General features: G+C 44.1%; 1 protein-coding gene and 1 long non-coding RNA gene across 2 annotated transcripts; one reads left to right on the forward strand and one right to left on the reverse strand.

Moving 5' to 3' along the window:
- Positions 1–19,890: 19,890 nt before the first annotated feature.
- UBAC1 (UBA domain containing 1) lies at positions 19,891–53,344 on the reverse strand. Its single transcript, XM_075578841.1, has 10 exons — positions 53,122–53,344; positions 41,261–41,381; positions 40,771–40,844; positions 39,774–39,881; positions 36,979–37,081; positions 35,683–35,791; positions 33,681–33,906; positions 32,807–32,893; positions 31,263–31,401; positions 19,891–27,542 (listed from the first exon to the last, which is right to left on the reverse strand). Exons 1-10 carry the CDS (start codon positions 53,257–53,259, stop codon positions 27,427–27,429), a joined length of 1,221 nt encoding a protein of 406 aa, XP_075434956.1. The 5' UTR covers positions 53,260–53,344; the 3' UTR covers positions 19,891–27,426.
- Positions 53,345–62,723: 9,379 nt separating this feature from the next.
- On the forward strand, positions 62,724–67,257 carry LOC142472392 (uncharacterized). Its single transcript, XR_012789672.1, has 4 exons — positions 62,724–62,891; positions 64,500–64,654; positions 66,672–66,848; positions 66,936–67,257. It is a non-coding gene; the product is annotated as an uncharacterized LOC142472392 (long non-coding RNA).
- The last annotated feature ends 4,832 nt before the right edge of the window (positions 67,258–72,089 follow it).

Consider the following 72,089-nt stretch of genomic DNA (forward strand, 5'->3'; position numbering starts at 1 on the left):
TTCACAGCAGTAATGCACGTGATATAACAACATTACACATAATGGGAATAAGCACTTCAGACAAAACAATAGGAAAAGGAGTCACTGCCCTGAAGAGCTTACAATCTAAGTGGGGAGAACATACAGAGACAGTAGGAGGGTGTTGTGGTAAATGCGTCAGTGCATATGAGATGTATAGTGTCAGCAGAGCCACCCATATGCTTCGTTAAGGAGGTGTGTTTTAAGAAAGGTCCTAAAGATGGAGAGGGTACCAGTCGGATATTGAGGGGAAGCACATTCCAGAGTTGTGAGGCAGTGAGCGAGAGAGGTTTTAGGAGGGAGACGTCTTTAGATACAAAAGGGGCAGAGAGAAGACATCCTTGAGCACAACGCAAGAGTCGGGCAGGTGTATAACGAGAAATTAGGGCTGGGATGTAAGGAGGGGCAGAGGAGGGTATAGCCTTAAAAGAGACTAGGTACATATTGGTATGTGTGAACTGGATTCTACTATCAATTTGCAAGATCCTAAAATGTAATAAACAATTTGGTGTGTCTGTTGATTAGGCAGACCCCTCCCTTAATTATTAGTCAATGTGGCTGTGTTTTAGCATACTTAAGGCAGGATACATATGGCTGTGTAACATTTAAGTGTGTAGCAGATTTAATATTGGAGTTGAAATTGGAGGTGAAGATTGAGGAGGATCTGAACTCTGAACAACAACTTTACAACTGTGAGAACTTTACTTTCTAAAAGCTGTGATTCTTTGTACTCTTCCTATCCTCCAATAACTGGCCAGTCTCTCCTCCTGTATCTCACTATGCCCTCCCTATTTCTTTTTCTGTTTACTGTTTCCTCACTCCTTTGTGAACATCTTTGTTCTCTCCAACATCCCCACTGCACCATTATTTATACACCTCTCTCCCAACAACTTCTTTACCCCTCAATAAAAAACACCCACACATCCTCTATTCACACCCTCTATCTACTCCTTCCTGCTGCTGGGGATCTCCCCTAAGCCTGAACCCAGACATACACACCTGCTCTCACCCACGCCTCCCTGCCATCTCTTCCCCTGTAAATGGTGTTAACCATTTCATTTAACACTGACTAACCTTAAAACTTGACCCACAAATCAAGCATCCCAAAAGCCTGCACTCATGGCTACTGTCCCACAGTCACTTATACCACCCATTGTGGCCAAGCACACCCATCTACAGCACTTATTCCCTCACCTGCTCTCTCTGTAAGTTTCCCCACAAACCTCTTAGATTGTAAGCTCTTCGGGGCAGGGATTTCCTTTCCTATTGTCTGATTTTTGCTGCACTTATTGTGTTATTATAATTCCCTGTACTGTATTCTTTGTGAAGCGCCGAGTACACTTTTGGCGCTATATAAATAGACATACAATAAAATACAATTTTGAAAGCAATATGGATTCTAATAGGAAGTCATTAGAGACACAGACAGATTTAGGATGTGTGTGTGTGTGTGTATATATATATATATATATCTAAATCTGTCTGTCTATATATATTATTATATATATATATATATATATATATATATATATATATATATATATACATATATATATATATACACACACACACAAACATTTGGATATGGATTAAATACCCTTTTTTCATCTACCTTTAGTGCTGTCTCTTTCCCATTTGATTTTGGTGAAGTATCTTTTTTATACTATTTATGATGCGTGCACTTGCCAATTGTGAGCTAATTGTCTTGTATATATTGTGTGCTTTCTCTCATTTTTTTGTGTGTGTGTATATATATATATATATATATATATATATATATATATATATATATATATATATCTCAGGAGTTGAAAGGTACATTTGTGTGCCAGCATAGAGATGATATTTTACTCAAGAGCTGTGATAAGGTCACTTTGAGAGAGTGTCAAAAGAGAAGAGGTCCCAGAACAAACCCCTGGGTTACGCCCACAGAGAGATCGACAGAGGAGCAAACGAGACACTGAAAGTACGATGGGAGAAGTTAAAGGAAATCCAGGATAGAGCTCTGTTACGGATACCAAGAGTATGGAGAGTGTGAAGTACAAGAGGGTGGTCCACAGAATCAAATGCTGCAGAGAGGGTTGAGTAATATGAGTAGAGTGTAATGACCTTTGTCTTTGGCAGTATGGAGGTCATTAGTTATTTTGGTGAGGGCTGTTTCGGTGAAATGAGCAGTGCGGAAACCAAATGGTAGAGGATCTAGGAGAATGAACCAAGCAAGAGAGTCTGTAGCAGAGGAGAGGGAGGAGCGCTAAGTGGAATTGAGCCGGTAGAGTAATACAGTTCAAGTCTCTGCAGAAACGAGGGGTAGATGGAGGTGACGAAGTGAGCGAGAGAAAATGAGATGATGGTCAGAGAGAAGAAATGGAGAAATCCGAGATAATTTTTCTGTGTGAAACCAGGTCCAGGTAGTGGCCATCCTTGTGGGATATACATTATATCCCATAGCTCAGGGGTTCCCGACTCCACACCTCAGGACCCTCCAATAGGTCAGATTTCCAATATATTCCTGCTTCAGCACACGTCACCTGTGCTGAGGCAGGGATAGCCTTAAAAACTGACCTGTTGGGGTTGTTTTGAGGACGAGCGGAGAACCCCTGCTATAGCTATATTCGTTTTGGCCCTATGGCAGCTAGGAGGTAAATAGGGTGGGTTCAGTGACGGGTGAAATGAAGGGTACGGTGAGGTAACGGGTCTGTCAGGGTGTAATGGGTAGTACGTTTCGCCATAGAAAAAATGATTGGAGATGAGTGACATATTAGTGTCTGTCTCACTGAAAATGAGACTCAGCAGGTGTTAGGTTGTACGCTCTTCATGGCAAGGATAGATGTTTAAAGATGTTTAATTATTGTAATGAAGTTTTGCCAATCAGACTGCAAAGGGGGGATCTACAAAAACCTGATAATAGGCATCTGAGCTCAATTGTATTTAACTGTCATTCAAGTTAATGGCCTTTCACAGCGATCAAGCTCCTATGATCATTATCACCGCTTTCCGAATCCCATCCCATGTCGCAAACGTAAGCCCCAGTGCATTGTGGTTCATGTAGTCCTGTATTTTTATGGAAAATAGAGGCACTGAGAAGCAGCATTGGACTTCAATCTCATGACAGGGAGTAGGATTAGCAATATAGATTTTTCAGCACCCCCGTTGGTCCCCATCCAGTAGCTTGTGAGCGTCACAATTGTGGCTCGCAAGAGGGGAGGCAAGTGTCAAAATGTGTGATTGCGATTCTATTTAATCAGATCCAAGGCAGTATATTTTATTTCTAAGCCTGTCGGTGACAATCACTGCAGGAGCTTCCAAAATTGTGCCCCACAATGCTTTGCAGCAACAGACTTACATAGATGTAAGGGCAAGTGGCTGTATAATTTTGGTTGGGGGTGGAGGGGAATCGTCATTGTTTTTTTTGTGGTCAAGACGGGGGTCGAGTGACTTTTTTCCTTGACTGGAGAATCTTTGTGGTATTTGTTCAGCCGTGACAACACACATTGCCTCTCGGGGTGTAAGTCTACTTTAATATTTAGGGCTTGTATAATAGTGAAAGTTAATCTTCATTAATCTTCATCTGTTCCCTTCTAAACTGCTTCTGATGATCAGTCTGACCACATTTACACGCTATCCTTTCAAAGCTGCTTTTAGATCATAAAATACCAACTTAACTCTTCCTGTCAGGAATCATGCCCCCCTTTCAGTTTGAAGGGGCCAGCAACTAATAGTTCTGCAGATGCATTCAATAAAATGATTTATTTGTAATTGATCTGATAATGCAAGGATACAACTTTCCTTCACCAAAGCAGCACCGTTCCTCTGAATTAGAAATAAGCAACTTCAGCATCTTTTTGAATGAACATCATCATGTTCTAAGGGAGATGGCCAGCGATTCCAAGTGGAGTGCGTGAGGTCTCTCCAAGGAGTTCATCCCCAAAAATCTGTAATGGCGGCTCCCATGCAGTAAAGTGGGTCCCTGAGTCCGTGTAGGACAGCGCACTTAGTAAGGCCCCAAATTGCACCTTCGCGTGGGTGGTATAGCGGTCAATTGCAGCAAGCGCTTCCCAAGTCGCTCCCCACAATGCTTTGAATCCACAGCAGCATGGCATTGTGGGGCGCGACTTTGGAAGCTCCCGCAGTAATTGACAGCTACAGTATACACCCATGCTGTGCAGTTTGTGACCTTATTAAGCGCCCCTCCCCCCCCCCCCCCCCAGGAGCTCAGGACACTATACGGTCAAACAGTTTTGTTAGCAATAATCTGATGAGTAAGCAATAAGATTTATTAATTAGGGCTTCATGGAAGACGTATTTTGTCGCAGGGGGGTAAAAAAGGTTGGGAACCGCTGCTCTAAACAACTGACCGGATGACTGCAGTTTGTGATACCTAATAAATGAAATCCATGTGAGACATTGTGCACAGAGAGTCTGTCTGACTTCTTCTACAGGAAGAAAGTTTATTGTAATCAAATCTACAGACATTCAGAAGCAATTACTGCAATGCAGTCATCACATTTACAGTGACAATCTCCATAGCACACTTCACAGTCATTTAGAAATAGTTACAGTAATTTAGTTAGGGATAATAACAGGAATGGTAGTGAGTGTGGTCACCTGGCATTACAAGACTCTGCATTACATGCCATATGTATTAGTCCAGAATATGCCATCACAGGATGTCAACAGCTCCCTTTCATGACTCACTCCTAAATACCTGTCTATCAATCGCATGGCTTTACTCATGGGAATTCTATTTTAATCCATAATGAGAAAAATAGTGAAAGAAAACCAGATGTAAAATGTTATTAATTGTAAAATCTGAATGTATAGCTCAACCATGGCGATTAAAGCTTTTGATTCCGGACTGTTTACATACTCTTTATAGAAGACTATATAACATTTCTATACATAGTGAAATCAATAGCAATCCTGCATTGTATAAAATAATCATGATTTCAAAATATTCCATTATCATGATGGTGGCGGAAGGAAGACAAAGATTTAAATATGTAATAAAATGTTCACATATACATATGCACAGTAGGAACTTATCTGTTCTAGTTCTGCACAGATTTTGATTTAAGGACTGTAGGCAAGCTATGTTTTGAACATTTAGTATTACAAACATAAATGTATACTCCTCTTTCCGCCTGGACATATTTTAGGTGAAAATGCCCCCGGAAGATTTCAGCTGCATTCAGATAATTGGAACTTTAATTCTTCCTAAACAAGGTAAAAACGACGTTGCAGGATATCGAGTACGAGAGAAGCGAGAGGACATGGTTTGAGTCGCAGTACCAGTTCCTTCCAAAACTAGGCAAGCAACCTTACCAAAGTGCCTGAGGCACAGACGGGCCAACTTCACTCTTATCTCATCATGAGATCCAGTCTTGGTTCTTCAAGACCCAAATGTAGAACTACAGGAGCGCCGTTAACCAGAATATACAGTGGTCGGAGATGGAGAAAGATTTGAGTGGCATCTCGTGACGACAGGGAGTCAGGTGGACCATTGTAATAATCAAAGATTCAACTGTTAAGCGCTTGGTGCTTGTAAATCCTACTGAGTGTAGTGCTATGTACGCTGTCAGGGATACAGTATTTAATATTAAGTTATTTTTCCTTGTCAAAACCATTCACTAAGTGCACAATAAGGCTATACTTCCTAGTAAATCATTAAAGGCCGCATTCCATATGCAGTGGGTTTCCAGCAAAGATGGAGAACCCATGAGTGTGTGCATGTCTTCCAGATATGCACAAACCTATATATTGTGTGACAGTAATGCACTTGTGACCTTTTCTCAGTGAATCAATGCCAGGGAAATGTAATGCTGACTTCATAATGTTGGATCATGCAGCCAAGCATTGGCAAAGCAGCCATTGTGCAGAGCTTGCTGCAGCTGCTCAGTGCTACAGGCTTTAGGCCCTGAGCCCATACTGCGTGATTCACTCCTGCTGAATGTTTGTGCCTCAGCAGAGGAGCATGGCTCCCGTCTCCATGACAACCCCAGCATGAATCATGATGGCTTTATTGCATGACATCACAAGCAGAGAATGGGAGATGGGAATGTAACACACACACACACTTCAATTCTGAGGGGAAGGATCAACATTGTCACAATAAAAAAAGGGTGGGGGGAGCCTTCAGCGTAAACAGCAGGTTAAGATATCTCCTAGTGACTTTAAATTGTTTTCTTGTGCTAATTAAAGAAAGGATATAATGCCTGACGGAGCTACTTCATGATCTCTCCCCCTCCCGCATGACAGGAGGGTTCTGTTGTCAATCTAGCTGTTCAATTAAGATGGCAGGCCTCTTTAACCCCTTAACTGTCAGAGGGACCATTTCTCTGCGTTGTGTGGCAAAGCCTTAATGCGGCGAAAGGGACAAGTCAGTGAGCGCTCACTCCACTGAGGGACTTGTTTAATAGAGTCCGAAATGGCCGTTTGGGTTGTAAAGCCTTATTGATGTCAATAGGGTTTTTTGGGGGGGTTAAAACCTGGCCGAATGGCTGCTTCGGACAATATATTGAGTAAGCCGCTAAGTGTCTAATGCAGGGGTGGGCAACTCCAGTCCTCAAGGGCCACCAACAGGTCAGGTTTTCAGGATGTCCCTGCTTTAGAACAGGTGGCTCAATCAGTGGCTCAGTCAAAGACTGAGCCACTTGTGCTGAAGAAGGAACCTCCCGACTGAACCACTGATTGAGCCAGCTGTGCTGAAGCAGGGACATCCTGAAAACCTGACCTGTTGGTGGCTCTTGAGGACTGGAGTTGCCCACCCCTGGCCTAATGGATTTTCAGTAAATGAGTAGAACAATACTGATGGATGTGGAGCTCAGGAACAAAGGATTTAAATCCCTTTGCTTCCAACCAGTTTATTTTTCAACAGAACAAAGGGCATTAAATACTGTGATATAAGTAGCCACATATTACATTGCTAAGATTATTCTTACTATCACATCAATTTAGATCAGGATTACCTATTCACTAATGCCATGTTGTGGGAACATTGTATCTCTTTTCTTTCATTATGTTAATGTGCCTGAAAAACATAAACAGGAATCCAACTGCCCCATATTTTCCACTCAACCCATCCACCTCGCCATCATGTTCTTACCCTTTCCAATACATAATGTTTATTTTTTAACGCATTTTCTTCAGTATATAGCACTGACAGTGCAAGTGGCGCTCTACATAGAAATGTGCAGGCACGAAAGAGCCTCTGACCTCGAGAGCTTACAATCAAATGTTGGTCCCTAAGGAACGGGGAGATAAAGTGACTTGCCCAAGGTCACAAGGTGCTGACATTAGGACAAGTCGGGAGCACCCACTTCTCCTCCAGCTCTAGTAATGTACTTTAAATAGAAAATGTACAATAATTTTACTAACACAACATGTATGGCAATTTGAAAGGCAACTATTTTCAACACGACTCACCATATTGTCTAATGTAAAGTTAATTCCTTCCTGTGGCCTTACACCCATTATAATTAGTAAAAGCGAGGATGTGCAGCACGTATAGACATATAGGACAATATATAAGACATTTGCTAACTATGTGTGTTATATGGATTTGCTTATCATATATCATATGCCAAAGGAACACCATCTTTATGACTTAAATTATACTTCTAATATGTTACGTTTAACAAAGTAGATGATAAGTGTTACCTACAGCAGGGGGGCGCAAACTTTTTTCCCTGCGCCCCCCTGCCGGCGGTCCCCTCTCTTCCGCGCCCCCCCTAACCACCATTGACCCGCCCTCCGGCGTCATGACGTCACGTTGTCATAGCAACGTGACGTCACATGACCTCGCGGCGTCATTTTGACGCCGCGTTGCCATGGCGACGCAAGAAGGAAGCCGCCGGAGTCACGGGTAAGTATGGTTTACAGAGGCCCTGCAGCTCCCCGGGCACTTAATTTAAGTGCCTTCGGGAAGCGCGCGGGGCCTCTGTAAACCCCGCGCCCCCCCACCGGCAGTCTCGCGCCCCCCCTGGGGGTCGCGCTCCACAGATTGCGCACCGCTGACGTACAGTATACCAACAATAAAACGTACAAAGTAAATAAAACATCAAGATCCACATTATATTAACAACAAAAGGCACTGGTAAACATTATACCACATATACTGTATATGTATAATTATATGCAGCTGTCTGTGAGTAGGTTTACTGGCTATGTGCTTCTTTTACCCAAGCTGTGCTGAGAAGCTGGGTAATGCGGCAGGCATAAGCTTATAAGGGTCCATGTTAGAATGTATTTGAAGCAAAAGGTGACATTGTGTACTCATTTGCCCGTCATTTCCCAGAATTTCTTGCTGCAGTGGAAGCACTGTATGCTAAGAGATAATGTGGAAAAGCAGGGTTGCAGACCTGTCTGAGACTGTGATGGTGTTCACAAGCGGTATTTTAATTTTCTATAATTATATAAACATATATGCATCTCTTTATATATATATATATATATATATATATATATATATATTTATATATATATATATATACAGTGTTCGACAAACCTATACATTTGCACGCCCCGGGCGAGTGGATTTAACATCGTGGCGAGCTCCTATTGGCCCAAGCAGCACACGTGTGGTACTAGATGGCGAGTAGATTTTTTTGTTCGGCGAGTAGATTTTGTGGTGATTTGTCGACCACTGTATATATGTGTGTGTGTGTGTGTGTGTGTGTGTGTGTGTATATATATATATATATATATATATACAGTAATATTTACAGTTGCTATATATATGTGTGTGTGTGTGTGTGTGTGTGTGTGTGTGTGTGTGTGTGTGTGTGTGTGTGTGTGTGTGTGTGTGTGTGTGTGTGTGTGTGTGTGTGTGTGTGTGTGTGTATATTTATGTATATATATACACACACACCCCACCCCCTCTCTTACCTACACCTTCCACATTTACCCCCAATTATGCAACACCGGCATTGTAATAGTCTGTCTCCCCACTAACTGATATATGGCTTAATTTATGGGTAAAATTCCATGATCAGCTCTGCTCATCTTCCCTTGGGACACGATCATAAATCTATTGTGACTGTCTGCTGCAGAATACCTCCCATTTCAATACAGATCACCTTCTGTGCTGTGCTGAATAGCATTGGCTTTGCCCAATACGTCATTATGATAGTTGTGCCGGATCTCAGTCCCTTAAAAGACAACACTGGCATCACATGTGAATATAAGTATGGGAATATTAAACTGTATCTTCTGATCAGCCGAGCAGACAACCCAACCAGCCATCTGTCGCCGTCGCCATAGCGATTGTTGCACTGAGGTGCAGGAGAGCTCGGGAGGGTGACGGGGCATGGCCCGTGATGTCACCTGAGTGGTGCGCCCTCATTCGCTGAACCGCTCACGACGCTGACGTCACGCTGCCATCGCTGGCCAAAGACAAAAATCCTTGGCTAGAGCGATTTCGGTCGCCATGTCACTGCGCAGTGCCGTCGCGGTCATGCCCACTATGGGTACCCGCGATGGACTTCAAGTACTTGTGACGGCGCTGTGTGCCATCGCCGTAGCCAGTACTATAAGCGCAGCCCAAGGCATCACGGGGGAGGATGTGCACGGATAAACACCAAATACAAATGCGTGTCCATTTATTTCCGATCAACACTGATTTTTTGATTTTTAAAAAAAAATAAAATGAAAACACCTGAAAAAAATAAACACATCTTATGAAAAAATAAACCCGAAATCCGGAATCCTTACTTGTAATGTTGGCAAACATGACTGTGACATTACGGTACAATGTAGCTTTGTTACTTTGTGTATTTGGCGGCATGTTCTCCGATTTTTGTGGATTTGGTTATGCATCATGAGCCATGCACATCATCTATGTACAGGCATACCCCACATTAACGTACGCAATGGGACCGGAGCATGTATGTAAAGCGAAAATGTACTTAAAGTGAAGCACTACCTTTTCCCATTTATCGATGCATGTACTGTACTGCAATCATCATATACGTGCATAACTGATGTAAATAACGCATTTGTAACAGGCTCTATAGTCTCCCCGCTTGCGCACAGCTTCGGTACAGGTAGGGAGCCGGTTCAGGACGTGCTGACAGGCGCATGCGTGAGCTGCCGTTTGCCTATTGGGCGATATGTACTTACTCACGAGTGTACTTAAAGTGAGTGTACTTAAAGCGGGGTATGCCTGTACTATGGCTAAATGAGTACAGTTCTGGATTCCGTTTATATATATACCCCTTCTATTTAAATTCCTTACCTTAGAGATATTGTGACAGAACACCTTTAAGTGACAGTGCAGTTTTAGCTCCGTCCGGGCTGTTTGCCCATAAAAAAAAAAAAACAATCCAAGCAGCAGAGTGATCACATTAATCCAAGTTATCAGACGCTCGTTTTATGCCAAACCCGGTTTAATGTTTTTGTTTTTTTTAGGAATGACAGGCCTGCAAAAGCTGAATTCTTGCTGCAACTGATCGCGATGTAACATTTCAGAATAAAGTGCAGGCAAGGACCCAGGGCTATATTTATTATATAGCAATAAGCCACCTTATGGTCCCTTTGCATGTCTTATGACTCCGAAACCACTTAGTGAATAAAGCCCAGAATCTCCAATCCACTACAGGGCAGAGTATGAGAGCATGTTAGACAGAGATGTTAGAGATGAGAGATGTTAGACAGGCACAGTGATTTGGGGGTGGGCTGTAGCGATTGCTCTGTAAGCACTATTTATTTTCTGGCTGTGTACAGATGAAGCAACACTTACTGTTTTCGACACCGGGGCAGGCCGCAGGACTGCAACTACCTCTGTGCCAGGGGATTATCGCTGCAGACGGTCCGAAAGCATACTATATGAGAATTGGCAAGTTATATGTACTGTATTATAGTATTTTCCCCCCCCTATTTAAATGATCAAATTACTGAGGCATCGCCATAAATAGTTTATTAATAATTAAACTCATTAAAGACCTTATAGAACTGGTTACAAACTGAAATGAAATACCGAATCAGCACAACATGTTATGTTTCTAATTACAGCATTATTATAATGGCTGCACATGTATATTTTTCTATGATTTTTCCATGTGATGCAAACTTGTTCAGCAACAAATAAAATACAAATTAGATAATTTGTTTTATTATGGGGAAGCCAAGATGTTTCTCTGGGGCATCTCTTTGCCTATTAAAAGAGCAATCCAAGCAATATCCTACATGTATGGTTTTTTATTTTATAAATCAGTTGTGTTGTATAAGATAATACTTACTACCCTTTTTTATTTTTAAATTCAGCTGTTAATGCTTTATTTGATAAGTTTTAATACACTGAGCATTCTTTGATTTCTATAGCGGGTTTTAACCCACTTCTCCAGCAGTGCAAGATCTTTGCAACACTTTCCTGTTGGTGATCATTTGTTGCCAATATTCCCAGCAGTTTTAGCTGCAAACTAACAATAGATAATGCTACCTCCGTAATATAAGAATACATTGTAGATGCTGAGTTACATTGACTGGAGGATTGATTTGAAACTGAAAGGCGGCCATTTAGTGAACCCTGGGAATAGAAGAAAAAAATGTGTGATGCTCTCAAGACAATTGTGTAGTTTGAAAAAAATATATAATGAATTGGAAGACAACCTGTTGATATGTATATGTCCTATTGGATCAGGTAATCAGCTATCCCACAAGGCAATGAGGTAAGGATAGTTACCAGTTGATGATCCCTGGATATTGATTGAGGCAAAGCTGGAACGGACTCACTTGGGAAAGCAGATTCCACGATGAAAAGAAAGTCCTTGTAGATATCCAGCACCTCCAGGTTGAATGTGCCTCCGTTGTAGAAATCTTCACAGACAGGGAGAGGGAAAAGAACGGAGCACTATCTCCAATGCTGTAAAAAAACAGCCAATAAACCACAGGGTATGCGTTCCCAAAATAAAGCTATTTAATGGCTCAAAAATCAGTTACAAAGCACACCAACGCGTTTCAGACCTTGGTGGTCCTTTATCAAGGTCTGAAACGCGTTGGTGTGCTTTGTAACTGATTTTTGAGCCATTAAATAGCTTTATTTTGGGAACGCATACCCTGTGGTTTATTGGCTGTTTTTTACAGCATTGGAGATAGTGAACCCTGGGAAGCAGGATGTTGCTGATCGATCATGGGAGAGCGAATCGATTGGCAGCTCAGGCAATTAGTTTTCATTAAAGGTAATCAAATGCTGCATATATATTAAAAAAAATGTTGTATTTATTTTTTTAAGCGGCTTGGATTGCCTGTTTAAAATAAACCAGTCGCTTCAACCAAGTCATTCATATCATAATGTATTTTCTTTGTTGTGTATGTAGTAATAGAGCTTTGTGTAACACTTCATAAACAGCCTTATTAAGCCAGGGGTTCGCAAACTTTTGCTCCTGACCCGCAGCGTCATTTGATGCCACGTTGCTATGGCAACATGCGTGTGACGTCACGTCGCATGACCCCACTGCGTCATTTCATGCAGCGTTGCAATGGAGGGGCATCCAGACGCCGGCTGAATCTCGGTAAATTGAGGAGGCCTCACGCGATCCCCCGGCATTTAATTTGAATGCTTTGGGAAAAAACGCAGGGCCTCTGCAACCGCCCGTGCCCCCCCCCCCCCCCCCGAAAAATCTCACGCCCCCCAATTTGTGCACCCCTGTATTAAGCAATCACTGTGTATATATCATTGTAGCAAACCATTGTATGTGACCGACACTATTATGGAGTAGTGACTTGTAACAAAATCTTGATATTGGCTTTGCATTCTCAGTTATAACAGCCCAACACTTGCTGTAAGGCCAGGGCCATAGACGGTTCAGCAGAGCGGAGGCGCGCTGACGCTGAGGCTCGCCTGCTGAAGTCAGCGCTATTCCATGGACTTGCAGGCGAGCCAGCGTGCGCGAAGGGAGCCGGGGGGAGGTGGTTGGAGGCGGGGCAGTGACGTCGCTGGGCCAATCGCCCGCGACGCACTGACGTCAACGTCACGGCGCCGTGACATTGACGCTGCTTCAGGCTGATTGGATGTTTTCAGCCGACAGCGCGCTGAAAAACAGCTTGGCTGTTGGCTGAAAATTCCAAAGCCTCAGCACGCCTGCGGACGCTCGCGGGAGCCCCCTCTCAAGGCATCCTCATTGAGGATGCAGGGGCTCAGCGCGGAGCGTCTGCACGGAGCATCTGCACGGCTCAGCGCGGCCTGACCTTCTATGGACGCAGCCTAATGGTAATTGTTCACCTTGATAAAGGGCCATAAGCCCGAAACGCGTAGGTGTTCTGTTTTTGTATTTTTTGGACCATTAAACTGTTATTGTGGGAACGCACCTCTGTGTGATTTTTGTTATAGTGGAACCAGTGCTTCGTTTTTCCTCTTTCTGCTAATGGTAATTGTTCAAATGGAAAGTTCGTCTCAAAAGACATTTATTTATGTATTTTTGAATAGTTTTTGTTTTTTATTGCGTTTCAAACTTTAAACAGCATTACAACATTACAGTACAGAAAAACAATGATACAAAGAAAAACATCCTTTTACACAGAATTATTGTTAGTATTGCTCATCATACTTCTTTCAAAATTCAACACAATAAAACAAATAATAATAAAAAAAGGAAAAACAGATAATAGCATTTTCAAAGATTAGCACCGAAGCTATCACTACACAGCCTAAAAGTTAACATTTGCAATGCGTTTCTGCTTCCAACAGCTTTTTTTTCCCTTCTCTTTAATGGTTGATATCTCGAAAAACTTCATGTAATCTTCACCTACACTTGCACAAGAGTTTGGCATTTCTGGAAATCGACATGCCTGACCTTGATTTTCACAATAACCGGTTGAGTTTGTGGCAGAGAGGAAATTTAAAAAAAAAAAAAGAAATCTGCCAGAGTAAAACGCCAATAAATCGTGTCATCACATCATGTCATTAGGCTGGCTATATACCTGCAGGCACAGGTGTATGCAGCTAATCAAAGGAAAAAACAACTGAAGCCACTTTCACTGCAACATTCTTCATACAGTATCTGAATGTGTTTCGTTCTGTCTGCCATTAGTCAGTCAGTGATCACAGAGCAATGTGTAGAACGGGTGGGCAACTCCCTGGTGTAAAGTACAGAGTAAGAAAATAGGCCAAGAAATTCAACGTGTGTCCAGGGGGGTTGCAGTTTGATACACAGCCTTTCACCCTGAACACATACCAAACTGTAAAAACCATCCAGTATTTCTCTGCCTCAGATAATTATTGCATTTGGAAAATGCACACTCTTATAAATACAAAACCATGATTATAGCTCGGGCCTGTTCACTGCAACTTTGGACTTGCTGCTGCATTCTTTTGCACGTACGAGGCATTTAAAAAGTGCCTAATGGCAGCAGTACGCTTTGCACATTCTTAGGCAGTGTACGCCTTGTTGTGTTGTTAGGTGATTGGCACCAGGGCTTACATTTGCAAAGCCATGACACATCTTGAAGTATGCAACGTGTTGAAGATGGCAGATGCGTTAAAGTCTGTGTTGTAAAGCTATGCTACTAGCGTAGGTTACTAAATGATTTGTAATAGGGGGGTTATTCCTTAAACTCCAATAATGAAGATTAGGGCACTATTGCACAGAAACTCCCTTTGAAGTCAATAGTTTTCGTGCGATGGCACCACGATCGGCACTATCGCAGGTTTAATGAATAACCCTTATAAAACCTAATAACTCCTCTCACATTAACGCCGGCACGCTGACATCCCGTGTAATTATAAAAAAAAATGACAGCCTTTAGCTCTTAATAAATGTATTCATTTGAAAGAAATAAAAACAGATCTTTCACCATTCATTTTATTTGCACCAGATTCCCTTAAAGCTGAAGACCAAGAATTATCCCATGTGTGTGTGTTTTTAATAAATCAGTTCTGTACTATGAGAAAATACTTGTAGCATTTCTTTTTAAACAACTTTGAATGACATTTTAATGTATTATAATGTAACTAGACTTTTTTTTTGTTTCTATAGCAACCATTTACAAAGTCACACCCCCTTCCTCTTCTGAAACAGAATACGCCTCTGCAGGCATTTAGTGAACCCCCAAGCCGAATCTTCTCCGATCGATCACATGAGAACAAATCGATCAGCAACTTAGCTAATTACGTATGCATTGTATTGATGCACATTTTAAAGGAGAGAAAAAATAAAAATAAGCGGCAGCTTGGACTGCTGCTTTAAAATAGAGTTTCACAATAGATCTGATGTGTTTAAACATGGAAATATTCAGTAGATGTGTAGGGAAAGGTGTGGCTGGCTACCCCTGGATATGGAATGTAAGATTCAGACCCCTGCAGTGTATACCAGAAGTGCCACTTGCAGTAAAGATTATCCCACCTACAGTATTTAATATGGTGAGGAACTTAAATGGAAGGTAATGTATGGTTAAGTGAGCACTATCCTGCTTCTCACCTTATTGATTAGAGGCCTATAACAGATAGAAAAACCATCCCCATTACATTTCTGTGCTGGCTTAATCCAGGGCTCACATTCCTTGCATAGAAACCTAATATAATTAAGTTTGCCTAACCTTGGAAATGAAATATTTCCCCCCCCCCTGCTAGCAGTAATATCCCAACTTCATTTATATCCGGCAAACAATATCCGGCAGGAATTTGGGATTTGACCCTGACCTTGTAAACTAGAACCACGCTGGACATAATGAGATTTACACTGGATAAACGTAACCTCCTGCTGACCAACAGATCTTCTAACTCAGCAGTTCACTCCTGTTAAAAATAGTCTCTCCCACACTGCACAAGTACTTAACCCCTGTAGAGCTCAAAGCACTTGCAACAGCATTGACGGAGATTTCCCAGACAGGCAGCTTGTCTTGGCACATCCTGAGTGCTACACAATTTATTTTAATTCATAGTTTGTACTTCATGAGTTTTAGTGCAATCCATGTTTTAAATCAGGGGTGCTGAACTCCAGTCCTCAAGAACCCCCCCCCCCCCCCCCACAGGTCAGCTAGAATATCCTGAAAACCTGACCTGTTGGGAAGGGTAGGGGGATTTGTTCAATGTCATAGCAGTAATATACGGAGAGACCGAGACATATCTATATGAACAAGTATGTAAAACATACAATCCAGTACTTGACAAGCCGTTCAGTATGATATCGAGGTCCTGCTCGCAGGGTCCCCGGATCACCCTGCGCGCCTCTGGTCCCAAGCGGATGACGTCAGTTCGGACAAAAGACGGATGCCTCAACGCGTTTCACACGCAACCGTGCTTTGTAAAACAAAGAACATTTTATTTTGTTACAATGCAACAGTTGTTAGCTGGGGTGTATTATTATTATTTTTAAGTAAAATATTTTTTTCTTGTCCTGGTGTGGCAGTAATAAACCCTGTGTGCACTATGTCGCTCCTCCCTAACTCCTCTTAGGGCGAGCTTATAGTGATGGTGTCGCTACATGCGCACGCTTGCGTCAAGCACAATTCAGTAATTGGGTATAGTAGTTATCCAAGTGCCTGCAGATGAAGAGGCGCATTGACGCGGCAGCGTTTTGAGACAAAAAATGTCGTCTTCGCAGGCAATTGCCGCGTGACATCAGCGTCACGTGAGTTGGTTCAGCCAATGAGGGCGATTCAGCTTCGTGACGTGTCTGCCACGCCCCCAGCACTATGAGCAGGGATCGCTTCTGCTCCAACCACGCGGTAAGGTAAGAGCTCACACTCTCGCAAGCAAGTGGAGTCTATGAGCTTAGCCTTACAGACACCTCTGAAATCACTGTCTGATGCACACTCATTGATAATCTTGGGCTTCTTTTAGATGAGCCGTAGTGGTTGATTGGGCCGAAATTCTGCCATTGACTTCAATGGGGAATTTTGTCTGAAAACAGCATGGATCGGCTGTTATAGAATAAGCCCCTAAGAGACAAAGGTGAAAATGCCCCTCCATGCATCAATTTTGCTCCAAAATGACCTTGATGCAGCTAACTTCATTACTGACCCATTAACAATGTCATTTACATAAGAGACTAGACACAAAGTAGGCAGTACTGCTGCTTGAAGTAAACATGTTGGGTGATCGTGAATGAAGTGAAATTCAATCTTCACATGTCTTTAAAAAGAGGAGAGACGTTGTCGGTCTTGTTAATGAAGTTGGATCCAAATTATTGGTTCCAAGGGTGCTGACTTGCTTTTCCTGCTCTGCCAGGCTGTTGTCACAACCACAGAAGAATGGATGCTTTTGGGGTGTGATGACAAGAGGGGAAGGGCAATAAACCCCCGAAAACAATGATCGTGCAGCTATTAACCCCTTTGCTGCCGGACAGTCCAGCAATGCATTTCTTTTTGGCAGGATTCTCTATTAAGTAAATCTACATAAAAAGGTGCAGTATATAAAGTGACCAAGATATTTTTATATATATATATATATATATATATATATATATATAATCACTTGTAAGCACATTCACGTCTTAGTCTGCGACCCTGCCTTTCCCCATTATCACCTAGCATACAGTGCTCCCACATTATATATATATATAATCTCAAAAACAAATAATGAACCGGCCCCTAATTGTAAAACATATAAATGCTCTTAAAAAAATTCACTAGACCCCAATATAAGACCAAAAATTAGCATGCAACTGTGAAGAGTACGCTAATTGAATGAAAATAACATTAATCACATATGTATACCGGTGCAATGACCTAAATATTGATAGTAATATACTCCCAGTATCACGTGAACATAAAATATTAAGAAAAAAATATAATAAAAATGCAAAAAAAAAAAAGTAAAAATCAATAAAAATATATTAAAAAAATAAAGTCCCAATGTTGGTCCTCCGGAGTCTTTGCAGCCTGGATACAGGAATCACCAATTCCTTGAAAGATATCTATAGAAAGAGAGAGAACAGACGCACCCCTAGAGTATTCAAGTTTAACAATTTAATGGGGCTGGACAAATAAAAAGTGCGCACTCACAAACGAAGCCAGTAATCGGGTATTTTTTGAGGCAATCTCAAGCTCTGTATCGGCAAAGAAACCCGCGGCGGCTGCTGCAGTGCTATCCGGCACTCCCCGCAACCGGATGTGGGATGTGTAAGCCGTGTCACCTCCAAGTCGGCTCCTCCGGCAACAGTACTCATCCATAATGTTTCCCGGTACACGCGGCTTCTTGCCTCCGCTACAGTAGAACAGCTCTGACTAGAACAGGGGATCTGATTAAGTCGTTCTAGGCGAAACGCGTAGGGTGCCATTCATGTGCAAGTGTCACTCTGCTTAACATTGAGCTGAGAGGTAGAGAGCTGTTCTAGCGGAGGCAAGAAGCCGCAAATACCCTGCGCGTCATTTGACATCGAATTTTAGGTAAGGCGGGCGAGTGGGGCGTGAGCACAGGTGCTGGCACACCTGCTTTAATACACTAGGAGTGCGCCTGTTCTCTCTTTTTCTGTGTGTGTGGAGCTAGAGAGAGAGAGAGCGAGCTAGAGAGAGAGAGAGCGAGCGAGATAGAGCGATAAAAAAAGCTGCATCCTATTAAATATTTAGCAAAATATTATGAGTTGTGGTTTCTTGCTTCCATTCGATAATTGGATTTCATACTGGAGACCGGTGACCACTTTCTAATTAGAACTCCCTTGTGTTAACCTGCGTGTATTAATTTCCTGTATCTAGATAGAACCAAAGCTGGCAGAATGAAGCACAAGCTTTGAATCTAGCGTATTCAACCAGCATAAGGGCACAAACACGTCTCATTACTGTGTGCTTTTTTTTGTGATCACATACCATGTGCACCCCTGCAATCAGGTCAAAATGTTTAATTGACTTAGAACAGCCAATACCAGCTCCTGCTAAGGTTTAGTGCTTTGCTTACCAAAATTAAATGGTAAGATCTTTGGGACAAAAGGTTACATTGCTATTCATATTATTGAATAATGAAAAAACGTCAAGTACAGCTGTTTTCAGCACCGTTTGGTGAACTCTGTTGGACCTTGGACTGCAGATAACAGTGACTGAGTATAACTTGTGTCCCTGCTCAAACAGGGGTACTATTCATTATGAGGCTAGGCTGTAGACGATATGGGACAACAGAGAGGTCAACAAGACAGAGGGGAAGTAAAAATCGCCAAAGAACCAAATGTCTCTCAACTGTACCTCCTTAGACGCCAAACACGCAATGTAGGTTCTAGCTGTAGATATTAGATATAAAAACAGTGTCCCCTTCTACACGCTATATCCAATAGGAATGCAGAACATAAGGACCGTATGGGAAATTGATCACAGGCGATCAAGCCAGGATGGGTAAGATACGCATGTGCAGAGTAAGGAGAGAATGATGTAGGGTTAATGCTTTTTCAAGTATGTTGTATATACCAGTGCTTTGGGAGAAATGGTCTAGATCAGGGGGTGCTTAACACCAGTCTTCAAGCCCCCTCCAGCAGGTCAGGCTTTCAGGCTCTCTCAGCTTCAGCACAGGTGACTCAGAGGCTCAGTCAAAGACAGCCTCTGATGAAGCTACATGTGCTGAAGCAGGGCTATCCTGAAAACCTGACGCAGAGGCTCGAGGACTGGAGTTAAGCACCCGTGGTCCAGACCAGGATTGCTTGTCCTCATCACAATTAGGCAAGGCTATATACACTAGTAATCCTAATTGTGTGCAGTGCTTAAATACAACTAAATCTACTTTAACGTCTGTGTGGCAGACTCCCCTTCCTTCAACTACAGGCGCTTGGTGCACAGCCCCCTTGCATTATCATCAGAATAAATGTTAGATCGTCTCAAATGTATTGACCCCAAATCAAAAAGTATGGATTATTAAGGGAGCGTTTTGACTACCTGACATCCAGCATGAGCAGTAACGTCTCCAATTGTTTGCATTACATGTTCTTTGAATGTGTGAAGATACTCACAAAACAGCCATTAAAAGAACAAAAAAAAAAGTGTTTATTTTCAGATGTTATGAACATATAATACAACACCAGGTAAACCTCAGATCTCCACGTGTCTATTTTCTTTATTGGAAATCTTAAATCTTTCAGAGGGGATTGAAAACAGCAGACGTCCACACGTTAACCAGTCTACGTCTTGAATATTTTGAATAAACCTCTGCCCATTTGGGTGGACATCGTGCAGACACCTTAAGCCAACTTCAAATCTCCAATAGGGAATAAATATAATAGATGTTAGTCGTTAAGGGTAATTACCATTAGTAAGAGCAGTCGACAACTTTTTGATGCCAAGGAGTATTTATCCGATGTATAGAATAGAGACTGGAATATATTAACCAAGCTCTCACAAGAGAAAAGATCACATTGCAGCAAGAATTTTCATGCTATTTATACAGATGTTATAGTCCTATAAAGCCAGTGACAATCCAGTATATTTTACAGAAATAGGGTGAAAAGGCTATAAAAAAAAAACTGTTCAACTTCACCAGTGCTCCTGTGTTCAGTGCAAAAAAACATCACAATATTGTACATTTCACAGTACAGTAGGAAATGCATGTAGAATACAGACTGTCAGCTGCAGGAGGCACTGCAAAGGATACATGATCATCATCTACACCAAGGGTGCTCAAGTCCAGTCCTCAAGCCCCCCCAAAACAGGTCAGATTGAGGATATCCCAGCTTCAGCACAGGTGGCTCCGTCGTAGACCGAGCCACCTGCGCTGAAGCCTGACCTGGGGGGGGGGGGGGGAGCTGGGGGGTTCTTGAGGACTTGAGTTCAGCCCCCCTGGTCTATACAGCGCCTCGCGACAGTCACAAGGAAGCAAACGAGGTCAATGCAGTAGTTTCGATGCGTTTTCACATTTGCCTGGGGGATATTCAAACTTCTATCCTCAAATTGTTAAGGGGTCTTCCGATGGACTGATACCATCAATAACACGCTGTATAAAACGTACCTATGCTGCTAGAATTCAGATGCAAAAAACAGCCAAATGTTTAAAGGAAAACAAAATCATTTCGTTGGAATATCACAGCGTCCAGCAGGATCCCGAGGGTTAAATTGTATATACTGTAACTCTTGGGCAGGCCAAAGCACGGCTAGGAGGGTGTGTGTGGGACACCAACAGTTTTGTAAGGCATTTTGAAGTCATCTTTCCCAAATAATTGACCCAGCTATTAACCCTTTGCTGCCCGACGGGCCTGCAATGCAGCAGTGAAAAATATTGGTACACTAAACACAGGTTTAATCATTTCGCGGTCATTCTGGGCAGGTTCATTAAAGGTCAGATCCGGGTTAATGCACCAAATCAATCATTAACCGCCACGGACTTAAAATCGCAGTTCATACCGGATCGGATGTGGTAAACAGCGGACCTTCGTTAAAAAAAAAAAAGTTCCCCCTTTACAGATATGTATGCGCTGATCCCTTCTGAGATAGCATGGGTTTAGTACCATGTACTGAAGAAGCAGCTTTTGGATGGATGGGGTACAAGTATAAAATCAGTACAGGGTTTCACCAGTGTTTGTCATGCAATTTTCCCTCTTCAGTGTGTGTGTGTGCGCACACACACACCTCGTGTGTTCTCTCTCCCAGATGTCAAATGTGATGCGATGTGTACCCCCACAACCTTATGCTGAATAGGCTAACAACTCAGACGTACAACTCATCAAGCTTTGATTACAACCAACACAATTCCCTAAATGGGACACCAGTAAGAGGTGGCCTTTTTTGCTGAACTAAATATTTACGATGAGAAATGGGTCAGCTTAAATCGATCTCGCATCATAGCTGAAGTAATCGATTGAAAATAAAGCAATTTAAAAAAAAAAAAAGATTTAGCATACAAAACTACATTTGTGACAAAGTATAGTTTCCGAACGGATGTTTGTCCAACGACCCGAGGCTCCGTCTCTGGTTTAGGCAGCAGTGCCGTCTACAAGAGTTACCTACCCCAATAGCCATCAATACATTCCATTCCAACACACAAATGTCATTATAGTGATAGAATTTCACAAATACATCTACTCTCCTTTCCATCCCTATGGACAATATGTAGAAGCTAGCACTGCGACATAACCAAAGAGACGTGGTGGGAAGGAGATTGTGGATGGTCCCGCGGACCACTGAAACTACTGTGTTTTTTTTTTTTTTACATGCTTTCAAACAGTGGAATAGGAACGCTTGTATTGAGAGATTACAATTCATTTGATTAATGTTATGCTTCAGCACGGATATGAAAACCTGACCTGTTGGTGGCCCTTGAGGACTGGAGTTGGCCAGCCCCGCTTTAGGCCTTGGCCATGTTTAGCGCTTGCTGGCGGAAGCGTGCTGACGCGCGTTCCCGCTCAGCACTGAGCCCCTACAGCCGCAATTAGAGCGGCTTTAGTAGGGGCTCACCTGCGCTTCCGCGCGCTTGCGGAAGCGCAGGTCTTAGGGGAAATTTTAAATTCCCCCGCTTGCCGGCACGACAGGCCGGTCACGTGAGCGGTTCGGAAATGAGGGCGAACCAGCTCCGTGACGTCACTGGCCCGCCCCCTGACGGCTGCTGACAGTGCGTGCGGTAAGCAACCGCAAGGCCAGGGAAAGCACCTGCTTTCCCTGCGCCTCAGCACGCCAGCAGGGAACATGGCCGAGGCCTTAGAGTGGAGCCCTACACCATGAAGTGTGCAACACGGCTGTTTAAAGCGATGTGGTGAACGGTGAAGTCATTTTTAGACACATTTAAATTGTATGCGATTCCTATAAAAAGATATTATAAATACGCAGCCCTGAGAGCAAACTTTCATACATGTTTTTCTGGTTTTAAAAATTTTAGGCATACATTTTACCAGGCAGTGTTCTAATTTAACACCAATATATGTAAATAAATATTTATTTTATTATCATTCCCATCCGCATGGAGCAAGATTGTCTCTACAAAGTACGCAAGCAGCAGATGGCGTTTTACAGGGGCTTAGAAGGAAATCTGCTGAATCACAAAAAGTAAATATGGCCCTTTGCGTCTTGCTGTTACAGCACCCCGTTGCATATTAAGGGGTGCTGTACCAAAGGGGTTGAGCACAATTGTTTAATGAAGGTAATAATTCTATTGTGACTGGTCACTTTTTCACATCAGTTACTGAATCCTCCATCCCACATTTTCCATTTAATATCAACGGAAATTATTGTAGATTACCAGACCATAGTTTAACTGCTAATCCTCAGCGCAGCACGGAGAACGGCTGCAGTAATGTTGTTATTAAACAAATGCTTTATGCCACCCAGTGGATAGTCGCAGGCATCTAAAATTCTACGTTCAGTTTCTCTGGGGTTCCATGCTTTCGTATGGATATGCTCAGCCTTTCCCCCAGGAGCCAGTAGAGTTTCAATGTATATTGTTTTTTTAATGTAATCTAGGTATTTTTCACAAAAAGACACACAGGTTAAAGCGTACAACTGTCTTTTGCAAGCCACTGCAAACTGTTAGAAGCCATTCTATGCATATGGAAACACAAGAAACTGGTAAAAAATACACAACCCTATAATAAAGCCACAAAGCCTTGCAAGAATGAGGTGAGGCGTTCTACTTTAACTCTTTAGGGCATAGCGGGTTCCCATTATATGTACCTATTACCTTAAGTACTTCATAGGACCCTAAGTGAACCAAATCAGTGTGTACAGGTCACTGAAGGGGTTAACAATTCATTGATTTGTCCATTAAAGGGCAGAATACTGGAACTAATTTTTGAAGGTCAAAAAGGCCCACAAACGTTAATACCGAGTCCATTTTTCCCACGTGTGGCCTTTTTTCAATATGGAGTTTTATGGCGTGATATTAACGCTTTCACTGCCAAAGAGGCCTGCCACCGCTCTCCAGCAACAAAAAGGTTAAAAACATAACATGGGCCACTTGTTACTCACACGTGCCATTATTCAAATAGCACCTTCCTCCCCAACTGGCCCCCCTGCACCGGAAAGATTTAGATGTTAAAAGGTAACGCTCCCTGACCAGAAATGCAATATGCCATGTTAAAATCTTCATGTCCCCATGTTTCAGTTGTACAAAGCCACGGTGCGTGAAACGCGTCAGCTCTTTAATTGGGCTTTCGATATTATTGGCTCTGATTCAATATGCTCGAACATAGAAGCTTGAAGCCACATGGAAATGAAGATGACTTTACAACATATAATACAAGGGCAGATAAAGCAGATTCCTGCATAGTCTATTTAGCTCACTGCTTCACTAGTGTTACCTGGTCTTTAGATTGTAATTTGCAAACTAAAAACGTCTTATGTTGGGAAACTTCATGTGATGTATTTCATTTCAATTTTGGAGGGTTTAGTTCTTCAATATTAAGCTAACACAGGCAAAGGTTTATTTTTGGATAAGGAATTTGTACTTTTGGCAAGAATACACGCTATGACATTATCTCTTATAAGGGCTTCGGGCACTTTGGCAGTATTTCTTTAAAATGAGTTGCCAGGCTAATATTAGCCGATTAAAGCCCAATATGCCAGAATTCCTCTAGTACTGAAAAAGATACTGCCTCGTCAGACCAATACTACAGTACCTTATGGGTGGGACACTCTTAAATATATACTGTATAAGTGTATTACCAGTCAATGCTTACTTTCCTTTTGTCATATATCTTGAGAACAGTAATGAATGTATGGGCTAATTAGTTCCTTTTTACTGGATGCCCACAAATTAAAATACCCCACGGCAAATACACCCCCCCCCCCCCCCCCCAATAGTTTTTTAATTTTTTTATTTAATACTTTGAGAGAGACTTAAACATTTTCTGAAACCAGGAAGTTTGCAGGAAGCTCTAACCCAGGGGTGGCCAACTCGTGTCCCCAAAAGCCACCAACAGGTCAGGTTTTAAGGCTATCCCTGCTTCAACACAGGTGACTCAATCGAAGACTGCACCACCTGTGCCGAAGCAGGGATATCCTGAAAAGCTGACCCGTTGGTGGCCCTTGAGAACTGGAGTTGGCCACTCCTGCCCGAACAAATTTCGGCAAACTATCAATATAGGTTATTGGCAAGGTGTGATACAAGTGCGATGGCTGCTCATGAAATTAACCAGAAGAATATGCTGATGCTATTTAAATGCCAATAATAACATGCTGGGGACTTCAATGAGTCATTAACATTCTACTCTCCACCTTTCAATTGCTGGTTCTGCACATTAATAACTTATGTTCTTGAAATATATATTGTTTCCCTGATGCACATGCCATGAGACAGCATTGTACCAGATTAAAGCAATGTGGTATATGCATTTTGGCCTTTTAAACACTGGTATAACACGGTCACAGCACACGTGCATTCCCACTTACAATGCGGTTTCCCCCAAAAGTTGCATAGTACGTGAGCTTCTAGAAACCCGTATTAAAAAGGTACCTGCAGACTGGGTCCAATAATACCAGGATAGAATAAAAACAAAACCCCACAAAAGTTGCTATTTTTAGAAAGACTGATGGAGTATTATTGTTGGAATACAAAGCTCAGCGAGCATATTCGTACCATCAACTCCAAAACTAGCAGAAGACCCCACGAGTCACAATGTACCATGTCAATGACCAAATATCGAAAACATATGCACAACCAATACATTCATAATACACAAACATTTGGCAAGATAGCCCAGACAGACTGGTACTACCAAATGGCATCAAGTATCAATTGAAATCATTGATACCGTGACCAAATAGGTTCATCAGTAGTCAAACACCTGAGAAGATAAAAGTACAGGGAAAAAAAATAGGGTGCTTGTTGACAACGGAGAATTCCCTGCCTGGATCATCATGTATAGAACAATTCTGCTTTCAACAACACCTCAATATTTACTACTGTAGGATGAGCAATTTATGGTAGAAAAATGGAGTCGGAACTTAATTGATCAAACACACTTGTACTCCAGAAAACACAAACACACCATTACCAAACTGAATGTAAACGTACCATTTTGTAGCTTCTTTACACCATTCTTCCAAAAATTATTGATCTAATGAGAATATCATCTGGTACTGCAATACTAAATATATCAGCGAAAATGTTATCCTAAAGTAATTTAGATAGCGACATTATTTTAGGTCTTGATACACAGTGAGGATAGGAAGGTTTCTCAGCTTTAACAGATCTTCTCTTGGTACCCAATGTAAGGCCAGTTCTGTACGGTCTATCCCTGCCAGCTCCACGCATGGTCTCCTAAAACCCAGACGAGTCTATATCCTGACATGTGCAAGCTCATCTAGCGTAGATGGACATCTGCATTGACATTGCTGGGATTTGAAGTTGCAAGTGAACACACTCATGAATGATGGATGCACGAGGTATCGCAGCAAATCGTACCAACTGTCTCCATAAACCAATAATCTGCAACACGGGGAAAATTGGCATGGGAAAGGCTGCCACGGAGACCCACAAAAATGTTTCGTTTTATAGCATGACTTAAAACAAGAACTTCCTTGGTCAAACTTGGGATAGCAGTCGCTGAACGGAATTCAAGCCTGTTGGGACACTTGTGCTAATATATACTGTATCAAGCGTGATTATTGACCTATACTAAGAATATATAGATACCAGAGCATGGTTATATTCCTGACTTGTGATAATAATAACTCGAAAACCTGTACCTCGTTCCGTCCTATGTTCAAGGAGTGTAGCCAAGAAGTAGTTTATCAATTAAAATAATAAAATAAAAAAAAAAAAGGAAAGCAAGAGGTTAATTTATAACATGTTGGCTTCTTCAATTGATGTTATTACTGGAAAGAATACCAAATACAGGGGCCAATTCTATGTTAAAAAAAGACAAGTAAAAAGTAATTGAATCGGTTATTTAAAAAACAAACAAAAAAAAAACCAACCTATTCAAACCCCTGTCTATGCACTTTGAGTAAGCAGAGGTAGTTGGCGTTATAACGGTGTATCGGTTATACCGGTATTGTTTTTCACGGATTGATTTAAAATAATATTAAATGGGGATATTAAATATAAACCTCATTTCCTTTTGCTTTCATTTTAGGGGGAGGGGGGGAGGGAAGCGAAGGCATCAGTGGGGTAAGGATTGTACCTTAAGCAAACCCAATCTTTTGCTCTTTAATTTGCAATACTCTGTTTATATTGGCTACCAATTCACTTGGTGTTCAGCAAACATGCGTGCAACCCGCATTTTGATTGATTGATTTTAAATCTATGTCGTGCCGTTCAAAACAAAGCACGCAGGTGACACGGCGTCACTGCTAGTACCCCAAATATTCTGCCACTTATACCCATCTTGCCCCAGCACCCTGCCAAGGTACCCAACCACAACAAAGCAACTCCATTCACAAGGTCAAGCAGTTTCAGGGCCAGCACCAATAAACCACACACTCACAAACACTCCTCGGAAGAATAAAGGAGGCAGCCCAGACCACTTAAAAACACTTAAGATTTGCGGATCTTATGTTTCTTCCAACAAACGGGACTGAATTCCCAGAAGTCCAGAAAACGTAGCGGGGAGTTCCCTTGGAGGCGAGCGTCTCCTACGTGCGATTTAAGGTTTGGAAAATCCTAGAGATTTGAAGCATTACAGGGCCAGTTTCGGGGTCGTTCATCCACTGAGTGCTGTTCAAGGGATTTTCCAGCATATCTTCAAACGCTGTCAAAAGAAGGAAGATATTCACATGAGTAAAGCTTGGCAGGTCTCCAAACGGTCCAATTTTATATACGAAACCAAAAACCTGCGTGCAATTACTTCATCTTTGCAAACAATTATTAAAATGGCAATAAGAAGTATTATAAATGGTTTTAATGGCTTTCTGTCCAGTTACAGCGTTATAAAACCAAGTTACAAATACAGGGCCTCTACTTTTCTTTAGTACAAGAAAGAGAAATGCGTTTTATTTCCTTGCTTATGGATTTAAGGTTAAGTATGTATGTGCAATCAGAGAATAAAATATCCTTCCCAAGGATAACCCCAGGGTAGGAAATATAACCCCGCTCCGTTTTTAATAAGCAATCAGGCTAAGGCACGTTCTATAGCGCCGTGCGCGTAATTGTAGTTGGCTGACGTTAGTCAGGGCCGCGCGCGCACGGCAGGGAGCCGACAGACGGCGGCAAAGATGAAGAAATTCATCTTTTCGCGCCGCTACGGCTCTGAAATGTATGTATATGTGTGTGTGTGTGTGTGTGTGTGTGTGTGTGTGTGTGTGTGTGTGTGTGTGTGTGTGTGTGTGTGTGTATGATTGCAGAAGTAAAAAAAAAAAATATTTATTAAAGTTTAAAAAAAAAAAAAACAAAAAAAAAAAACTTATCTAGGACACACACGGACACACACGGACACACACGGACACTGCAGCTCCCGGCACTATATACAGGAAAAGCATGAGGCACTTGCACGCGCGTTCGCATAGGCACGCGCGGCCGCACGCTGTATATAACAGCCCTAAGAGAGGAGGTTGAACAGACAATGTTCTATTTGAGTTGAAAAATACTTAGACACCTCGAAGTGATTTTTAAGGCCCATTAATGCTTCCACGAGGACACTGTTCATCTTTAACTGGGGATACTGAGCTGCAATCCCAGAGAAGGGTATGGTTATAGTGTTGCTATTTCAGCTTTGGCAGGTCGAGGAAAATAAATAAAATAAGTTTGTACAGTACACTCCTGGCACTGTAAATGGCAGTTAACCTTCTGTTCCTACAGAGTAGTTTGCAAAGCATGGCTTCTTGAGCTTTCCATTGCAACTGTACCTTGCAGGAGATTACTTGTGACATACGATATGCCAACGTGATGAAAGCAACTGAGCAGGACGTAGCTAGTGAAAGGGATATGAAACTGAACTAAAGTCTATTACAAGTGCCTCCAAACATTCCTCCCAATCACAGTCTTTTCCCGTGTTCCCAAAAGTCAGGGTTTCATTCATGAATCGATAGTTACCCGTTATAAAAAGGCTCTCTCTCATTAGTGAATAAACCCAATATTAGCTACCGTTAATGACTAACGCTATCTAAACCTTTTGATATTTCCTTCACGGGAGGTCCGGACACTTGCTGCAGAGCAAAGGTGTCTGGTCATATCCAATACCAAATGGATTTTGTTTTAGTGACAAGAAAGAGGGCCAACGATTTAAAGAGTTCATTATTTTCAATATTGCCTTTATATGACATTGAATGGGTTCAATATAAGAACAGATTCTAATCCAGGGGTGGCCAACTCCAGTCCTCAAGGGCCACCAACAGGTCTGGTTTTAAGGCTATCCCTGCTCAATCGGTGACTCAGTCGTTGACCAACCTGACCAGTTGGTGGCCCTTGGGAACTGGAGTTGGCCACTCATGTTCGAATCACTCACGTCCTGAGGTTGAATCGTTAGTTACTTAATGGCCAAACGAAAGCTATTTTTAATTTACTTGTCAAGTGAGAAACCAGATGGACACTGGAGGGCCCTCTCATGTTCGTCAATTAAGACGTGTCAGGCATCTTAGGAAAGCAGTTAACATGTAAAATATAGCAGTATACAGGCCAGCCGCTGGGGCACAAGGCCAGCCGCTGGGGCACAAGGCCAGCAAGTAAACTACTCCATAAACTTATCTAATGTTATGCAGAATTCTGCACATTCCTGTATATTGATACTGATGATATTTGTTGCTCATGTTTATTGATCTGATGTTTTAGCTAAGCCATGATGCCAAAAAGAAACAGTTCATCTCCTTACTCTCTCCATGATGCAGTTTTACATACTGTATGTAAAGGTAATGCATTACCTTCATATAGGGCAATGTTTACAAAGCAGTCGTCTGCCATAAGACACATCATCTGGGGTGTGGGAGGTAGGCTGGTTAGAGGAAGGGAGGAGGGTGCAAGATAACTGCACGGAGGGCGACAATCTGGGGTGTGGGAGGTGAGGCAAGTTTGGGGGGGGGGGCAGGTGAGAGGAAGGGAGGAGAGGGGTAAAGGTCAGCCAGGGTGCATGAGGGAGGAGGGGTCAAGGTCAGCCAGGGTGAGAGGAAGGGAGGAGGGTGCAATATCAACGCACCGAGGGCAACAATCTGGGGTGGGTGGTAAAATCACCCTGAGTAAGGGAGGAGATCGTCCAGGGGTAGGAAGATTGATCCGGGAGGTGGGGTGGTAGAGCAGGGAGGTAAATGTATTTATTCTAATCGTGAAAAATATCTTTTTAAATGGCAATAACCCCCTCGGGACAGGGCATTACCTGGCCACGAATGCCCGGGAGGGTTAAAGGCCCAGTGCTTCGCCTTAGCCCTTCAACTCTTCCACTTAAGTAGAAAAAGGAAGGTGTGTCGCCGTGCTGGTCCGTCCTTCCATGTAGAAACAAAGCAGGGAGAGGGAGTAGGTGTTATGATACCTTATATTGGACCAACAAAGAGTGGATATGTTACAAGCTTTTGAGCCTCTCTGGGTTTCACCTGGTGAAGTACCCCGAGAGGTCGGACAGCTTGTAACATATCAGACCCCCCAATCCCTCTCCCATCTTTCATCCTACTTATGTAGAACCAAGTCTCCTTTTGCAAATTTGATGCCCTACTTTTTTTTTTAAATCAGCAAAGAAATGAGGTTTGAGTATTCTCTTTAGGGAACTAACCTCCAAGTTAAATGATGGGGGTGGGGGGTGGGGGGTGGGGGGGAGAGAAACGCTAATAGTAACCATTAGGTACCGTATCACTTGCTGCAGCATCGCTAAGACAGGGACTTGTTTTTTTTAATCAAAAATGATGATGAAATGTCGGAGGAACTATTTCAGCAAATTTAGTGAGATGACAATCGAAGGTAGAAACAAGTTTCCATCTTTGTTTTCTGTATAGTTGCGTTTAAATATGAATGTCTCTGCACCACCATTGTCCTATACCGTGGCGGTCATATCAAGTGTAACAGGTTTCTATAAATATGTGTTCTTGTCATACAGTATATGTAATGCCCGGTTTATTAAAATCATCAGTATATTACCACTGCAAATTGCTGCACAATATAATAATACGTTCTGGCTGAAAGGTGCATTTTATTTACATAATACAAATGATTCACACGTACCAAAAATGCTGCAGATAGAACTGGATTCAAGATGACACACACAGGTCAGAACAGTAGAGGTCCCGTTTGGGATTTGCCAAGAAGAAACCAAATGATTGGAAAGCCATTAAAAGCATCTTATAATGATCTTCAGAGCAAAGGTTCCCAAGGACCACTACCAGTCCAGGTTTTAAGGCTAGCCTCTCATTGTCACAGGAGGCCCAATCATTGTGACTGAACCACCTGTGCTCAAGCCGGGGTATCCTTAAAACCTGGACTGTCGGTGGCCCTTGAGGACTGGAGTTGCTCTTTTTACTTTGTACCAGTCAACAGACTAAGGGGCGGTACTTACCTAGCAGTGTTTTAGGGTTGGTTAGACCTAGCTGTACTACTGGGTTGTCAAGGATAGCTTGAAATAAAGGACTAGTGGTATCAATCCCCGTGTCTAAATCCTCCGGCGACGGCTTTCTGTCTCCCAGCAGCCATTCACACTGTAACAATAAAGAGTTGGTGAACACGTCCGTTTTACACTGATTCAAACCGACACACATTGTACTGCGTTTTATTCACTGAACAAGTGCACTCGGGCAAGAGGTTTGCCAATAATGTCCACGTGAAGCGGAGACTGTCGGAAAACAAAATGAACCGCTCCTGCTATCCTTGCTACGGAAGAGCGGCAGCAATGCGAAGGCAAAGGGAAACAATTGATGGTATCGCAAGGTATTAAAGGCCGCGCCAGAAAACCCGTGCCTGGTACTTTTTGCACATGATCTGTTCATTCAAACTTGGGCTATTACCAGCTTGGATGTCACAAGTCACCGTACTGATATAGGCCCGGAGAGATTGGTTATCATCAGATATTTTGCATTAGCCACTTCAAGTAGCAATCCAAACTGGTCGTTTCCTCCCGCCCCTTTCTTTTCTCTTTATACACAGGATTGAAGCAGAGGGTCTCCGGGGATCAGCCCCGTTAATTTTAGCTCCGGGGACCCCCTGCTTGCAGAGATACCTACCTGCCGCTATCTTCTGCAAGTTTACAGCTCCCGCGTCATGCAGACCGATAGGAAGCTGAACCGGATGACGTCACTGCTTCCTAACGGCCCACAGGATGCGTGAGCTTGGAAAAGAGGCCACTACGTGAACCCCAGCTAGAAAGCCGGAACCGCGACCGACACCCCCTACAGAGGTGTCCCGGGAAGCAAGGGGAAGCCAAAACTCTTCTCCAGCACTGGTCAATGGCTTCACCGTATTTTGTGTTGGCTGAAGAGCACGTTTGGGATGAAGCAGCAGAGGATACTGGTGTTTGGTTACAGCGGCAGAAGCACGTTTCGGGAAAAGCCTTCCTCGGCTGTCAACCTGTAACCATCACTCTGCATCCAATAAATCTATGTACGGTTAAGCTGCGCATAGTGCAATTCATCCGCCCGGCCCCCTCTCTCTCCCCCATTAATACCCATCTAAAAACGCACCTCTTTAACGAAGCATATGGGCAGCTCCGTGGCCGATACTATACATCTCATACATCGACCTTGACCCCCTGCAAACACACCAGAACACCTTCCTACTGCCTCTAACTTCTCTCTAGTTACCACTTAGATTGTAAGCTCTTCAGGGCAGGGACCCTCTTAGTGTTAGTCAAGTCTTGAGTGCTTATTCCCATGATGTGTTCTAGTATGTCACGTGTATTACAGCTGTGATGCGCCATGTACATAAATGGCGCTATATTACTATGAATACACGCAAAGTGGGCAGAGAAGGGCTGTATTGTTTTCCAGGCCAATGAAATACACAAAGTATAGATGCTTTACAGCTATGAATTTACAGAGGGAAAAACTCAAGGAATCTCACAGGATTGCGAGTGGTCCCAGTGGAAATAAAACACGCGTGTATACTCACTGCCGCATCTTGCTGGTTGTTATTCACCCGCAAAGCATCAACAACTTCCTTTTCATCGAACCCCATCTCCATCAATGCGATGACTGCCTACAAATACAAAGGCCCAGGGCTTGAAACAGGGTTTATTCCTAGCGCACAAACGCTTCTTTACAGACTTCTTTTGCAAACTCTCTTCGGAAAGAAACCAACCCCTACCCCCCCCCCCCCCCCCCCGAGTATCTGCGGGTGGTGGAGTGAGGGATGGGGGGGGGGAGGGGGGGGAGGTATGCTTGCTTGTTGCATATTTGGTTGGTTTTTAAACCTGTAAGAACTTTAAAATCTATAAAAGAACCATCATGCATTAGGGAAGAGGTGCTCAACTCCACTCCTCAAGACACCCCAACGAGGAGTCAGGTTTTAAAGGTTATCCCTGCTTCAGCACAGGTGGCTCATTCGAAGACGGGTACACTACATTGGCTCATTCGAAGAGCCTGCTTCAGTACAGGTGGCTCAACGAGTGTCTCAGTCAAAGACTGAGCCACCTGTGCTGACGCAGGGATATCCTGAAAACTTGACCCTTTGGGAGGTCTTGAGGACTGGAGTTGAGAACCCCTGCATTAAGAGAACAAAGGCTGCAACAAAGGGTATCAGATCTTGTTCCTGCGTTATCCCCATTAAATTGGATGGCCGTTAACGAGCTCGGTTTCCCCTCATCAGAGCCCAATGACTGTAACCCAATGAGTACGAATATCTGGAACGCTTTGCTTGGCGCAGTATTGCGGGCCTCTGTCAGCAGCATAATCCACCACACAGGAGAGGTGCGATTTTGCTCATGGATTTGAATAATTGGTGAATTGTAAAAAAACCCAATATACGTCAATTAGATTTAACATACACGGGGATCTGGACGGAATTCTCTTTTCCTGCGGATCTTCTTAAATATCTCTGTAAGTTCATCCCTGGGGTCCTCTCCGCTGGCTCCTAAACTGTCCCTGGTCTCCGTTCCTGCCGACGCTGGACCTGCTGCAGCCTCTGAAGAATTCTGACATGGGAGGGGCGCGTCCGCTGCGGGATCATCTGCGTGCTCAATCAGCCACTCCATGGCCTGCGTTACCGACATGCTAAGGAACAGATGCACAGAACAAGGCGACGCATGAAACATGGTAAGATTTGGGCCAGGAACGGACCACTAAAACGCCACCGTTTACAACACCCTAGAAGTCAAAATGAGCAAAAAATGATCTAAATGTGGATATTCCTAATTAAATATTTCCCCCCCCCCCCAGAGATGGGAACTCCGGCCAACAGATACTATGCAAGTGGGCGCCATTTTCAATCCAGTATACAGAAACAGAATACCGTATAGTTCAAAACCATCCACAAAGTTAGAGACACGCCAATGCTTGACGGAGTAGACCTTGATTGGAATAAACCTTCAAGTGTAAAACCCAAGACATGAACGGCAGAAACGAAGAACACCCAGGTCCATTGCAACCATTCAGGGAATGATCATCGGTTCCCTATAATGCACCTCTATATGTACAGTATCTGATAAGCAGTTCCCGGTTTATTGAGAAGAGCTGCATACATGTTTGGCCATCATCAAAATAAAATAATACTTCTGAACTGGTGGAAGAGAGGACATCCATGGCACCAGTCCAAGAACTTATTTAATTGTATAACCTTTTCATGTACCGCTCTAAAGTTAAGATCCAGTGGTAGCCACACAGTACTTCTGGCAAATGTACGTTCTTAGAAATATCCAGATAATACATACACATGTAGCAAGACAAACGTTTTCGGCACCGAGGCAGGCCGCAAGACCGCGACTGCCCCGGAGAATGATCGCTGCGGTGGTTCCGGAAGTATGGACACACCCGCCGCAGCGCTATCTCCAGAGCCGTGGCTTTACGCTTTTTCAGTTGCGGCGCCGGAGACCGTAAGCCTCGCTGCAGCTGTATCAAGTATTCGGGAAATAAGCAGAGTGTTTTGTCAACTGTCCTGTTAACTTTTAATTTAGTTCTACAATCAGTCAAACACAAATAAATAGTTAGCAACAGGCACGGAGAAGTCTTGGTGATATATCAACGCCTGCCCTGTGTATTTGTAGGAATTAGGGGGTACATGCAAACATATGTAGCAGACATTATCTCCCCAGGTAATGCAAAATAATATACAAAATAACGCTTCCATATTCTCCTTTGTCACAGTAAGCGGTAACATCGGCTAGATCCCCACCCCCTCCCCACCCTTCACCCCCCACCCCCTCCCAGCCCTTCACCCCCCGCACCCACCCCGCCCTTCACGCACCCCCCCTTCACGCACTCCGCCCCTGCAATCCCGGGCAACGCCGGGTAGATCAGCTAGTATAGAATACACACCAGTATGTGTATCTGTATTATTCAGAACAAGCTTTAGTTACATTGCCCTGCAATACTGATTTAACCCGTACAATAAATGAAGGCAGCATTCCCAGCAACACTTTCTTTTGTGTGTGTGTGTTTTTTTTATGGGTTTGCAGTAGGGGGTCTCCGGAGATCACCGTAGGGGGTGCCGGTATCTGCAGCCAGGGAACCTGTGTGCCTAACGAAATGGCGGCGTCTAAAATGTCCCGCGAGCCAATAGAAAGCTGTGACGTCATCATTGCGGCTTCTTATTGGCCCATGTGACCTGGATCTTTAAACGCCAGATACCGGCGCACCCCAACGGAGGTAAGTATCTCGGGAAGCAAAGGGTCACCCACAGCTGAAGTTAATGGGGTTCAACTCCGGGGACCCCCTGCTTGAATCCTGTAATTAAAATGAAACATTTAAAATTGCGCAGTGCTAGGTGTTTTGCTGCGTTAAGACCAGCAGTTTTTTTTTTAAATGTTTTATTCCATTTCAGAAACTACCTACTGATTTAAGCGGAGGGCTTTGACAGCCCTGGTCTCTGGGAATCCCATCTCCGTCAGCTGCCTCAGTGCAACTTCATCCACTCTGTCCTCGTCATCCTCGTCTAACATTGCTGAAACGAGAGCATGGGGGCAGAGGTGTCAGGGTACAGTGCTGTAATGAGGTTCCTTCACTGCAGTGGGCACACGTACAGTCTTTTCACCGAACATCCAATTGGGAGACAACAGATTATAACTCGGGATTCCTTGTTTTAACCAGACACCAACTGATCACCTTGCGCTTCCGGTTAAAACTGTAAATAAAGCCCCATTTCCCATGGAGTCCCAGCCCTTGTAGCAGCCTAGCCACAGGTAGGATTATGGGAAAAAATGAAACACCGATTTAAATAAATAAAGAACGAATAGAATCCCTAATCGAAGGGGTGGCCAACTCCAGTCCTCAAGGGCCACCAACAGGTCAGGTATTAGGGATATCCCTTCTTCAGCACAGAGCCACATGTGCTGAAGCAGGGATATCCTGCAACCCTGACCCGTTGGTGGCCTTTGAGGACTGGAGTTGGCCACCCCTGATCTAATCATAACAGCCCATAAATACTCTTTTGGAAAAGTCAACAAAGGAAATTTGAAATCACGTCTGTGTTGGGGGACTGTGGAGTAGCAAAGAGAAGTCTGTAACTCAAGGGATTCAATGCACTGCTGGTCTGGATGCATGCTGAAATACATTCATTGCAGGACAGACATGTTTTGCTTTCGAAACTTCCAGTAGACGTCGTCGTCGATGATCGTTTGTTGCACACTGGTACGTCCGGCTCGGAGAATATAGGGACAAGGTCCACAGAGCACTCTCAAACAGTCACCGTTTATTCTGTAACATCAGCACGGTGGGATGAGGTCTGCGATTCAGTTTCCCGACCAGTAACAGTATCACTAGTGTACTTTCCAATCCGTGTCACAAATAATGAAAGTATGCCCGGAAGGGTTAGTAACGTGGGATTGTTAATGGCAACTCAAAGCAAGAAGATGTCTCTTACATGCTGAAAATAACTGGGAGAACCTCAGGCAGCATACATTTTGTGTACGTGTTTATAATGTAGAAAATGTATGGAGCACATGAAATATGGCAGCTTAGTAACCTTATGCTACAGCTTCTTTTCATGAACAACCACCATCAGACCTCCAGTATCTACTCTGCGTAGGTGGCACTACAACATCACAATAGATGAGCAGCTCTAACAAGTCCTCCTTGTGCTAGTCTGTGTAACTGGTTATTAATATTACACATTGTGCACACGGCGCTTACCGTTTGCCTTTTTAAATAGTTCAACAGCGTCCGGATTCAGCGCCAGCAACTTCTGTGCAACCTCGATAAGAGACACCAAGATCTTCCTGAGCTCGGTCTGGAACTGTGCGGAAAAAGACAGCAGGGAAACGGTCGGTTATACGCTGCAAAGGTCAAAGGAGCCGGTCCTTCATTGCTGTAAGGGAACGGAAATGTATTACCGGACGGCTGTTTCTGTTGTTGAACATGAGATGAATAAAAAGTGAAGAGACATGGACGCGTTACTACTGGATCTTTGAGACGGAGAGTTGGTGTGGAAGGCATGTAATGTACACGTTACCATGTTCTAGGCCAGGGGCTCTCGACGCCAGTCCCTAAGAACCCCCAACAGGTCAGGTTTTCAGGATATCTCTGCTTCAGGACAGGTGGCTCAATCTGAGGCGCAGTCTTTGATTGAGGCACTAATTGCGCCACCTGTGCTGAAGGTGGGATATCATGAAAACCCGACCTGTTGGGGAAGGGGGGGGGGCTTGAGCTCCCCTTTTCAAGGAAGGAAGGAGAGAGGGGGAGAGAGAGAGGGGGAGAGAGAGAGGGGGAGAGAGAGAGGGGGAGAGAGAGAGGGGGAGAGAGAGAGGGGGAGAGAGAGAGAGAGAGAGAGATAGATAGAGAGAGAGAGAGAGAGATGTGGAGAGAGAGAGAGATAGATAGAGAGAGAGAGATAGATAGAGAGAGAGAGAGAGATGTGGAGAGAGAGAGAGATAGAGAGATAGAGAGATAGAGAGATAGAGAGAGAGAGAGATAGAGAGAGAGAGAGAGGGAGAGAGGGAGAGAGAGGGAGAGAGGAGATAGAGAGTGGAGATGGAGAGTGAAAAAATAGATAGAGAGAAATACTTCACTCAAACCAGGTCTGATGAAGAAGACAGAGCACTGCAGAAATGGTGATCAAGACGATTGTATTGATAAAACACAATAACCAATGTTTCGGCCCACCACCCTGAGGAAGGTCCCACAGTGGACCGGTACGTACGGACGTACGTGCGGTTTTACAAAAGTCTGCCAGATACATATTGGATTTGTATGATAACAATAGTTTTACAGAGTAAATACATTAAGGGGGGGGGAACAAATGTTGCCAAGATAAGTACTAAATAAATAAAGACATTTAGCACTCCCGGCAGGGCGGGGTCGGTCAGCATAAAGACGTGCTGTTGCATGTTGATGCACTTTAGTCACCTTAGTCATCTAGGTCAGGGGGACTCATCGCCAGCCACCCAAAAAAGGTCAGGTTGTCAGGATAGCCCTGCTTCATGTGACTGAAGCAGGGATATCCTGAAAACCTGACCTGTTTTCAGGGGGGTGGGTAAGGGGGGGGGGGGCGGAGGGGGGCCTTGAGGTTTGGCGTTGAGCACCCTTGGTCGAGGAGTGCGTCTCCAGTTTGCGTTGGGTCCGGAGGGAGGGGAGGGGTGGAGAGATGGGGGAGGGTAAGCATGGGAATAAAACAACTGTTAATAATTGCACCTTGATTGGCAGAATTTGGGGAGAGAGTACGAGTGGTGGGGACACGCCATGGTCCGTGCTGAAGTCTGGGCAGGGAAGGTGTCCTGAGCAAGGTCACCTTGCAATGTCCAAAGATCTGCTCACGCCAGGGATCCTAGCAGATGAAGCCTAGGGGATACTTTCATCCCAAAGTAAGGTCTATCTATTTGCGGTTCTTGGAAGAATCTAACCCAGGGGTCCCATATTCTGGTAAAACTTAACCAAGTGTGGAGATATAGATATATATATATATACATATATATATATATTTTTTTTTTAAAGGTGCATGCATTGCTCCTTTAAAACATCACCAGTAGGCAGAACAGAAGAACATGAAAGCACAGTGCATGTATAACCTAGTCTTCCTCAAACAGAGAATACACCCTAAAAGATAAAAGGGATTTAACATGTTCTAAAGAATAACTGCTCCCTTTACTTCCTAATATAGGGACTGAAACAATGCTTGGTGTGCGATTAGCTTTGGCAGGCGGCTGCTTTTAGTGTTGGCGCATGCTGGCATACGTTCCCGTACACAGAGACCTGCCAGGCAGGAGGAACAAGCGCACATCTTTATTGATGACTTAAAAAAAAAAAAGGAAGAAGAAATTTGCTTTCTTAACAAAAAATACAAGCGGACACTGGACAATCAGCCCAGACGGGCTAGTCAGTGTTTCCCACATGTGGATATGATATACGCACCACTTATTTTAATATACCACCTTAATATGTATACATGCATGCAGTTGGAATGGGGCTAACGCAGCTGTGACAGAGAAACGTGTATGTGTGCGACTGCAAGGTGTGGCCAACTGCAGTCCTCAAGGGGCAACAACAGCTCAGTTTTTCAGGATATCCTTGCTTCAGCACAGGTGGCTCAATCAGCCCATGCTTCAGCACAGATGGCTCAATCTGCCCGCTTCAGCACAGGTGGCTCAGTGGTTCAATGTGCTGAAGCAGGGATATCCTCAGTCTTCAACTGGGCCACCTGTGCTGAAGCAGGGATATCCTTAAAACCTGATCTTTTAGGGTTGGTCTTGACTGGGGAACAACGGCCCTAGGGGGACAGTACATGGGACACTACCTGCAATGTAGGTGGGAAGATAAAAAGGGCTGTCTGGTAGCTTAACCCTTCCACCGCTGGCAGAGCATGCATCAACATTTACAGAAGCCCTAACTGCCCAGCAGTGGTAATCTTGCTAGGAATTCATAGTGTGGGGGGCAGGGGGTCCAGGTCCCCTCACAGCAGGAAGGGGATCCAGGCGGCAAAGCGAAGAACTTACATCTCTCATGTTGTGATGAGCCACCGTGCGATCCGCGCTGCGGGAGGAGAGGCTGGCGGTGGCCTTGACAATGGCTTCCTTGTCTGGAGCTTTCTGATCCTGTTTCCTCTGCGGGGGAGAAAAAAAAAAAAAACCACGAACCAGAACTTAGATACGTGGCGACCGGGACAAAGATATGCTCCAGCGAACGCGCGGCTCAGCGTTTTGGAAGGGGTCATGCTAGAAGGTGCAGTGCATTCACTAAGGCTTGATAGAGTTGGGTTAATATAATATCTTTGCCTATATTCAGCTTCAAATGCATGTGCTGCCAGATATTCAACCAGATTACACCTCTATTATTACACTGATTGCATGTAAATTAGAGAGAACCTGGAATGGTTACTTAACGACCCCGCTGGGGGATTCATTAAATACCTTGGCAATTCTCTCTCAATATGATTCCATCTGTCTGCTTCCGAGTGAGATCCCATGTGCACAAAACGTGCGAGAGATACTGTGGGAGTGTTACCGTGTATCTCTTAGTGACATTAAAGTGTCATAATCAGCAAGTACAAACAACTATGGCACATATACAGCCAGCCAACCTATTATAAGCATTTGCATATCACAAGAGACGGAGTTTCAGCAAAAAGTTCCATCTCCAGGAATAACCTGTCTGCTGTAGGGACGCCTGTATTTTTGGAGGGGCATAAAAATGAATGCGATTCTGGAGTCGTGTTCAATAAACACGGTATTAAACACCTCTCCAGCACCCAGCCTCTAACGCAATATAACAAGTGTTTAAACTGCGGCTGTTAAAGCCTTTTGATCTCGTCTGGTTAGAGGGAATATAGTGCGTATCATGTTCGGCCAGTTCCCACCCCTTAGAGGGCATCCTCGAGACCTTAGCCGCTTTGCAAAGCTATGGAAGAGGAAGGCAATAAGAGGTGTATGGGCCGGATAAAGAGCCTTTAGTGTGGTCTGTGCCTATCTACACCCCAAATACACGTTCACTCACCTTCTCCTCAGCCGACACTTCACACATTTTTGGAGGTGGTGGAGGCGCCCGCTTTTTTACCAACAAGAGGACATCTACAGACCGAGGAAAATATAAACTGAGTACCTGACAGACTATATAGTACATGCTTTGTCTAGCACACCAAATACAACATTCCCTTACTAGGGAAAAGGCTCCCAATACCTCACAGGGACAAACGCCTCGGGCACTCCACAATACTGTACATAATATTGAGACTTCTTTTCCAAATGGTGTCAGACCAACGTTTCGGCCTAAAATGGCCTTCATCAGGACCAGTGATGGTTATGACAGGTCAAACCGTGGATCTGACACACCGTAGGAAATAAACCTTAATATTACAGGTATTTTGGAGCTTCCTGGTAACCTTTGGGGGTACACAACCCACTCCCCTGCAAAGTTTCCAAATACCTGACCCCCGTCGGGGCCTGCAAGGCATTGCAATGACGGGGTTAATGAGCAGAGGAGTTACCCTTATCTTGGATGTTTTCCTCCACCACGGTCTTGGTGTCGGACAGCACCCGCTCAGAAGAAGCGTGGACCAACTTGTGATGGGTCAGGCTCTTGGGATCCTCCAGACTTCCATGTGCACACTAAGGGATCAACAGATGCAGCGCGGTCAATACAATGGGGCTTACCACTCCCTGAACAGACCCGGCAGGCCTGGAAATGCGCCTCCGAGTGTGGCTGGACAATCGTGGAACAAAGCGGATCTATGCTACAACCAGGGGTTACAGCTGCAGGCGGCTTTGAGAAGACAGTACAGTTCCAGCCCAGAGCCGTCTCTACATAAACCTTTAAGAGAGGGGTGGCCAACTTCAGACCTCAAGGTCCCCCCCCCCCCTCAACAGGTCAGGTTTTCAAGATATCCCAGCCCCAGCACAGGTGGCTCAATCAGAGGCTCAGTCAAAGACTGAGCCACGGATTGAGCCACCTATGCTGAAGCAGAGACTGCTTGAGCCACCTATGCTGAAACTGGGATATCCTCAAAACCAGACCTGTTGGGGGGAGAGGGGTGTCTTGAAGACTGGAGTTGAGCGGCCGTGCCTTAAGAGCTTTTGTTCCAAAGGGTTTCCCCTTCACTCCCTACCTGGAAAATAGCTTCTCAAGTATTTGGGAAACACTCTGGTCCCCCTGCTGCCAGAGCCTCGCTGTGTTCCCTGCATTCTCTTCCCCTAATCTCCCTGCGCCTTCATACAGTAAATACTTGAGCATGCTCAAACAGCTTCCGCCTGTGCCAAAGATGATGTCAGCCCGCGGAATCGGTCCCAGAATGCCGTCTCCTGGACGCAAGGCTCAGAATTGCATTTCAAGTGAATGTCAGTTATTAATATTCCTACTGCAGCGAGCTACTGGTAACATTATATCCTCTCTATTTGGGCCCTGTGATTCTGTTTAACCTTCCGAGTGCCGCAGGATGCAGTCACTACGTAATGCGTACTGGGGTTCCGCACAGGTGGCTCAATCAGAGACTCAGTCGAAGGTTGAGTCACCTGTGCTGAAGCAGGGATAGCCTGAAAACCTGACCTGTTGGGGGGGGGGGGGAGGAGTTGGGGGGAAGGGATGAGGTTGATGAGAACCGAAGTTGAGCACCCCTAGATTGAAGGATTATCCTGTTACACTGTATGCCGCCAGCGTCCTGTAACACATTGCTTTGCGAGCCCTGCAGGCGGGGAATGATGCAGCATCGTTTTACAGAAATGCAAAAAGGAAATTAAATAATTAGAGTCTAGTTAAAACAAAAATACATTTTTACGAGCTGAAGGATAGCATGATGCAATATTAGGAAGGATTAGGGGTAGCAATACACACACACACTATCTGTATAGGATGTCCTCCCAGTTATGTGAGGTGTGTGTGCGTGTATAATAATTAAAATGGCCGCACGCTCCTTTGCATAGTGGTTTTTGAAGCAGTTGCGTGCACGGTAAAGCAATGGCATGGAATAGTCTATAGACTCTTCTTAATACCCGCACTGGACATCTAGATGTATGTGCAATCTGTAAAACACATGGGGTAGAGGTACTGTATGCTCGTTCAATGGCGCCTGTAGCAATCTGGTGCCATGTTTCAGGGAGAACCCCTTCGTCTCTGCACCTGGCTGAGACAGTCCTGCTCCCTGAGGGCAGGGAAGACATGTTTTTGCAATGTGTGTGTCCAGGAGGGGAGAGAGAGAGCGTTTGTGAGAGAGCGTTTGTGAGAGGGAAAAAGAGAGAAGAGAAAGAAAAGAGGAGGGAGGGGGAAAGTGGGGAGAGGAGGGAGGAAGAGAAGAGAGGGGGGGAAGAGAAGAGAAGAGAGAGGGGGAGAAGAGAAGAGAGAGGGGGGAAAGAAAGAACAGAGAGGGAAAGAAAGAACAGAGGGGGAAAGAAAGAACAGAGGGGGAAAGAAAGAACAGAGGGGGAAAGAAAGAACAGAGGGGGAAAGAAAGAACAGAGGGGGAAAGAAAGAACAGAGGGGGAAGAGTAGAGTGAGGGGGGGGAGAAGAGAGTGGGGGAGGAGAGAGTAGAAAGCCTAAGCGGGGGGGGGGGGGGGGTGGAGAAAGGAGGGGGTCACACATTCATTTATACATATGGGGAATATATTTGTGTTATTCAAACTGACTCATCTACAGAGATAATAAAGATCAATGGAGTCAGATTTCACCCAATAAACACATTTTAAACAAACAAACATGAATGATTTGAGCTGCAGTGTGCTGCATTTAACCTTGTTCACTGCCAGAAGAAGCTGCACGTCTGGCCCCCACTTTACTACGTGTGAGGTATAAACCAAGACCTTTAATTGAGAAGTTTTTTCTATTTTATATACTGCACCATGGAAATATTAAGAAAAATGCAAAGACTAATGTATTTAGTAAGAGTCTCTCGCTCAAGAATCTTTTTGTTTTTATATATACAGCCTTCGATTACCTTTATTCAAAACTAATTACCTAAGCTGCCGATCGACTGGTTCTCACGTGATCCCTCGCCAAAGATCCTGCTACCCAGGGTTCACTAAATGGCCGCCTTTCACTTTCAAATCAATCCTGCAGTCAGTGTAACTCAGCAGCTACAATGTATACTTATAGTAATGAGGTAACTATCTATTGTTACAGTTTGCTGCTCAAACTTCTGGGAACATTGGCAACACATTATCACAAACAGGAAAGAGTTACAAAGATCTTGCACTGCTGGGACAGGGTTTAAAAACCTTCTATAGAAATCCAAGGAGGGGCAGTATATTAAAGCCAATTACAAATGGTTAAAAGAGTTTGCAAAAAAACAAATAAAGTAGTAAGTATGATCTAATTAATGCTACAGAACTTATTTAGTTAAACAAAAACAGGATGCTGCTTGGATTGTTCCTTTAAAACACTTGTGTAGGTGAAAAAAATAATAAGAATCAATATAATACCGTTATATATTCAGGATGGGTCAAGTCCTGCGCTATAAATACAGAGGAGAGACCCGAGGAGCCCAGCACTGCAGGCTATTAATAGGATCATGCTCTGTAAGGGACTTATCAATGTGGCAGGAACATCAGATGGAGCCAGGGACGTGCTTTCTACCTGCGCTGGTCGCCAGTAACACATTCAGAGCTGGAGAGGCGATGCCGACCCGTCCACAGCACTGAATGTGTTACTGGAGAGGCCATGCCGACCCGTCCACAGCGCTGAATGTGTTACTGGAGAGGCGATGCTGACCCGTCCACAGCACTGAATGTGTTACTGGAGAGGCGATGCTGACCCGTCCACAGCGCTGAATGTGTTACTGGAGAGGCGATGCTGACCCGTCCACAGCACTGAATGTGTTACTGGAGAGGCGATGCCGACCCGTCCACAGCGCTGAATGTGTTAATGGAGAGGCCATGCTGACCCGTCCACAGCACTGAATGTGTTACTGGAGAGGCGATGCCGACCCGTCCACAGCACTGAATGTGTTACTGGAGAGGTGATGCTGACCCGTCCACAGCACTGAATGTGTTACTGGAGAGGCGATGCTGACCCGTCCACAGCACTGAATGTGTTACTGGAGAGGCGATGCTGACCCGTCCACAGCACTGAATGTGTTACTGGAGAGGCGATGCCGACCTGTCCACAGCACTGAATGTGTTACTGGAGAGGCGATGCTGACCCGTCCACAGCGCTGAATGTGTTACTGGAGAGGCGATGCTGACCTGTCCACAGCACTGAATGTGTTACTGGAGAGGCGATGCTGACCTGTCCACAGCACTGAATGTGTTACTGGAGAGGCGATGCCGACCCGTCCACAGCACTGAATGTGTTACTGGAGAGGCGATGCTGACCCGTCCACAGCGCTGAATGTGTTACTGGAGAGGCGATGCTGACCCGTCCACAGCACTGAATGTGTTACTGGAGAGGCGATGCTGACCCGTCCACAGCACTGAATGTGTTACTGGAGAGGCGATGCCGACCCGTCCACAGCGCTGAATGTGTTACTGGAGAGGCGATGCCGACCCGTCCACAGCACTGAATGTGTTACTGGAGAGGCGATGCTGACCCGTCCACAGCACTGAATGTGTTACTGGAGAGGCGATGCTGACCCGTCCACAGCACTGAATGTGTTACTGGAGAGGCGATGCTGACCCGTCCACAGCACTGAATGTGTTACTGGAGAGGCGATGCTGACCCATCCACAGCACTGAATGTGTTACTGGAGAGGCGATGCTGACCCGTCCACAGCACTGAATGTGTTACTGGAGAGGCGATGCTGACCCGTCCACAGCGCTGAATGTGTTACTGGAGAGGCGATGCCGACCCGTCCACAGCACTGAATGTGTTACTGGAGAGGCGATGCTGACCCGTCCACAGCACTGAATGTGTTACTGGAGAGGCGATGCCGACCCGTCCACAGCGCTGAATGTGTTACTGGAGAGGCGATGCCGACCCGTCCACAGCGCTGAATGTGTTACTGGAGAGGCGATGCTGACCCGTCCTCAGCATTGAATGTGTTACTGGAGAGGCGATGCTGACCCGTCCACAGCGCTGAATGTGTTACTGGAGAGGCGATGCTGACCCGTCCACAGCACTGAATGTGTTAATGGAGAGGCCATGCTGACCCATCCACAGCACTGAATGTGTTACTGGAGAGGCGATGCTGACCCGTCCACAGCGCTGAATGTGTTACTGGAGAGGCGATGCTGACCCGTCCACAGCACTGAATGTGTTACTGGAGAGGCGATGCCGACCCGTCCACAGCGCTGAATGTGTTACTGGAGAGGCGATGCTGACCCGTCCACAGCACAATGTGTTACTGGAGAGGCGATGCCGACCCGTCCACAGCACTGAATGTGTTACTGGAGAGGCGATGCTGACCCGTCCACAGCACTGAATGTGTTACTGGAGAGGCGATGCTGACCCGTCCACAGCGCTGAATGTGTTACTGGAGAGGCGATGCTGACCCGTCCACAGCGCTGAATGTGTTACTGGAGAGGCGATGCCGACCCGTCCACAGCACTGAATGTGTTACTGGAGAGGCGATGCTGACCCGTCCACAGCACTGAATGTGTTACTGGAGAGGCCATGCTGACCCGTCCACAGCGCTGAATGTGTTACTGGAGAGGCGATGCTGACCCGTCCACAGCGCTGAATGTGTTACTGGAGAGGCGATGCTGACCCGTCCACAGCACTGAATGTGTTACTGGAGAGGCGATGCTGACCCGTCCACAGCGCTGAATGTGTTACTGGAGAGGCGATGCCGACCCGTCCACAGCGCTGAATGTGTTACTGGAGAGGCGATGCCGACCCGTCCACAGCGCTGAATGTGTTACTGGAGAGGCGATGCTGACCCGTCCACAGCATTGAATGTGTTACTGGAGAGGCGATGCTGACCCGTCCACAGCACTGAATGTGTTACTGGAGAGGCGATGCTGACCCGTCCACAGCGCTGAATGTGTTACTGGAGAGGCGATGCTGACCCGTCCACAGCATTGAATGTGTTACTGGAGAGGCGATGCTGACCCGTCCACAGCGCTGAATGTGTTACTGGAGAGGCGATGCCGACCCGTCCACAGCACTGAATGTGTTACTGGAGAGGTGATGCTGACCCGTCCACAGCACTGAATGTGTTACTGGAGAGGCGATGCTGACCCGTCCACAGCACTGAATGTGTTACTGGAGAGGCGATGCCGACCCGTCCACAGCACTGAATGTGTTACTGGAGAGGCGATGCTGACCCGTCCACAGCATTGAATGTGTTACTGGAGAGGCGATGCTGACCCGTCCACAGCGCTGAATGTGTTACTGGAGAGGCGATGCTGACCCGTCCACAGCACTGAATGTGTTACTGGAGAGGCGATGCTGACCCGTCCACAGCACTGAATGTGTTACTGGAGAGGCGATGCTGACCCGTCCACAGCACTGAATGTGTTACTGGAGAGGTGATGCTGACCCGTCCACAGCACTGAATGTGTTACTGGAGAGGCGATGCTGACCCGTCCACAGCACTGAATGTGTTACTGGAGAGGCGATGCTGACCCGTCCACAGCGCTGAATGTGTTACTGGAGAGGCGATGCTGACCCGTCCACAGCACTGAATGTGTTACTGGAGAGGTGATGCTGACCCGTCCACAGCACTGAATGTGTTACTGGAGAGGCGATGCTGACCCGTCCACAGCACTGAATGTGTTACTGGAGAGGCGATGCTGACCCGTCCACAGCGCTGAATGTGTTACTGGACAGGCGATGCTGACCCGTCCACAGCACTGAATGTGTTACTGGAGAGGCGATGCTGACCCGTCCACAGCACTGAATGAGTCTGAGGTGTCGCTCCCCTTACTCCATATAAAACACATGGTTTGTGTAATATATACACACACATTTCAACACATGACAGACTGTCTTCCCTTTTACTTATTAGTCAAATAGTTCATTGCAAGAGACAAGAAGCATTAGGGTTCTAAAAAATATGTATATATATCTTTTTAGATTTTGTTAAAAAAAAAACCACTTCATAATTCAGTTATTACTCGAACATTTGTATTATAATAATAATAATAATAATAATAGCATGTTCTTGTATAGCGCTGGTAGTTTTACGTAGCGCTTTACAGAGACATTTTGCAGGCACAGGTCCCTGCCCCGTAGAGCTTACAATCTATGTTTTTGGTGCCTGCGGCACAGGGAGATAAAGTGACTTGCCCAAGGTCACAAGGAGCCGACACCGGGAATTGAACCAGGTTCCCCATGCGAGTCAGTGTCTTTACTCACTGAGCCGCTCCTTCTCGCACTTTAACATCTTAACTTTTGGCAAAAGGATCCCAGGAGCGCCTAACACAACAGGCATGTATTTATGTATTGCATGTATTCTGTGATCTGTGTTGCGGAGGTATTAGATGTCTTTATAATGCAGATGGGGCTAAAACCAGCATTATTGTATATACTACACAAGCGGTGCTCAACTCCAGTCCTCATGCCCCCGCAACAGGTCAGGTTTTCGATATATCCCTGCTTGAGCACAGGTGGCCCAGTCAAAGCAGGCTCTGAGCCGCATGTGCTGAAGCAGGGATATCCTAAAACCTGGAGTAGACCCCCCCCCCCCCACCTACACAGTCGTATAGTAAATATGCAATGGAAAATATATACGAAGTGGAAAGAGAAGAAGACAGAGGGTTTGAAATAGTCAAACAATAGTTCCCCGATTGGCACTATCGCAGTTTAATTTAATAAAATGTAAAAGTCTTAAAGAAGTTGGAGAATCTCAGTCTTAAAAAAAGGGGGAGTATTATTTCCATTAATAACGGGACATCGCTCTGGCACCTCCATCTCTCTCTGACTCCGGTCCATATGGCATTGTTGTCGTTACCGTGACGATGAGCTCCATCTTCTCTTCACCCCGTCGACGTACACTATGGGGGTCGTTCTATATTGTCCAACAGAAACCCTCCCATTCCAGTCAGCCGGGCGATCGCAGTTCAGACAATATACAAGTACCCCCCCGTGTGAAGATAAGCCCCCCACCCATTCCCTGCAACGCAGCCCTGCGTGCAGCCTCACTCTTTGGCCCCTTACTTAATACACGAAGCAGTTTCCCTCTGGCTTGGGGAGAGCTGATCCTCGTTCAAAATGAATGGAGCTCAAATGTTCCCGAGCAAAGGGAAGACACGTCACCGCACGTGATCTTAGATGTGTGCCATATTGGCCCTTGGGCCATTACAACTGGGACCCTCACTGTCACCAATCCACCTACTATGATTAGACCTGTTAAGTATCACTCATTCCAGATGACAGTGACACTTTAACCCTTTAGATGCAATCCCCTCCTTAAAATGAACGTTTAAGCTTGGCCGAGCCAGGGGTCCCACAGAGTTCATCCTTTGTCCCCCGACATCCAATGACACCCCCCCCCCCCACACCTGTGGTTCGAAAGTAGTTTTTTTGTGCCGATTTTGACACACAAGTAGAAATAAAGGCCACAGAGCCCAGATCTTCTGATGGCGCAGTGGGAGTGAGCGCTGACCCAGGGTGGGTCCACCTGGCACACAAAAGTAGTCGGGAATCAAAAACCCAGTGGGGTTGGGGACCCCCAGGGGGTCAAGGGAACGTCCATCAGCTCCAGGGAAACCCCCGGGTCAGACAAGCTTTAGAAACACTGCTGAGCCGGAGAAACTGCGGCTTTAAAACTAGGATAATTGCGCTAAAATCCCTGCGCGCGTGATTATTGGCCCAAAATGAGGTCTCAAAACACCAAGGTATCCAATTAAAATACTATTTTAGAGGACAAAACCTGTCACGTGGACCCGAACCTCCGTGTGACTGCCCACGGCAAGTGAACAACCAAACTCCAGAAACGGTAATGAAGAATTAATCTGTGGTCTCTTAGTTAACACACACTGTGAAGACTGCTTTCCCTTGCCTGGGAAGATTTAAACTCCCGTCATTTGAATGGGGCTTGAATACCAACGAATTGCGGCAGTCTCACGTTAGAGATGCAGCATAGCGGCAGCGCTCACCCACGCGACTTCTCCTCAAACATATAACAATTGTGTCATCACTTAAGATATCTACCATCCTTTCGGCAGTTTTTGGCCTGGCTGCCACAAATACTTTATACCAGGTGAGGCCAACCCCAGTCCTCAAGAACCCCCCTCCCCCCCCAACAGGTCAGGTTTTAAAGGATATCCCTGCTTCAGAACAGGTGGCTCAGTCAACAACTGCACCACCTGTGCTGAAGCAGGGATATCCTGATGACCTGACCTGTTGGTGGCCCTTGAAGACAGGAGTTGGCCGCCCCTGCGCTATACTCGTGTTGCGGGATTCACCGCTCCTGCTGCGCACGTTACAGGCCAGATGGGGACTTCATTGCGGGAGAAAAAAAAAATTCAACAGCAATTCCAAATGCGATCAGGACCGAGAATTTGGGGAAGAATCACAATTTACCCGCTTTGTTGCCAGAGGGGCCCACCCCAGCGTGGCTAGCCTTTCTAGGAGTAAAGGGGTTACGCCGCCCTAAACTAAAATCTAATATATAGGATATGTACATACACCCAGAGATATACTAGAACAGGGGTGCGCAAAGTGGGGGTGCGTGGCGGCTACAGAGGTCCCGCGCGAGGCCTCTGCAGCTTCGCCTACTTGGTCTTCAGCGACGCATCGCCATGGTAACCGGCGTCATGGGGTCACGACCCTGCGACGTCATTTGACGCCGGAGCCGAGGAGGGAGGCGAGCTGGAGGTAAGCAGGCAGAGGGGGCGGGCGCATATTACAAACTCTGCGACCCACTGTACTAGTGCATGCACATCTGAACCACAACATTCAATCAGTACTAAGGAAGTAACACTGGGGAGAGGACTCAAGCAAGATTGCCTTATACCTCCCGGTCAGAGTATCATGGTGGAATAAAACATGTACACGCTAGAGAGACTGCAGACTAGTATACACGTGGGGCGGAAGTAAAAATATGAACCTGCAGTCAGATAATAACAGCAAACAATATATGTTTATTCATATATAATCTTGATGCAGCCAAGCAGGTCATGATCCCGCATGGAAAAAAAATGGACATAAAGGCTTAGTGATCCGGCAGGCAGCAAGTTGTACAAAAGTCCCCCCGGAAGCGTTCAGGCGAAACGTACGTCGGGTCCAATCTAATGTCCCTGAGGCGTGCAGAAGTACCTAGTCTCCAGTTTTACTTTTCGAAGATCCCCGTGAGCATCCAGGACTCTTAGGCTGGCTAAGATTCAACAGAGACGATCGGTTTCCTTCTAATTTGTATGGCTTATCCAGGCCTTGCTATACAGTGCGATCACAATCCTTGAACTGTAGATACCTTTTGCACAACGTACCTGCCTTCCAGATCACTAAGCCGTTACGTCCATTTTTTCATGCGGGATCATGGCCTGCTTGGATGTATCAAGACTATATATGAACATATATTGTTTGCCGTTATTTTCTGACTGCAGATTCATATTTTTACTTCCACTCCACACGTATACTGCTCTGCAGTCTCTCTAGCGTGTATATGTTTTATTCCACCATGATACTCTGACCAGATGGTCTGGGAGGTAGAAGGCAATCTTGCTTGAGTCCTCTCCCCAGTGTTACTTCATTAGAAATAACATAATACTGATAGAATTTGGTGGTTCAGATGTGCATGTACTAGTACAGGGGTGCGCAAAGTTGTTAACCTGCGCCCCCCCACCCCCCCCCCCCCGCCAGCTTACCTCCCGGCTCGTGCGCCCCCCCCCCTCCTCCTCGGGTCCGGCATCAATGACGCTGCGGTGTCATGATACATCACGTTGCCATGGCAACGCATCGTCACGTGACCCCACGGCGTCATTTGATGCCGGTTACCATGGCGGCACATCGCAGAAGACCAGGTAGGAGAAGCTGCAGAGGCCGAGCGCTGAACCCCCCCCCCGGCATTTAATTTAAATGCCTTGGGGGGAAGAGCGCGGGACCGCTGTAGCCGTCGCGCCCCCCACTTTGCGCACCCCTGTACTAGTATACATGTACTGTGTATACACTAGTATGCATGTACATGATGTGCATGTACAAGTATATTCTGAGGCTAGATAGCATCTCAGATTTGTGAGGACACGAGGGACGTGTTTTTAACATGTTTCAGTGACTGTATGTAATAAAGGATTTGTATTTTCTTGTATACCAGAGTGCTCATTTTTGGGATGCCTTTTTCCTCTTGCCGGCATAACTATTATCCCAGTAGCATCATCAGGGGTTATATAATGTTGACCTTACCATATTGATTGTGGTAACATGTATAGTGTCTGTGCAACAAAGGAGTCATTTGGTTGCATCTTTTGATCAAAACAAGATTCAAGCCTCCCAACCTCGTCACGGTAACCTCCGTTTAGCAGGCACCTACACTGAATATATGCAATTTCTTATTGTCCTGTGGACTAAACTTTGTGAAGTATGTGCAAATGCCCTGAAGGGGTTAAATAAATGAAGCCTATGCGTGTGATTTAATGCAGTTAAAAGCTGGCCAAAGCCAGTATCAGAGTTCCCTTATTATAAAGGTGAACTATGGCTGCACAAATACCCCAGTGTGAGATATTAATACTTCTCTCTGTCAGCCACAGACACTCACCTGCTCTCCAGTGGAGGGTGATGTGTAGACTTACAGTACAATGAGGTGTATAATACCTTTATGCTTATTGGAGAATTGGTAGGGGCTCGGTCCTGAAGGAAGGAGCCGTACACCTCCAAGGGACTGTTTAGTAAAACAGAAACCAGTTGAGCCAACACCTACCCCTATGATATAATGTATCAGTAACACTAATTAAATACCCTAATGGAGTATGCAGCATGGAAAAGAATTGGCCTAACAATTATGGAAAGCAGGTAACATGTACACAGTGTGTGTGTATATATATTATTATATATTATATTATATATACACACACACAGAAATATAATATACATACAGTCACAACATGGAGCAAGAGAGTTACAGTCACTATAATGTTACACACACACACACACACCAGCAAGAGTTACGCAGTCACTATATATATACACACACACACAGTAATATAATATACATACAGTCACAACATGGAGCAAGAGAGTTACAGTCACTAATATACAGTCACTATAATGTTACACACACACAACAGCGAGAGTTACGCAGTCACTATAGTATATACTGTCACTAATATACACACATACAGAGATGGTTACACACACACAGTCACAACAAGAGCAAGAGTTACACACAGAGTCACTATAATACACACATACACTTATTGTATTTATATGCCAATATTCCTAAAACAAATCTATAATCAAATTTAAAAAAATAGCAGAGTGAGTAATCGGGCTATGGCACAGCCTTTGAAGTGGGAGTGCCTTCAACTCCCTCCCCCTCCTCTTACATGTTTCAGGCTCCTCTCTTTCAGTTTCTCTATGGTGGTGTCTTCAGTGACCTCCTCCAGCCACTCTGCCCCCTCCATGCTGCAGACATGGAGCCTCAGCACCTTCCCGGCGAAGATCTTCTCCTCCTGCACAAACATCTCCCCCGGCTGAGGGAGGCCCGAAGCCTCCCCCACTCACACCCCACTCACAGCCCACACCCCACTCACAGCCAGCCCACACCCCACTCACAGCCAGCCCACACCCCACTCACAGCCAGCCCACTCCCACCCTACTCACCCCCCCCACTCACAGCCAGCCCACTCCCACCCTGCTCTCCCCCCCACTCACTCAATCCTCACACCCCACCTCTACCGGCCAAGGGCATGCGAGGGAAACCCCGAGGGCTCTGCTACCCCTGTCACAAGATCCCACTCTCTCTTCCCTTCCCTCTACTGCGCACCTTTGTCGCCGGAAGTGCGGCCTCGCGGCATGCTGGGAGTTGTAGTTTTGCACGGCTCCCCCCGCGCCTGCCATGTGGGGGGTGCCGTTCCGCCTCGTCACCACCAGAGGGCGCGCACATGCCATATATAACTTTCCATGTAGTAATCAGACCCTGCACTGGGCACATGCAAACAGGTACATGTGTGTTCCTCTGTCATTGTAGGGTATGTGCAAGTGAGCACTTTACAAGCCATGTATTTCTGGATATCTTTGTATATATTGTATTGTATGTCTTTATTTATATAGCGCCATTAATGTACAAAGCGCTTCACAGTAGTAATACTCATGGTAATCAAATAAATAACAGTTAATGTAAATAACAGGTGCATGGGAATAAGTGCATCAGACATAAAAGTAACATTAAGGAAAATGAGTCCCTGCTCTGAGGTTATATACTAACACAGGGGTGGGCAAAGTGGGGGAGCAAGATTATTTTTTGGGTGGCGCGGACTTCGCCTACCTTTCCTCGGTGCTGCGTCACCATGGCAACGCGCGTCAAATGATGGCGCGGGGATCACGTAACGTCACGTGACCCTGCGCGTAATTTGATGCTGGATATTGGGTAAGGGGGGGGGGGGGGCGAGGATAGGGGCTGGCAGACAGGGGGGGGGGGGGGGGCGCAGCACAGAAAGTTTGCACGCCCCTGTACTAACATATACATAAAATAGAAGTAGTGATAATCTATTCTCCCCATAATCATATGTTAATGGCAGAAATAGGTACAGGACGTAAAACATAGGTACAGTACATGCTACATAGGTACAATTTGAGGGTATGTGCGATGTAGATGTAGCAGATGTTATTGCTCATGCCGATAACACAACATATTGTGTTACAACGCAGAATATCACAGAGTATCCCATTATAATGCGGCTGCAGGAGCAATACCCAGGGCCGCAGCAGGGGGTGCCAAGGGACATCTGTTCCGGGCCTGGTGGCAGGGGGGGGCCTACCCCGAACGCACCCCTGCTCTAAAAGGTCTCATTTTTTAAATACCGTATTTCCTCAATTCCAAGACGCACCTTTTATTTTCCACTTTCACACGTCTGAAGCTGGCACGCGACTTAGAATGGATGTTAAAAAACAAACAAACAGTCTGCAACGGGGCGGTGCTGGAGCAGCCGGGGCGGTGCTGGAGCAGCCGGCAGCAGCTCGGCAAACTCGCCTGGCTCAGACCGCGGCTTCAAACATGGCCCCCACAACTACCCCTCCCCATCCCGCGACTCCCGGTGGGACCGTAACTGCCGGATGAGCAGAGGGAGCGCAACAAGACTGCCGAAGACAACGTAGGTATCACGTGATCCAATGAATGCTGAGTTGTAGTGTGGTGTAGAGTGGTGTAGTAGTGTGGTGTAGTGGTGTGTAGTGTGTAGTAGTGTGGTGTAGTGGTGTGGTGTAGTGTAGTGTGGTGCACATGTAATGTAGTGTTCCCCCCCCCCCCCCCCAATGTCTGATTAAATCAAGGGTGCGTCTTAGAATCGAGGAAATACATTGTATCTTTATTCCTGATGAGTTTGTACACAAGGGCGGAGGAGATTACTGCTTCATGTTGGATACCTGATACAATTGACATTAAAACAGAATGAAGTGTATCATTTATTTATTTATTTATAACTAGTATTAGTCAATATCAATAATTAGTGTGATATTATTTAATAATAGTCATACAGTAAAAATAATATATATTGTTCACTTATATACTAAAACATCCCTGCTGTGTCAAAAAATGGGGGGAGATAAACGGCACCTTAATTCTGCGCTAACACTATTAAGAGTCTTTTTAGGGTTTACACCAAGTTGAACTTGGCGGACGATTTGAACGGACATTTAATGGATTTTGGGGCACACAGATATATTATTTTTTAGTCCATACTAGTTACATCGGTGCGCCCAGCGCCGTCCTTTCTGTGCGCCAAAACAAATGGGATAAACTAATTTTTGGCGCAGATGGAAACGTAGGTTTAGTACAATGGCGCACACAAGTGCAATTCAACTTGACATGCCAATTGTGCGCCAACGGACGTTTAGTACAAAGGCCTCAATATCTTAGCGAGTAACCCCCTTAGAGAAAGGCCAAAAAAGGGGGCAGCTGGAAATTCAACTTCTTGGACAATTAGTTCTCTCCCGTCTCGATTACTGTAACCTCCTGCTGTCCGGCCTTCCTGCCTCTCGCCTGTCACCCCTACAATCTATCCTAAATGCTGCTGCTAGAAACACTTTAGGCTGCGTCCAGAGTCAGCGCTTAGGCGCTGACCCGTGATGAGGCGCGCTGACGCTTCTCAGTGAGCCCCTGCAGCCGCAATGAGAGCTCCTTTAGCAGGGGCTCGCGCACGTTTCCGCAAGGGTGCGGAAGCGCGTATCTTATTAAATTTTTAGATTTGGCGCTCACGGGAGCGCAGGGCTGGTCACGGGAGCGGTTCGCCCAATGAGGGCGAACCAGCTCCGTGACGTCACGGGATATCCTGAAAACCTGACCTGTTGGTGGCCCTGGAGCACTGGAGTTGGCCACTCCTGCCGTAAAGTATCTTCTTACATAGTTACATAGTTACATAGTTACATAGTAGATGACATTGAAAATAGACATACATCAAGTTCAACCTATGCTAAATTTAGACGACGGATACTTTATCCTATATCCGTACTTACAGTATATTGATCCAGAGGGAGGCAAACAAAGAACCCCAGTGTTATATCATCCAATCATATCTCATAAGGGGAAAAATAAATTCCTTCCTGATGCCAAGATTTGACATTCAGATGACTCCCTGGATCAACATCCTTCCCATGTTTACTTACTTGATATATCCCTGTATACCTTTCCTGTCTAAAGAGATGTCCAACCTTGTTTTGGACATATCTATTGTATCTGCCATCACAGTCTCCATGGGTAATGAATCCCACACTGTAACTGCCCGTACTGTAAAGAACCCTTTCCTTTGTTCCTGGTGAAATCTCCTTTCCTCCAACCTTATTACATAGCACTGCTTAGTATGTCTGGGCCCATATGCATCACTGCGAGGGAGCTAAATGTTCTAATGAAGTAGCATGCATACACATGTCTTCCACTCCGCAGCATGGACTCTCCACATGTGCCAGCGTTTGCTGTATTCGTGTGAGAGGAACGCACGGGCCCATGCTCATCTTGACCTGATTTTCCAATGTGCCGTGTCGGGTCACGTGACGCTAGCAATGCTGAAGACTGCGCAGGGAACACGTTCACGCAACGCCAGCGAGTCTGAGGCAGGAGCATGTTGCCTGTGAAGTTTATAATGAGACAGCAGCCCTCACCGCTGACAGTCCAGACGCTGCCCTTCCCGGTGTCCTGAAAACTGATGGGTTTGCATTATTGGGGGCAGCAAAGGGGGTCTCCCAAGTCTGCACACGTTGGGTATCGATACATTAGTTTGAAGGCGTACACAGCAGATATCTTAGAACAGGGGCGGCCAACGCCAGTCCTCAAGGGCCACTAACAGGTCAGGTATTGGGGATATCCCTGCTTCAGCACAGGTGGCTCAGTCAGAATGACAGTCTAGACCAGGGGTGGCGAACGCCAGTTCTCAAGGGCCACCAACAGGTCAGGTATTGGGGATATCCCTGCTTCAGCACAGGTGGCTCAATCAGAGGCTCAATCTTTGACTGAGCCACCTGTGCTGAAGCAGGGATATCCCTAATACCCGTCTCTTGGGGACTGGAGTTGGCCACTCCCGTCTTAGGGCTATATGCAGTAAGCGTTGATAAGGATTTTTTCGCCATTTTATAGCCAAAATTGGGTTTGAGATTTAGTAAGCGCCGATAAGTGCTTGATTTCGGCAGGTTTCGTAGCCGATAATTTTGTTATGGCCAGTCTGCTGCCGATAAGCCTGTTTTCGGCACTTATCGCCACTTTTTTAATTCGGCTGTATTCACGTAGCAAAATCAGCTTATCGGGGCTGATCGGCACTAAGAAACTGAGATTTTATGGCCAATTTCTCCCGCCAACTAAAGTTGGCAAGTTGGAGGGGAGAACGATCGCTAAGGCTGCCGGAACGGCACTTAGAAAAAACAACTCTTCTGTACATCAATGGAGTCAATGGAGCGGGGACGTATAACAGTATAGTACTGTTTACGTTTCATTGCTCACAATACAAAGGTGATTAGCATAACAGTGTGGGGGGCATTCCCTGCATTGTGTCACAGCTGACGTGTATTATTTGATTTACATTGTACTTTTAGATGTTTTCATCATTTGCGTGTCACATTACTCATCATGTGATGATGTGTCAAGGGAAAATCCTATACTCAACTCTTAAAGGAGAACCTCACATCATATCACACATTTTACTGAACTGAGCGACAATTATTTATATGATGTTACACATGTCACACATCTAACACATCCACCGTATATTCATGTTGCTTTACATTACACAATGCTTGTAATGTGTAACGCATCTTTAAACGTTCATGTACATCTTTCTTCTCATGTTTACATGTACTTTGGTTCCTCCCTTTTTTCATGACGTCACTTATTGGATACTCAATCACATTGCATGTTTACATTGTAAACGTTGCATTACAAGCACTTCAACCTAACTTGTACACACATGTACAGTAATTAATCATTGTGACACCTTTCAAACTGATTCTATAGCAACTATCCTCATTACATAAATGTATGCATATGCACACGATAATTCATTGTTGTCAACATGTGACAATAACATGAATAATTACACATGTTACAGCAAACTTTTTCCACGTCAATCTCAGGCTTTTTGTCTAATTACATGACTGACTGTTGCTTTCAGAAGTCTTACATGCATTGCACATTACACTAATTATTTTCAAGCAATGTTTGTACAAAGCTTCAAGTTACATCATTGTCAAATATCATGATTCCCTGCTGAATACACAGAACAAATACTTCTTTGATCAACTGGAGACAGCTTGGGACACAAGTACTTTAATATGTTAATGTAACACCTTGCATTTTACTATGTCACCTGACATCATCACATACCTATTTAAAGGACGCCCATTACCTGCTCATTCACAGCTACTCATTTCAAAATGTTGCGATTGTTTAGGAGACGGAGGAACATTCTTTTGCATGACATGCTTGCTGATCAAGAGAATGACATAGGGCAAGGGAGGGACAGAGCCAGGGACAGTGACAGGGACAGGCACGCGGATACGACAGGGACAGGGACAGGCCGAGGGAGAGGTAGAGGGACAGGAGATCAGAGGAGAAGACAGAGGAGACAAGTTGTGCCTCGTCCGCGTGTGTACAGGGAGAGAACCCTGTTAGATGGGATGAGTGAGGAGGAGATAGTAAGTCGCTATCGTTTGAGTTCAGCAGCAATCTTAGCTCTTTATGAAGAGATAAGGGGAGATTTAGATTTTTTGACAGCCAGAGGTCGTGCAGTCCCTGGGCTTGTTAAAATGCTGTGCTCATTACATTATCTTGCTTCCGCGTCATTCCAGACAACTGTGGGCATAGTGGGCGGGGTCTCGCAATCTACATTCTCGTGGGCCTTTACCCAGTTTCTCTATGCATTCAATAGACGCGCTAGGAATTATATTCATTTTCCTACAGAGGCGACAGAGTGGCTGGAAGTCAGGAATGGCTTTTATAATATAGCAGGGATACCATGTGTGCTGGGTGCAATCGATTGCACACATGTTGCTTTGATTGCACCTAGTCAGAGTGAGCATGTTTACCGTAATCGTAAGCACTACCATTCACTGAATGTACAGGTGGTATGTGATGCCACGATGAGGATAATGCATGTGGTACCCAAATTCCCTGGTTACAGTCACGATTCCTCTATCCTGAGGAACTCTTCACTCTTCCATGCATTCGAAGAGGGACATTTTGAACATGGTTGGCTGCTGGGTGAGTACAGATTTGGATGTTGTAACACAAAACACATTTTTCTTTAGGAATGTTTTCATTGTAGAATCTTATCACTAATGTAAGCTTATGTGTGCTCCATTGATTATAGGTGACTCAGGATACGGAATTAGGCCGTGGCTCTTGACTCTGGTGCTAAACCCTCAAACTGAAGCAGAGGAGAGGTACAATGCAGCCCATATATCTACAAGATCTGTTATAGAGAGGACATTTGGCCTACTCAAGACCAGATTTAGGTGTCTCGACAGAACTGGTGGGGCTCTTCTATACAAGCCTCAAAAAGTGTCTGATATTATTCTTGCCTGTTGCATTTTGCACAATGTGGCACTCAGACACAATGTACAATCGGACATAGCTGAGCCTTTGGTAGACGAGCATCCCACCCATGTAGCTGCTGAAAATGAACAAACAGCCAGTGGTGGCCAGACACGCCAGAATCTCATAAATTCGTTTTTTTCTTGTAAGTAAAAACATATATGTTCCTAGTACTACTTTTATAGATTAATTATGTTATATTAACAATAATGTTTCTTTATATAACCTTCTGTTAGGACACAGATGAATATGGGTTGCACACCTTTCTTTTCTCTGCTGTGTGCACAAAGGGATGTGGCACCGGTATGTTATTGTTGCACAGGTTATATAATCCCTCTTCCATTGTAAATTAGTTGTGTGTATGTGAATACAACTGGTGTAACAAAGCAGTAATATTTTAGCTTTGTGTTGTTCCTTATGCAAACACAATACACATAGTATGGCCATAGTCATTCATTCTTGCAGTATGGTTACATACAATGTTATTGTTGCAGTGTAACATGTACATCCATATGATGTGTACACCAGGCTGGTTTACATTTTAAATGTCATAAAATATACATGGTGTTGCACATTTAACACCAAATACACACTTTGCTGTGTTGCTTACGGTACTGAAGATGGCATGTCAATGTTTGCAATTTATATATTGTTCCATTGCATTATAGGTATATCTCCAGTATGACTGATCATGGTATGTATATTTGCTGACATCTGGCATAAGATGTGCCTACCTCAATATTCGTATAATTATTTGAAGTAAAAATCCAACATATTGGTAAACGAAAAATGTTACATACATGTACTTTCTGTATCATGTACATGCATTTAGCTACTAATGAGGTTTAATGTGCATTGTATTATAAAATGATTACTCCCATTTCATCACATTTAATGTTTGTTCCCTTATAATTTCCATTAATGTAATATAGAGGTGTTTGGAGAGAAGGGGATAACTGTAGATATTTTTTTACTTACGGGAGCTCATTAATCACGGATGCAATTGACTGATCATAACACTCCATGCATGAATGCCTGTAATCACAGCAATGCGTTGTACATCTTATATTTAGCAATGTAGGTGATTATTAATGCTATAAATTATTTGTCAACATTAATTAAACATTGTCACATGTGTATGTATAAGTCACACGTCTGTTGATGTGACCTACATGTAACAAGTGTCAAACTGTAATCAAAACCACAATTGTGTCAAAAATGTAACTGTAATTTTGCATTAATAATTTCCCATAATCACAATGTTGTTAATATATTTGGAATGTCATTGACGTCACTTCATCATTATCATGATGATAATTAACAAGTATTCTCAAAATATAAACGTCAATCACATGCACATTAGCATAGGCACACTTTTTAAGACAACTGTTTGTGTCTGTATCAATTTGTGTATGATCCATGTATAACACCGACAAATGATAACAGCAGGTTTATTATGGTAGCTTATATCATCATATTGACTGTACTATTTATGTTTAGAACGTTTAATAAACACAGTAAACTATACTTAGTTTGGTACATGAAATATACACATAAACGTACTTCATTACATGATGTTGATGTAATATTCATAACATCATGCATTGTAGGGGACCACAACATCTTGCCAATAACATTATTTGCTACAGTCCCAAACCATTTTATCAACATACCCATGTAACAAGAGATTTTTAACAATAAATGGCTAGTTGGTTGTATGTGTCCTTTACATTGGGAGAAGGAGTGGCTCAGTGAGTAAAGACACAGACTGGCACAGAGAGTTTGAAGCAGGGGAGCCTGGTTCAATTCCCGGTGTCGGCTCCTTGTGACCTTGGGCAAGTCACTTTATCTCCCTGTGCCTCAGGCGCCAAAAAATAGATTTAAGATAGATAGATAGAAAACTACGGAGCCTGAGGAAGACCAGAAAGGGTCGAAATGCGTTGCTCTCACCACTAAGCAATTTTGATCCAGCACAGCCACCGTCAAGGAGTGGATCAGAGAGGAGGCAGCACTATATCCGGACGTGGAGCAAGTTAGCTGCGCTCCACGAGATCCACGAGCAATTTCCTATTGACGGGCTGCTTCTTCTTTTTATGCATTTTTTCATTGTTTTTATATATGTTTTGTTTTTAGAGCTTTTGAGAATAAAATTTATTGTAGTCTACCAGAATCGTGACATTGTTCCAATTTATATCTACACCAAGGAGGGGTCATCTACCTACACTTGCCCACTTGGAATTTAACATTATCAGTACTACAAAGGAGTTAAAGACACCTTGATGTGCATTCACTCACACAAGGCCGTGTGAGTATTATTTTTAGTTTTACAGATCCCTATATATCAGACCACCATTACCCTTACAAGTCAGCAGGTGTAAAGACACCAACAGAGAAAAAAGATACCTTCCCCTAGGATTGCACTCACACTTGCCCGTGTGAGTGCCTGCAGCATTTGCTGCTTTTACATATCTGCTTGGGTTTTTCTAGTGGGTTACCACAGAATTATGTTGATATTTTCCCACTAACAATTGTTTTCAAATTTGTTCACACCGAGGGGAATTTCCTCACTGGGAGTTGAAGACCGCCGAAGAAAACCAGGAAGAAGATCAAGAACCTGAAAAGAAGAAAGAAAATATTCAAGTTAAAGACACCTTGATGTGTATTTACTCACACAAGGCCGTGTGAGTATCATTTGATTTACATTTTTTATTATTATATACCAGACCCTAATTACACCTATAGATCACCACGTGTGAAGACCAGTTTGGATAAAAAGATACCTTCCCCTAGGATTGTACTCACACTTGCCCGTGTGAGTGCTGGCAGCATTTACTGTCTTTGTATATATATATATATATATATTTAGAGTTGAAAGCATTGGACATTATAACATACCGTCTGTATTCCCCTCTAAACAACTGTCTTTCAATCTGTTCACTACGAGGGAGACATCCTCACTGTAAGCCGAGGACTGTTGAAGAAATCCAGGAAGAAAACCAAGCCCTGAAAAGAAGAAGGAAACCAACCAAGGGAACACAAAGACAAGTAAACCTTGCTGTGAGAGCATTTACACAAGGCCGTGTAAGTGATTTAATATATCTTTCAAGCACACCCACAAATATCTAATAAGATACTATACATACCCCAAACTCTTCAACCTGTGCTCCCCCTTTTTCTCTCTATATCCCTGGCCAAAAAATAGATTGTAAGCTCCACAGGGCAGGGACCTCAGCCTGCAAAATGTCTCTGTAAAGCGCTGCGTACAACTAGTAGCGCTATACAAGAACATGCTATTATTATTATTATTATTATTATTACATAGTTTCGACAGTCATACGTTCCATTACACAATAGAATACACAAATGTGTTAGCAGAGTGGGAATGGTTGTTATATATAAAACACACCATGCCATAAAATGTTAGTAGTAATTAAAGAACACTCAAGAAAATTTCTAGCTGCACTCTTTTGCAACATCATTATGTTAATTAAGTGCTTATGCAATATAGGCATAAGGGTATCACATTTTTAATTGTTTTGGTAATAAGCGCTGCAAGCAATATAAAATTAGTTCCATATGTAGTATAGTAGTCGGTGGCTCCTCCTCACAATCATCTCATATAAAGTTAGACTCTTCTGAAATCATACATTGATCCGATTGTATCTTCCCCGACATCTCTGAAATACAGCAAACACATGATGGTCAAAGATGGCACCTTACTATATATGTATCCGTGACAACGCGTTACACATCTCTATATGATTGTGTAGATACACACGTCAGTCACTTATATGTTAGAAGTACAAGTATACATCATTATGTATTCGTTTGTTAAATTAGTAGCACGCATAACTATGTATATGAACTTAACGTTGGCTGTATACTTAAAAATGTGCGCGCACATCTTACTGTGCGCACGCACTTCACGCTTGGGTTGACTAAATGTGCAAAACAATGCGTACGTTGTGCGTTCAATACATGTTGTAAATACCATTAACCATAAAATATTTCTTTCAAATACAATGAAGGCGAAACTACATTCGTTCTAAACGAGTACATCTGTATTCTTTTTAAACAGACGTGTGTGGACAGAAAGCACGGCCGATAACACAATGCGCAAATGCAATACGTGTGACGTCATGTTAAGCCAGCGTGAAGCGCACGCAAACACTCCTCCCACTCAATTAACATTCGGCTAACGCCCAGTGCACGCCCACAAACACAGACGCGCACGCATGACACAGTGCAGTAACCGTAACTATAACAAAACAACACAGCCAATAGGCTTTGACGCGCGCACGTCGCTTGGGGGCGGGACTTACATCCGTAATCCTTTTTAAGGACGCCTTGGCACATGACAAGGGTCCCACGTCATACGTGGTCGACCCGGTTTTTTTTTAGATGTTGCATGATAAAAAAACAGGTGTGTGTTACAGTTATGGTAACATGTTGCTAATATGTTTAAAGGGATAGGAAAATACGTATATTTATTCCGTGAGCAATGTGTACTAATCTTTCTGGTTCTACTATATTGTAATAGGAAACAATGTGTTTGTGATCGCTACATGTTATGCAGTCTGCAATGTTACGCTGTATCCACGCATTTAAACTAAAAATGGTGGTTAGAAAAAAAAAAACTTTTAACGCTGAGTCAAGGCATAACGATTGTTATATTTACCATTCTTGTAGAAGTAACACTTCGTCTGCCTGCAACTGGTCGCTCCAGAAAACCAATGCATTTGCATCCATGGTTGACCCAAACGCTGAATCCTGTATGACACACATCTCCTCCATGAGGCGCTCATAGGAATAGCCACTGCCTTCTTCAAACAATTGGTCCAGAGGTACGTTCATTTCTTCGGGTACCCATTCGAATGCGTTTGCAGCAGAAAGGCTTGGTAAAAAATCATAGTAGTTATGTTCTTGTAGAATGTGTGTTTCAGGAATGGAGGGTGCAGATATTGCAGCAGGTATCGATTCACACGGAACAGTAGTAGCGGATCCCTTGCTATTGTTATTAGGAATAAATATGCTATTTAGCACAATATATGTGCCGTGTTCCACGGTGATTTTATTTTCCTTAGCAATCTTCCAAAAACCATACCTTTCTTGTAGGTTATCCTGCACACGTTCAAAACATTCATTAGTTGATAAAGTGAATCTTACAGAGGATTTAAAATTTCGCGCCCGCCCAGGTTCTTGGTAATAAGGATACTTTGTTCTAATCAAATCATAGATTTGGCCCACGTTGGCTTTGTGTTCCGCAGTTGAGACGATCGCCTCCGCTATCATCATTTTATAGCCTTTGTGTGGATGGCTGTTTTGAATGATATCCTCAGCCATTGCAGCTTAACAGAAAATGTGACTGTACTTCAATGTTCTCTGCTCAGAATGCTGAAACTATTAGAATGTTATCTATTTAGTGTCTTTCCATTCCAGGTCAGAAAATGTTTCTTCTTTTACTCCTTTTTTCAAACACCAATTGGAGTTTTAGAAATAATTGGTTCACATTTGTGGTATCTAATAGCCATTTCACTGTGAATGCCACATTAAGCTACTTTTATCTACTTTCTCAAAACAAGTGTACAATTTTAATTAAAAAACAATGTCTACACAGAACATATTGATGGCAGTAAGTAGGCCTTGTATGAAACCTATTTAAATGGTGATAAACATGAGTGAATTAAGTGATAAAAAATTGTTTTAGGCCCATACTGTTATAGGCTCACAGTTAGTATATTTCACAAACATTAGGCCTGTATTATTAAAATACTGTGTTTTCACAAAGAAGCATGAAGTGTATGTTTTCTGAAAATACATCTATACCAGTTTAGATAGTACAAATCATATATATATATATATATATATATATATATATATATATATATATATATATATATATATATATATACACTGTGTGTGTGTACATATATCCATACATACTACATAAATATAAGTAAACATACACAGATATGTTCTTGAAACCAGAACTCATAAATGATTAAAGGACAACATTACAATGGTCAAGCAAGGTGAAGGTAAGTAATATTTTACACTTAATCCTGCTGTACACGGACAAGAAAGATGTTAGCAGTTAAGTAGATGTGTGTTTTTAATTGCATGTGAATAATATTAACATGCAATGATTACATCAAGTAACACACCCAAATACAATGTTTTGCAGGTAAGTCAATGGCAGCTTCTCTAAACATAGCAACTGGGTCCTGGTGGACCATTACTGAGCAGATGATTAATACATAAATATTAATAACACCATTCATTAGGACTGTTAACATTTCCAAAACTTCACGTGTACAAGAACATACTTGAATGTTTGGAAACAACAGGTCTTCAGCATACATACAATATTAATTAGATAATCTGAAGTCAACAAAACAAGGCCAAAGACATATTTACTGAATTATAACATTTATTATTTTTTTTCCTTTTGAGAGCGAGTAACAGGCCTGCTTGTTGTCTCTTGGATTTTCCTTTTTCGTTTAGCTACAACTTTAGGCACAACAGAGCCAGTTTGAGTGGCCTGTGGCACTTCACGGGCAGGGCTTGTGGGCAGTGACAGGTCACGGGCAGGGCTTGTGGCCAGTGACTGTTCACGGGCAGGGCTTGTGGCCAGTGACTGTTCACGGGCAGGGCTTGTGGCCAGTGACTGTTCACGGGCAGGGCTTGTGGCCAGTGACTGTTCACGGGCAGGGCTTGTGCCCACTGACACATGTGAGCAAGTTGGTACACAGTGCACAACTGATGGTTGGTCCGTTTCATGTTTGGGTTTTTTGGTTTGTGTCCAAAAACTGGTCAGTAGTAACTGCTTGTGCATTTTTGTTTTTGCCGCCTCCTTTGTAGGTGTCAGCTCCAGAATTTCTACAGATGGCAGCGGTAGGATGTTGTCAGGAACATGCACAGAACTTTCTGCTACTTTACCGGTAACATCCCGACCTGGGGAATGAACATCAGATGCATGGGGTGAAAAATTACCACCATGTAAAGATCCTTCCTGTGATGTGTTAAAGTTGAAATTTGGTACTGTAGTCATTCTCAAGTAATTAGCTTGGGTTTGCTGAACAACTAATGCTTCTATTGACGTGTTTATTTTTTGCAATTGTTTAGGCACTTCAATGAAGACTCTGTGGAGATGTGACAATTGTGATATCGTTTCTTCCTGCAGTGATATCATCCTTTCGTGCACTGTCATCAGATCTGAATGGCGACGATTTTCAGCTTCAACAATTTTTTCCTCAGAAGCTACTATTGCATCGTATGTGTTACTTGATGGACGATTTGCCTGTGTAACTCTTTCAATGGGAACCTCTTCATGGTCACTTGATTGCATTTCTGTGTCTATGGCGGCATCATCATCATCATCATCATCATGTGCTAAAAATAAATGTACACATTATGAAATGGCATGTTAATCTCTGCTGTTTTACTATGTAATTATACTGTGTGATAAGTAACACCTAACATGTTTCCATACGTTTTATAACGTCACATTAAAAACTACCTTGACTTACGAATAATGTTTGGACTCAGTATGAAATAAGAATGAATGAAAAGTTGCTCTAAACTCACAACTCCTACATGATACTTAACAGTACCTAGAGTTAAGCTTTCAAATGAGTGTGATTACCTTCAGTTTTGCTAGTCAGGTTGTAAGAACGGTATTCCCTTCCCCAAAAACCCTAATCAGCCAGACCTTTCAATTACTTCAAACAGGTGAAAATGGTGTCAACTAAGTTGACCGTAAGATGACCCTGTAATTTGGTTGTGTGCTGAACCCCACCCCCTCTGTTGACGTGTATGCTGTGATGACATATTCATTGCAGCTGCTTTAACACAATGGTAGAGGAGCTAAATAGTCGTCTGAAGTGTGCAAGTTATGAACACAATGACATAACATATGCTACGTGTGCCTCATTATGCTGTCTGTATATGACATAAAGCAAAAATGGACCTTTTCATAAACAACTAGACATTTGTTAGTGCAAGTGATGTTTGTAGGCCGTTGCATGCAATATATTCGATGCATGATTAGAATAGGCAGTAATGTCGTGTTTGTAGGAGTTAAATAAATAATATACACATTAATATTATACATATTTATGTTCTGTACCAGTAGCTAGTAATAATTTCTCATTAGCATGTGTTACACATGTGTGCTACCCTGTTGTTCCCCATCTTCGCCCACCATAAATTGCTTCCACTGCAGCAAAGCATTGTGGGAATTCACATGCAAATGACCACGCAATGCCACGTGGTATATTAGTTACTGCTTTTAGTAGGACTACAACATATATGTCTATTTTGAGATATATATATATATATATATATATAGAGAGAGAGAAACAGACATATACATATATAGATGTAGGTATGCTTATATTGGGAAGACAGTATAAAAAGCAGCGGAAATGTGTAAAATAACTGTAAGCAACGACACGCCTAGTACAGTAAGATTTCTCACCTGGTGGAGGGATAAATTCCGATGTCCCTGTCACCGGCCAAACCCTCCACGACGACAGGAAGTAATTTTCCCCGAAGCAGCTCCTCCAATGGAGTTAAGATCAGACGTTGTGGTGGCGGGCCACCTCCAGTGCCAGAAGCATGCACGCGTTGGTCTTGTATTTTCTTTTTTAATTTTGCCCTAATATCGTCAAATCTTTTGCGACAATTCACCTTGTCCCTGACACGATTCCCACACGCATTGACACCAATTATTATTGTGTCCCACATTTCTTTTTTGCTTGATGAACTTGTCCGCGCTTGAAATACAAACAAAATATATGACGTTAATTCATAATAATAGAACCACCAGTTTCCTACACTGCTAGCTGTTCCAAGAGATAGCAAACATGCTGTTTTAGGTGTAATATGTGAAGCACATGAGCATTCACTACTAAACCTAGACATGTAAGCAAGCTTGCATTAATATTGTATGCAGTTATCGCAAATTGAACGCCTGAGTTTTGTTGTTCTTGTAACGCATGATAAAAAGATGTGTTTCCACAATAATTAACATAGAAAGATATTCTGGACCCATATTTGCATATTAACAAAACTCACATGACCTAGGATCACATGTATTTGAAGAATAAATGGAAAGGTACACTTACCTACTAAATGTCCATAGAGACTGTCATAGTGCTCCAGAATCCCTATGACAAGAGCTGTATTTTCCTGGTCATTGAAGCGAGGATTACGTGGATGCTCCACACGTTTCTTCCGAGCACGTTTAGGCTCAGAGCTTGCCTGCTGCTGACTGGACTCTCCTTGTTCCAATGGAAGAGACTCCAAAAGCTGGCCACCAGCAAGCACGCCACCACCAGACACCCCATCAGCAACTGAGCCACCAGCAGCACTCCCACTCCCAGCACCAGCACTCCCACTCCCAGCACCAGCACTCCCACTCCCACCAACAGCACTCCCACTCCCAGCAACAGCACTCCCACTCCCAGCAACAGCACTCCCACTCCCAGCACTCCCACTCCCACCAACAGCACTCCCACTCCCAGCAACAGCACTCCCACTCCCAGCAACATCACTCCCCTGAACAGTACGTTCACTCCGACGCATACTCTCACGAGTACCACTACCACTCACACCAGCATCACTCTTCCCACGCTTTGCGGGCATACTTACAGCACTCACAAAAAACAGAAAACAAATGTACAGCCAATCACACGAAACACTTCCACATAGAAAACAAGACAAAGATGTAAACAAAACAACAAAGGACAAAGCTTTCACAATACACAACAAGTCTCTCAGTCAATATGCAAATATTAAATCGCCCAGCTCTGTGCGTCTCTCTCTCTCTCACTCCCAACAACACAGAGAATGATTAACAGTACACGTTGCCTTTAAATATGGCGCGCTATCCAATACATGCTTGCTTCGCCTGATTCAGCAAGATTTTTGATTGGCGAACCTAACAGCACCCCGCCACGCACGCCCATACACCTGTGTGTGATCGGCAAATCATCGTGAGAGTGGGCGGATTTGTTTTCGGCTTGATTTTGAAGGGATTCGGCACTTACTGCATACGGAGAGGGAAAATCGCCAATAACATGGCTAATCGGTAAGCTTGCCGATTTCACATATTCGTCGCTTACTGCATGAGGCCCTTAGATAGGAGATGATCAGATACTCAACTGTATCAGAATAATGCAGGTATAAGGAACATGGTGATGCTTCCGAACGACTGAATAAAGGGATTTTTCTTTTTACATGGACTGGTGATTTTTTTAAAACAAAAGAAGTAAAGAGTGACGCACTGGTAGTGCTCATTTGCATGTCATTACCCAGAATCCCTCTCTGCAATTCATCCATTGTATGCTACGAGATAATGGTGAGAAGCAAGGTTCCAGACCTGTCTGAGAGCTGTGAATGTGCTCACAAGTGATATTCTTATTTGATTAAAGAAAATTGATCGTTTTGCTTTAATAGTAGTTAGATGCGTTCTCCGGTAATGGAGTAGCCCACCCAGCAGCAACAAATTAATCCAGACATCGGTCCCTGAAGCGTTGATCAGAGCCGCGGCCTCCCACCCTTCCTCTCCCCCTCCCCACCCTCTTCCTCTTCCCCCCCCCACCTAATTTTACTTTATGATTATTTATTATTTAAGTTTATGTCGTTGCTTATAACTCTGTTTTGATGACAATGTTTGTGTTCAGCTACCATACATAAGAGATATGAATAATGCATGTCACAGTACTGGAAATAAGATGTATATATGCTGTATTTTCACAAAAATAAAAAATACAAGTTATTAAAAAAAAAATTTTTTATCTTTTTTTGGGGGGGGGGAGGGGGCTAGAAGGGGGGGGGAAGAGGGTGGCGGGGTTGTAGTGTACTTTACTTGTAAGTGGTAAACCATACAATTCTGTTAACTCTTTAGTGCTGTGAGGTGTAGCATAACCCATCGCCGGTGAGTTTGAACCCTTTCCCTGTCAGAGAGAGGCACAAGCAACCCAACAGCAACAATGGATCATTATTTTTATTTATAAGTTGCCCAGTGCTGTAGGTGGCCTTACATGAGCTGACCAGAAGCCTGGCAGCCCCAACCCAGAAGATATAGGACACCGGAAAACTCACCATTACAAAAAAATCTAAATAGGGGAAATCTAGTAGTAAGTTAATTCAGCCCTGCTCTAGTTTGCAAATTACTCCTTATTTAAAAAAAAAAAACCATTTGGTATACTGAACATACCGGAGGGGTTTCACTGTATATTTAATTCAACTCTCCATCCAAAATGTATCATGGGTTGGTTTTCATTGCTAAAAATGATTGTATGTGCTTCCTGAATCCTATATCCAGGAGTCATTACATCTTTGTTCTACTTTCCTTCTATTATGTCTACAATAATTCTCCCCGTCACATTGCACAATTGTACGGTTTCTGTACAGTTCCTCTGCTTCTGTAGATCGCTGATGTATCTTGGTTGTGTTTTTTTTTCATGTGTGTACTGTCTGTTTCAGATTGCACAGTGCTGTACATATTGATGGCCCGTTATAAAAAATAAATCAATTCAGCTTTTCTGGAAAATATATTTTAGATTCTTCTTAGAGCCATTTTTTCCCCCTTCAAATTAACTAAGCTATTGTGCTGCTGCAAAGCATAATCCTGTTACACATGCAATTTAATTTCATAAACAGATGAAAGAGTTGAGCAGTTTAGAAATAAAATACAATAAGGTGACACACACTAGATAGTCCTATATTGATATCTTTTTTTTTAATAATGATCAGCAAGTGTTTTCTAGCTGGAAAAGAGAACTGTAATACTATCCAAGGTGCTGAAATTGATCTAACTACAGGCATACCCCGCATTAATGTACACAATGGGACCGGAGCATGTACTGTGTGTAAAGCGAAAATGTACTTAAAGTGAAGCACTACCTTTTTTCCACTTATCGATGCATGCACTGTACTGCAATCGTCATATACGTGCATAACTGATGTAAATAATGCATTTGTAACAGGCTCTATAGTCTCCCCGCTTGCGCACAGCTTCGGTACAGGTAGGGAGCCGGTATTGCTGTTCAGGATGTGCTGACAGGCGCATGCGCGAGCTGCCATTTGCCTATTGGGCGATATGTCCTTACTCGCGAGTGTACTTAAAGTGAGTGTCCTTAAACCGGGGTATGCCTGTATATGGTTGTCACTCACCAGTCACACTAGATCAGTGGGTTTCAACCTGTTTTTGGTTAAGAAAAACTATAATTATATTGTTTACTGCACCGACACACTTTATTCGAGCAAATA

Source organism: Ascaphus truei, chromosome 21 (assembly GCF_040206685.1).
Source record: "Ascaphus truei isolate aAscTru1 chromosome 21, aAscTru1.hap1, whole genome shotgun sequence".
NCBI classification, from domain to species: Eukaryota; Metazoa; Chordata; class Amphibia; order Anura; family Ascaphidae; genus Ascaphus; species Ascaphus truei.

Coding starts and splice junctions, on each gene's coding strand:
- UBAC1 (XM_075578841.1), bottom strand. CDS start 53,259: ATGTTTGTGCAGGAGGAGAAGATCTTCGCCGGGAAGGTGCTGAGGCTC. Junction 35,792..36,978: donor ACTATTTAAAAAGGCAAACG/GTAAGCGCCGTG, acceptor CTCTCGTTTCAG/CAATGTTAGACGAGGATGAC. Junction 33,907..35,682: donor AAAGCCCTCCGCTTAAATCA/GTAGGTAGTTTC, acceptor TCTGTTCCTTAG/CATGTCGGTAACGCAGGCCA.